The following is a 72,089-nucleotide window of genomic DNA, read 5'->3' as shown; positions in this document are numbered from 1 at the left end:
TAAAAATTACCTCAATTCCACATAACATAATCAGATATAAGTTACAAATGTTTAATGTGTGAATCTTTCATAACATGACAAACATCTAATCTGTAATCAAGTTCATTCCACATTTCCTGCAGTATTTCATTATCAATAGGGACCGGAAAAATTAGCGGATTCAATGACCTCTAGGATAGCCTCCATTATCCTCTGCACTTCTCAAGTAAACACGCGTGTTCATTGGGTGCTAAATTGTGAGGCGTCTCCACTGGGTAACTTGTGATTACGACGCTTCTTTGGCCGATGGTCTCTCATTGGCCCAGAGAGCTCCAGTTGAACTGCGAGTTAATAGCACAACCAGCAGAATTGTACACATGTTTGAATTTCAGCCTATCACGAAATGATCCTGTCTCTAACTATCAACAGTTCTTAATGCAGCACGGATAAGTTCTTTAAGTTCACAAAGGTTTTTTTTTTTTTTTTTGGCAAATGTTGGTTTATAACCAAGATTTTTGATGTAACCCCATTAAAAGAAATCACAAGATGTAAGGGGATCTTGTAATATAAATAATGGCACATCATCGTCACATGCAAGTCCAATCCTGCGTGTTGGAAACTCCTTGTTTACTTAACTAGGAACATCTAGAGCACAACTGTGTAGAGCTCCATCTTGTTGAAACACAAAATTCGTTCCCTCTCAGTTGTGGAAGTAAATATATTTATAATATGTCTAGATAATTACTAGATACTAGTTTATTTACCGTTTACACTGGCCAAAAATTGACCCTGCAATTTATTTTGCGATATTGCAAAAAAAAATTTCACTTTTGTTGAATCTTTCTCCAACTCCACAATTTCATGGGGAAATGTATGGACCCACTCTCCAACATTGTAACAATTTCTCTTTCCTGTTCAATGAAATGTTGCTTTATCGGAGAATATCAGTTTATTAGTGAAATATTCAAATTCCAATCCTTCTTGCATGAAATTGCTAAAGGATAATAAACTAATTTTTTTTCTTCTGGTATTAAATTTTGTAATAATTGTAAGTGATACCTACAAGCTGAACTTAAATTCTTATCGTAAAATTTTCTGTTATTGTTTTCCGAGGACTGTTACAGTTTCCCAAATTCATGAGCTTCTGGTACAGTCAACATCAGTGGACATGGAAAATATGTTTACCTCACTTCTTCCACTTGTGTCTTTGCACAAGCAACCGGTTCTTTAAATTGTCTATACCACCTTAAAATATTCTCTCATGGCTTGATGCTTCCTTTCCATAGCAATTTATGAATGTACGCTTCACAGAAATAAAGGATAACAAACCCTTACGTACTCTAATGCACGACAACTTGTATCTGTCATTGTCGCCATTTTGAATCTCTAATAAAGGGAGTCCAGCCAAGTATTGAGCGATGTTTAAAAAACTGGGAATTTTTTATTTTTTTATTCTTGAGGATCACTCATTATGTTATGAGTAATAGTTTTGAAATTATGAACTTTTGAGATCCCATCATTTATTTATGTTTAACCCGGTATATTTTTAGCTAAATGCTTCATCTATAGGAACAGAAAAACATGTCACTACATTACTAAACACCAAATGTAAGTAAATACACAATAAATCACCATAATTCAAATTTGTACTATCATTAAATTTATCTGCAATTTTAATCAAATCTTAACTCAAATCACAAAAACATAATATTTAATATATTAAAATTAAATTAATGTAATGTATTCTGTGTGAAGTTTTTACAAAAATGTACTAAATAGAGCGGAAAAATTTATTTTGCTCTTTTTTGATCTTACAACTGATAAGTAACTCATTTTTACTTTACGATGTTGGTACGTTTTTCAAATAAGTACTTGCAGATAAATTTTTATTGTTCCGAGTGCATCGTCTGTCAGTCAGATGACACTGTTTTGGTGAAATATGCATCATAAAACATTTATGTGCCATGTATGTTCAATAATATATCATTATGAATAAACAAAATTCATAAAAAATAAAAACAATAGCGCTGATATCTCCTGTTTTAAAAACAAAATTGGTTAAAAAATAAAACTAACTTGTCTCTATCTACAGTGGGGGTGATTAGACATGTACACACAGCCATATGTGGACTGGAGTCAGGCGTGCCTCTAGCAATCAATAACATAAACATTTGCCTGAGTGACTTTGCTAAACCATGGTAGACTGTCATTAGGCGTCCAGTGTTATAAACATGGGATGGCCCACTTCTGCATGGTTACATGCTTACAAGGTGAAGCCCTTTTTCAAGTGAAACCTTTTCACAGCCCGGTAGAGTAATATGAGAATCACAGGGTACCGGATGTGATTCGGTACCAGTGTTAACATGTATAATGTGTGTAACGTATGTTCGATGCGCTGGGATTTAAAAAAAATTTGATTTTAAACATCTTTACAGCCAGTTACAGATAGCAGAGCAGCACAGATTTTGTATACTTTTGCATACATTTGTAAATATTTACATACTTTTGCATGCATTTGTAAACATTTACATACTTTTGCATGCATTTGTATTCTTTCGCAACTCATAATTCCCAACTCTAAACTCTCAACTTTGAGGTTGGATCCGGTGTTAGCATTAGAATTGTGTCAATTAGTACAGACATTTCCAAAAGGTTTAAATATCATCTTTTGAGTACCATAAACCCATTAAATAAATCTTAGAATCCCTTAAAGACATGGACACACACTAGTAAATAAAGGTCTATTTTTACACATGAATACGCGTGTTTCAAATATCAGAGTACCCCAAAAATTTCCTTACCATCTTATTTGAGAAGTGGCAACCATGCACCAATGTTCAGATTATAGTCTGTGCCATGTTGGTTTGACCCAAAACACTGTCTGAAGTTAGCATTTGCAATGTGGAAACAGTTTTAAAGAACCTGTTTTTTACATAAGTGACTGGTTTCAACGATGGAAATGCTAATTCACACTTGCTAACAATCATCAGACGTAGTCAAACACTATTTCTGCAATGTTCTGGGCAGAACAATATGGCAATGGCGAGGTATAAAAGTGACTTCAATGTCATAAAATGCCGTCTCCTGACGATTCCTAACTCCATGGGAATACTACAGTGTCACCCTGCCCCACGTAGCTATGTAACACAGAGATGCTCAATTTTTTTTTAAAATGCTGATAAGAAAGGAAAACCTAGTTTCATTACATAAAGTAAAAGTATTTCAATATATATATATATATATTTGATTTTATATGAAAATTACTATTTAAAAAGTATCAAATTATTAATGCCACATACTTCGTTAAAATAATTTAAATGATTTAAACTGCAAAACTTTACAAATGTGTTTGACCTTTATGAGTAAATAACTCTCTTTTGCACAGAACAAGAACATCCCAATCTATTTGCCAGCAATATTGGAGATTTTTTTCAAATTAAATGAGTCAACAAAAAGTTATGGTTCATAATTTTTGTAAAGAGGGATTTAGTAATTCAGGAAAAATGATCAATTCTGACATTCGGAAGACTTTGTTTACCTAAAATAGACAGCAAGCACTTTACATGTCAGAGAACAAACAACCTATCCTTATTCAAGTTTAATCAAAAGACGGATGCGGCATAGAATCGCTGGTGTTTACGTTCAATTAACAATGGTATGTTATGCCCCCCTAACATTACGATGCTTTATGGCCCCTAACATTATGGTGCTCCAAATTCCAAAGATTATAAAACTACTTGTAGCAGATTTCATACACTTACAATTCAAACATTAAAATTTTAATAAAGCTTAAGGCATAGACCAACACTCATTGCTAATCAAACTGGAAGCATTACCAGGCAGTTTCAAACTTTCATATATTCCCAGAAGGAAACATACAGAGAATGCCTTTCTTAGAGGATTTAAAGTCTCTTTAAGAATTTTGAACATGATTTATTGAAATTATTATTTTTTACATAAAATAAAAATATATTGCATCGATCGAGTATCGAACCAAGGATAGGAACTGACCGGGCCAATCAGTATATTGATTGCAAATTTATTTAATAAATTTTGGAATTTTTCCCGAATTTCTAGCTAAATAAATACGGATTTTCAAGATGGCGTCCAAATTTCAATATGGCGGACACCTTAGTAATAAATGATTACTGCACTCTAGTGGGTAAGAATTAAACTAGCATGGTGTCAGCGCACTCTAGCCGACGATACAATGATGTTGACTTCCAGCATCGAAGACAAGATGGCGGACATGACGTCATACTACCTGATGGTATATGTGCATTGGTAAAAGTGGTGGGGGTCAGTCTGCCAGCAGCCACCTAGGGGGAAGGATCTGTCGTCATTTTTAATTTTTTTTGCACTCGTCGGGTTCGAACCGCGGACTCCGAGCTCCGTGTCGTTAATGTATGATTTTTAAATATTTTTTATTAAAATTTTATTATTTGAATTTTTTAATAAATTAAAAAAAAAAATTCATTAAAATCGGATAGTAAATGAAGATTTTAAAGATGACGACCGTAACGAAAATTGCAACGGTGACGTCATCATCCAATATGGCTGCCATGGCATCCTAATTTTCAAGGTCATGACCTTGGCGGCTTAAAGCGGCTAGCTCTAAGGATGCTTAAGCCACTTTCAGGAATTTGGGTTCTTTCTAAGGCAAAACGGCTTTTGAGGATTTTCGAAATCCTAATTTTTGAAATGTGGAATTTTTTGAGATTTTTTGGCGGAATTTGTTTCCACATAAATGGAAATTGTGACGATTTTTGAGGAATTTTGGGTAAATTTTGCCCAATTTTGGACGATTTTGACACATTTTGAAGGTCAAATGTCAAGGTCAAATTTCAAGGTCACAACCATCCAAGATGGCCGCCGTGACGTCACAATCCAAGATGGCGGTCAGCTCCACAGGCTCCACACCCTGGACCCTGTGCCAGCTCCGTCATTTACATACTACCACTAGGCTTTATACGCCTTGTTGGTTAATTATATTTTTATGCCATTATTTTAATTTATGACAGTTTATACGCATGTTCTACTAACGAAGCATTGAATTTGATATTTGTCACCAAGAATAAACTGCATTAAAACTGCTGTTGGAAAAGAAAATTTTCATATTTAAAACTTTTGACTGAATTACTGCGACGGGATCACTCAATATAAGTACTGTAGTTTTCTTAGCTGAGAAATGCCTACAGATTTCATTCTATGTTGTAACCTTCAAACCATTTACCATGAAAATCTGGAATCAGAAAAGTGAACCTAAGCCTTAAGTCTTGGTGTCATACGCCGAGTAAGTTTTGTCATTTATTGATCATTACATTTTATTATGGAATATTTATATACATTTATTCTATAAGCCATTTTGCATTTATTGAAGGGCCATAAATTTTATTTCCTTACCGGATATTTACGAACAGTTATTTAAGAAGTGTTAAATGTTACGCAAGTAATCATAATTAAGAACACATGCATGAGTTTTACCGTTACTTGATAATATTTGGTAAATAACCCCTGAATAAATTTAAGACGAAAGTACTGAAAATGCACTAACTTGATAAGTTGACAAGAAAAACCCGTTACATAACAGCAATGATAAAAAATTAAAAAGTGAGATTTAGCTTTAAGAATGGTATTCCAAGGCCTTCGGGTAAGGTAGCGGATAAGCACTGCTTTGTTGGGATGCAACGGTAACTTAACTCGCGGGATGTCTTCCAGAGCGTGTCAAAACCGAATCCCACTAAGGTAAACAGTTCGGTAGCCGTTTTAATAAATTATGCGCATAAGAATCTCCATCTTGTTTAGGTGGTGCTGCAAACGCACGCGCTTATGTAAAACTGTTTGAGTTACTCTTTAATTGTTACCTTGAAGGAAAACCCTACAACGCTTACAAATGATTCTATTAAAATTTATTACTGGGCCATTATTTTATTGACATACTGTATTTTGTGGCAGGAAAGATTTTGTAGACCAACAAAATAAGTTTCAACTTAACTATATATTTTGTTAGATCTAAAAAATAAGTTTTACTACACTTGAAATCTTGTGCAGCCAACAAAATATTTTGCTACAGAGTGTTAAATTTTTATTTCACAATATTCAAACAATAATTTGTTTGTATCAAACAAAACCTTTTCTCTGTGTACGTAAGAACTGCTTGTATATTGTTTGATCGAAATAACTAAGTTTCCCCTTAAGAGTAAATGCAAAGACTATAATGCAAACAAGATAGTCACTTATACATCTTTGAGTAGTCCTAACTAAGAGAAAACAGGAATATAAGCAATTGTTTTGATGCTTCCTAAGATAATTCCCCCCAGTTTTCATACAATTGCAGGGTCTTAGTATAAAAAAATTGCACACGAAAAAACAATTAACTTAATAACATCCATTTAATTATGTTCCCGTATCCTTCTCTTGGTTGTTGCTTACTAACGACTTCACTTTAAGATGGTTCATCTATTGGTCAAGGGAGGAGAGAATATCTTAAATACCCAAGTTATATATTATTCAATCTCAAAATGGCGCACACATCAGTAGCTAATGCACTAATAGAACCAGTAATACTGAAAGTTAGTGAGGTCTCCTTTTTTAGTCCACGATTAACTAATGACTATAACGGCCTATCATATACCAAGAATAACAATTATTTCGCGTATTCATTCCACTACATCCTTTGGCGGGTTACACGTGATTGGCTAACCATATCTTATGGTTTCTTACAACTGGCTTCAAGGCGTGCCAATAATTTTTGTGAAGCATATGCATTTGTTTTTCAATTATACTTTGTTATCTAATGAATCTGAAAAAAAAAAATTCATTGCTTTACATAAAACCAATGTTACACATATAAAATGATGTTATGAAAGCTGTGGATAAAATAATTACCTACATTCCTGTTTCCTCTTGGTTAGGAGTACTCGCATGAAACTTGTTTCAAACGATGCGTAAGTGGCTGTATCTTGTTAAAATTAAAGTCGGTGCCTTTAATTTCGATCATAAAACTTACAATCAGATCTTGCGTGCCCAGGGAAAAGTTTTGATTATGGCGAAATAAATATTTACTGCTGTAAAAATATATTTATATTTACTTCGCCTAACAAGATTTTACGTGCAACGAAATTGAATTTTTTTTTAGTTCTAGCAAAATAAACGTAACTATTTTTTTTTGGGTCTCCAATATCATTACTACCACAAAATATTTGCTTGAATCAAATTTATATATTTGCTTCATCATATACATAAAATATATTTGTTTTAAGATGACCGATAATGAAAAGAATATTAACATTGTATTTTATATTTATTCAACGTAATTTGACACAAGGAAAAATAAACCAGTATTATAAATAAAATTGGCATGAACGTGTGTGAACTTTGTATTTTATATTTATTTAACGTAATTTGACACAAGTAAAAAGGTACCAGTGTTATAAATGAAATTGGCGCGAATGTGTGTGAACATTGTATTTTATATTTATTTAACGTAATTTTACACAAGGAAAAAGAAACCAGTGTTATAAATGAAATCGGCACGAACGTGTGTGAACATTGTATTTTAATATTTATTTAACGTAATTAGACACAAGTATAAAGAAACCAGTGTTATAAATGAAATTGGCACGAACGTCTGTGAACACTGTATTTTATATTTATCTAACGTAATTTGACACAAGGAAAAGAAACCAGTATTATAAATGAAATTGGCACTAACGTGTGTGAACATTGTATTTTATATTTATTTAACGTAATTTGGCACAAGTAAAAAGAAACTAGTGTAATAAATGGAATTGGCACGAACGTGTGTGGAAACAGAACACTGTATTTTATATTTATTTTAACGTAATTTGACACAAGTAAAAAGAAACCAGTGTTATAAATGAAGATGGCACGAACGTGTGTGAACATTGTATCTTATATTTATTTAACGTAATTTGACACAAGGAAGAAGAAACCAGTGTTACAAATGAAATCGGCACGGACTAGTGTATTGTTTACACATTCATAATTACAAACTGCCGTTTCGTCCCGTGGTGGCTTCTACCCTTCCGGGCCGCTGGGCGGTTGGCATGCGTACCAACCTCGCGCGCGCAGGGGGTAGGCACCCCAGTGTTTTCTTCCACAAGGCTCGCTCCCTCATTCACGTCAGCGCTGATTGCGACGTAATGTACGGCGAAGCCTTCCCCCCTCTCAGCTTCTCCAATAACACGGCCGGGCCCCGGCCCTGTCGCCGACAACAGACAACACCATCCTTCACGGCCGCGCGGACCGATGGCAGCGAACAACCAAACAAATTACGTGTCGCGACAAAGGGACGATAATATTACACCTCCCCTGCGTAATTCTGTTTGTATCACGTGTTCTCGACAGCACTCAAAGCGGACACGGAGCGAACACAGCGCTGCGTACATTTTCCATGCCATTCAATGGATTTTTTTTTACGTCGTTATGCACGGTCACAGTTAAAAAAAAAACACATTTTGTAACATTTTATTTTCACTTTTTTTCCATTCGAATACTTCCAGGATAAAGGCTGAATCATTATTTCGCTACCGATGCGAGCTGGTACGGTAGTGAAATTTAGGACTCGCATTTGAAAAGATCAGGGCTCGAATTTCGTTCCAACCATACTGATTTAGATTTTAAAATGTTTTTATTTTCGGAGTTATTTTAAGAAATTTTCGGGGTGGTACCTCAGTTAAATCCACGACCTATTATTTCCATATTTGTATTTCTAGGATTTATTGATCTCTCAGTAGAAAATGAGTAAAATTCAGATAAAGCAATAACTAAGGGATGCGTAGATACCGCACTTCCCAAACGGGTTTTAATTCTACGTCAGTTCACTAACTGCTGCTGACATCTGTGTTTCCGACAAATAACTTCAATTATATTTGATACATAAATTCGCTATTCAATTGACTTTATTAGTAATGCTAGTACAGTACAATTACAGGTTATGTGTAAGTTACCTGTTTTTAAATTTATATAAAAAGAAAAAAATTGTTCTCAGGTAGTGTTGAGAGTGCGCGTAATGTGCAATTGACGTATCCGCAGCCACAACACCTCACCACACCCAGTTGATACACTATTAGAAATTACAGCAAATATTACGGATTCATCAACGAAGAATTAACCTGAACTAAACGAAATGTTCTTCGTAATCTCAGGTAACAGGATATTCGTAGCAACAAGGCCTGATTACGACTTTGAGACGAGTGTTTCGTTGTAAACAGGGCCAACACAGGCGTGTGAAGAAAAAAATAAATATTTTTGCTGTAGGCTACATACAATAAGTTTCTGAATGTTTTTTTAATAGGCTATAAGATAATTGTTTCATGTTGAAAATGCGTTAACTCAGTACCGTAAAATCTTGAAGATATATCGTAAAGGTTCCTGGACAATTTGTAACCAGCGTTCATCGTAAATTAAAACATTTCAGTCACACTTTGTCAATTCCTAAGATATACCTTTTTTTTTACTGTGGCTAAACTGTTTTTTGGATCTTTTGTGTGGTAATAATCTTACTCTATAATTATAATATTAATTTATAATTAATATTATGATAATTAATAAAAGTTTAAAAAAAGTTTTTACTTTATAGCCAAAGAAAGAGTATGATGTCCGCTAGAATGTAGGTACACATTAACCCACACATACAAGTTTTCATAAACTCCATGTATCATTGAGACATAAATTGTCCATTTTAGGTGACGAATATACTGAAAGGGTTAAGGTGAACATTTTTAACAGTGTAGTGTACCTTAGAAGTGCAGGTGCTACGAAAATGGCTCTAAATAGCAATGAAATTCCAACAATCCCTTCCTGAACATTACACTTACGTAACGCTTTGAGCGTTACCTTTTTTTTTCGTTACGCTCTTTTTGATAAGCTCTGATTACGTCACCGACAGCAAAGAAGTGCTACTTTGAAAAAAATATATAATATTTAAACGACTGTGAAGTATCTATATATTCTTCAAAAGTAACTTGCACTAATCTTATAATAACACTATTGGTGCGTTTGTGTTAAGTGTATGTATATCTGCTCAAATAAGGCCTGTTAAGGGGGAGAGATAGAAACTGAAGGAGGTAATATTGTTTGTAATTATAAGGTTTAATACAAGAATTCTTCTTCCTCGAGGCAGCCGTTATGTGTTGAGAAATGCATGCAGATGATAACATAGTGTCTACTGATAGTAAGTATTATTACAGTTTTAATATTTAATACTAAACATCAGTGACTTCACAGAAGAAACAGATTGCAGTGGCCTGTCACTTTTAACTTAAGGGCACTCCGTTAAGTTGTAACTAAGGCAAAATTGTCAGGGCCTTAAAACCGTTGGAACAAAAATGGCGTTTTTCGGCCGCCAAAAGTTCAGCGACAACACAGGCGGCCTCAGTTACGTCGCGTGTCTCGCTTTATCGTGCCGCGGATTACAAAGTTTGTTGGCACCTACCATTTACTTTAAATTGGGGGGGGGGGGAGGGGAGAGGGGAGAGGATCGGAGGGGATACAGTCACGTGACAAAATCGTGCGACGCCGATTAATCGCGCCACGCGCGGCAGCAGCGAAACGAAAAAATGAGAAAATTCTCGCAAAATGGTCGCGTGGTAATGAATGACTCGCCCTTTTCGGGTCACGCAGCGCCTTTCGCGATTTGACCTGAGACCCGCGTCACCGAGGCGCCAATCAGGAACATTTCTCCAAGGTGAAGGTGACGTCACGCAGTCATCGGTCACAGATGCACGATGTGACGCCGCGGTTCACGCCGCGCCGACTCGCAGCAAAGAAACTGTGACCACGGCGGAGGTTGGGACAGCACCTCTCTGTCTTGCCACGCGAACGAGAAGTCATCACAGCCACCGAGGACATTTATGTTTACGTAAGTTTCTTTTCGAGATTATTTTGATTAGCTCCACATTTTACAATACCATTCCCTTCAATCTCGATGTCTGTTAACACTGTTCAGTTTCACGAAACCACGTCCAAATCACCGGAATCAATCGAAAAAAAAAATTATGATGTGACAGTACACTTAAATACGAGTGGGTTTTAATAAAAAAAATAAAAAAAGGTATTTAATATTTTTAAAAAAATCGAATCACATTAAATTTTTTTACCGGACACTGTACAGGAATAAAATAAAAAAAAACCACGAAATGTGGTTATTTTGTACATTAGGCGACTTAAGATAGAAGGGTAAATAAAATTAAGTATGCTTTTAAAGTTTCATATTGTTTTAGTAAAAAATCAGGGTAACTAGCATCACTAAAAATATGAATTGTAATTTTTTTTATTTTCATTTCCCGGCAATCAATAATTGCGCCTGTTTAAATATTGGCGAGTGATATTACACTTGCGCAATCATAACACGATAATAATTGCATTTATTCTGTTATAAATTTTCTGATCTCGAACAACAAATGTTCATGCCAGTTAATATTCTAACACTTACACAAGTTAAGTTAGCAGTAAGTGTCGTAGATGAGGTTCACTTCTGAAAATCTAAATGAGAGAGTAATTTTAAAATTGGTAAACAGCGACAATTTTTTTCACGCAAAATAAGATTAAGTGTAAATATTGCGAAACTTTTTTGTAGTTATGTATTTCAGTATTGCGTGTGTATGAATCCATATAACTGAAAATCTTTACATGCGGAGACACAAGTTTCCAAAAAATGACAACCTCGGATTCCGAAGAGACATTTATATCTAGACATACTGTGTTCAGTTAGTTCTTATTTTTAATGCCTTTAGTAATATCTGATGTTTTATGTAGACCAATTTAAATTTAGCAGAACTTTGAGCACTGAAATAAGCTAGGACTTAAACGAAAACACGGCGCAAATAACAAAAAAAAAATAATTTATACAACACAATTTTATAAATTAGTATGTGTCGTAAATAGTTAAAATGAAGATTACTTGCAATTGTAATGACCTTCGCCTATCAGTTCATAATGGAAACCACTTTATTACACGAAATTTCTACCAGTGAATTTGTAACTGTGTGTTTATCCTCTGCACTGGTGTCATAAATTCATTACTCATGATGTCAAAACACGAGCAGTAAAATAACAACGATGTTTGCGCCAGATGGTTCACATGTTCACATGTTCACGTGTTTATGAATGGGCACGTAGGTGTTCTGACGTTTGGAAATTGTGACACTTATCAGGTGAAATGTGATTGGATGCGCTTGCGTTACGTTGCTGGCGCAGTAACGAGTTGGTAATAAGTTAAAAGCTTCTCCCGTAGTCGTCCCTACTCTTGCTGCTATTAATGCACGTCTCCTGCACTTCACATACGTAATTCATGACGCTCAAACACTTGAAAGTTATTCAAATTTTCATTACGTAATGTTAGCATAGATGAGTGCGTCCCTGACAATGTGATACTTTGGAAAAAAACAATAAAAAAACTTGGTAATTTATTAAACAATGTTTTGCTATATGTGATATTTTTCAGTCTGCAATCATGAAAACTGACTCCTTTCAAATCAGATTGTCCTTAGTTGTAACATATAGCATTGACTCTAATGAGACCACATTTGGAACATATTGTTTTAGAGAAAAATGTTGAACACTTACAGATAAGGGTTAATATAAATTTATTTATTTATTTGCACCACATTTAAAAATGACTTTGTCGCGTCCACAGCAATAAATATTGTTCATATGTTTTTAGTATTAATGTGATTTCCTCACTGAATTGTGATCTGCAAATATTATATTCAATTTTATATTTTATCGCATTATTATAGTTTTGGAATGACTACATTGCAATGTAGCTACAAATTTAATTCAAACTATGAGGAATACTGTACTTTATACACAACGTAACATTAATATTAATGCGTACTATAATTCATGATGACGTAACAAGTGGTCTCTGTAGAGTTCCGACAATAATTTTAAGGATTTATCTTTGTATAGGATTAATTTTTTTTTTTTTTAGAAAATTTAGAGAAAAGTCAAATCTCCACAAGCGATATATTTTTATTCGGAAAAGTAAACATGTCAGAAGTAAAGAACAGACATCAATAATAACGGTACTTCACGTTTCCTTGAAGTCTTTCGGCGCCAGTGTGTGCCAGCCTCCCCGACTCTGAAGATTCTACACTAAAATGTTGACTGATAGAAGATGCGCACGCACCTCAAGAGGCCTATGTGCTTGGCGGTCAATCGATGGCCACATTTCACTCGAAAACTGCCTAACATTTTAGAAATGCGTCCCTTTAACAAACAAAGTTTAACCATGAAGAGATGAAATTAGATAAAGGGGTAAGTGTAATCACGGCTATGATTATAATTGAAGTACAAATTAAATAGAAAACCATCCCAATTTCCCATTATGATAGCAAAATATTTTTTGTTTGTTATAATAAAGTATGTGTTGTTGTCATCATTGTTTGGATATTATCGCTTTATGGAAACATTTTTATGATCATTCTCAAAGAGTTTCTTAAATTCTATTAAACACAACTTCTAATACAAGCCTTCAAAAACTGCAGTTTTTTATGCTTACCAGAGTGACTCCACCATTGAAACAGACACCTACTAAATAACCTTGTGTTAACTTACCTCAAAACAGTTAATTTTCTGTTTCAGTTGCAAAATCGTAAGTATATTTTGAGAAACATAGGTATATTACTGAAATTGTTAAAGTAACATTTTTGAAGCTTTTTTTAATAATATTTATTATTTCACAGTAAATGTTTACTTTGACATCACGAATCTCACAAACAAATTACAATTCCGTACACTAAAGGTGATAATGCCCCTGATGCGTTGGTCAGTATTACTCTAAGCATTCGCACTTACCCACCTTGAACGTTCTTTAAATCGCGGTACTATTCAATAAATCAAGCTCTAATAAGCTGCAAGATATATTCCCACGCAATAGGACAAGACCACTGCATTATCAGGAGCCGGAAAACAAATGGGTGCGTGTACTTATGCTGGTTAGGAGTTATACTTGCTTGGCGTAGTAAAAAATTAACTTTAACTGTGCGTGCAAATAATTAATAAAATATAATAACAAAAGGACTGGAATGATATTATAAATCCGGTTGGTAAATTATAAATTCAATCTAAATTAAATGTTTTTAAAATAATTACTCAGTATTCAATGTTAACATAAACACATGTATAAAATCATTAAATGTAGTTAGATAATTGATATATATTTTTATTAATATTGAAAACAAATTTGCTGTCAGTTTATTCTAATTTATTAATTTTATTTATTTATCAAATAATAATTTATGATGGAAATAAATAATAAATATGGGAACATAAACTCACATAAATAAATCAAATTGAAAAAGTTAACAAATATAATTACTATCACTAATATTCACAATATATAAATGTTTTAATAATTTAGACCAGTGTTCAATATAATCACTAAATTATAATTTAAAAGATAAAACAATAATTTTTATTTGTATGTAGCCTTATTTATATTGTAATTTTTTTTGCATGTTGCGCGCGCATCGTTAAAAATTTCATTCTTCTCGTCTTTTTTTATAAGGCGCCTAAAGAAGTATACCCTAATCCCACTTATATACCCTTTAAAAAATTTATAAACACAATTTTAACATTAATATTCACAATAAATAAACGTGTATGATGTTTAAATGTGTTTATTAAAATAAATAATGATTTAAATCAAGCACAAGTTATTTGATTTAAAAGCGCATTTAATTTTTATTTTTATGTAGCCCTTTTTTGTATGTAGCCTTTTTTGTATGTAGAAATTTTAAAATCATATAAAAAAAATTTTAGTTCGTGCGTGTACATCGTAAACATTCACTCATCATTTTTTCATAACGCGCCTAAAAAAGTATAACTTCAAAATTTTTTCAAGTTATTTAGACAGTAGCAGATCCCCACGGTGTATCCCACTTTAAATTCTAATCATTCCGTTATAACCTTTTACAACAAACGGTCTATTTAAAAATTAAATGTTCATTTATATTATAAAATAACTATTGGTTTAAAGCTTCTCTGTACACAATGTTAGACGTCGTTTTATGTTCTGGTTGCAAAATATATTAGTTTTCTGGAGTTCCAACTCGTAGTACTTAAACTAATATATAGTTGCCCATGGGAGAAAAAAACATTCCGTAAATCAATGCCAACCAAAGATAATGTTTGTCCCTGAGAGTTATTAATGTTCAGCGCAAATGAAGTTTTTACGGGAAACTGAGGGAGTTAGAAACATATCGGCCAGTCCGTGGGCATCATTGTAATCCTCGGGATGTGCACCAACTGGGTGGCTATGCTGGCTGGTGAGGATTGTCGCCACAGTTATGTTGTCTTTGAAGTATTTGTTAGTAGCCTTGTGCCAGTTTACATATTAGGTGGGCTTAAATTTCATAAGAGCTTCAGAACTCCATACTGATTAAACTATTCATACAGATATTTACAGAGAATACCTGATAACCTCATCTTGTAAAATTTATTTGACTTTTAACATAACAGTATCTGTGGTTGGAAAATTATACTTAGATATAAATATGGTGTCACGGACATTTTTTGTAAATATAACACAAATACTTTTGTTAAACAAATAATTACTTTAGTTTGCTAAACATTTTATTTATTTATTTCAAAACGTTTAGGCAGCAGATACCGATAAATATACCAGACGGATAGTTTTTTTTTTGTTCCGACATCAATTATACAGTTATTGTGATTTATTGCTGAAACCACATCTTTATCAGAATAAAAAATAGCCTATATAACACTCAGAGTGATAATGTTACTTTCCATTAGTGAAAGAATTGTCAGAATAGGATTAGTAGTTTCAGAAATTACCCCCTACATTGAAACTTACAAACAAACTTTAACTCGTTTTAATATTGGTATATATAATAATGTGTGCTGCCTGTCTTATTGGATGTCTCTGAGCTAAATAGGAGCCCTTAACAAAAATAAAATATTGAATCATTGACTATCCAACAATTTAGCAGCCAATAAAGAGTTGACATTCACTCGAGTATACAGTGGTGTTATCAGTCCATCCTAAAGGTAATTTAATCCGCTAATTGTTCCACTACCAGTGCATTCTAACATAAAATCGGATACACGTGGACTCTTGCTACCAATTTACAGCCAATTGAATTCTACTCCATCCAATGAAGTCCAGTGCTAGCTGACCGTGTGACGAGAAATACTATACGCCAGTTCAGCAGAGGAAACTTTAAACAATTAAATAATATTCTTTAATACAGATAGCTTTCTTTCTTTTCATTAACTTATTCCCGGTTTAGTTTATTTTTTTCTACATCGAACCTGGTATAGTTGGTAACAAAGTGGGAGAAGTAGTCCATGTCTGGAAGTCTTATTACAATCTTAATTTTGAAATGGTGAATGCTGAAATATTTTTATTTATCTTACACAGAGAAAAAAATATCTGTTGTGTAAAAACAAACATTTGTTTGTTTTTGGCGAAATAAATACTTGCTGTATAAATACTTTGTGGGCCTTAAAAATTTTAACTGCAAAAAAAATTGAATTAGTGCACAAATAATTTACATTATTTGAATAATCTTGCAATGGGAAAGATAGATTTAAAAAGTTTTTATGTACATTTGCCATTGTGGGTTACACTGTATGTCAATAGGTGGGGCCTGGAAAAATTCGCGGATAATATATTCGCAAATAATGCCATTTCATTGGTTGTTGACTTGTGAGCAGTCTCAACTTGGTTGTCTGTAATTGGATACTTAATTGCTTAAGGGTTATCATTGGCCCTCCAAGTAAACAGGCAGCCAATAATGAAAGAAGCTCAAAGGTATATGTATTGGAAATTTTACCTTATCGCGAAATGAAACCGATAATTTTTCTGGTCTCTAGTCAGGGATAAACCCCAACAACGGACAAACAAAAAAAAAAAAAACACACACACAGGGAACAAGCCAAAATCAGACCGCACAGAAAAACCTGTGGAATGAGCACAGGCGAACACATTTGGCCTACAACGACGAAACAGTTGCAACAAGAACAGTAAAAAAAAACTGACCTTGAAAAACACAGCGACGAACAGACGAACCCAGTGAGAATACTAAATAAATAATATGGACAACACGACAACACAGAGGCTAAACAGATATTCTGGTCAAACAACGACGCCAGCACAGACCAACACAACTGGTCCTGCTACCGAGTGATTAGTGTACGTCGAGATGGCGACAACACAGAAATAACATCGTTTTTTATTTGTATTTATTTGTATATATTAATTTGTAACATGTCCACCAACAGTCATCTTTCTTAATATATATAAATCTCGTGTCACAATGTTTGTCCTCAATGGACTCCTAAACCACTTAACCGATTTCGATGAAAATTGGCATTTATGTGTAATTGTTTCCAACTTGAGAGATAGGGTAGTTTTTATTTCGATTAATAGTCTTAATAATTTATAATTAATAATAAACTGATTGTCAATGTTGATTGGTGTTTAAGCCCGGGAAACAGTTGGTACTTCGTTTCCATGACAACGTTGCGTGCTCGAGAGTCGGGAAACCATCGGTGCTATTCGTTTTTTCTTCGGTACATTACAAAGCATTGTATTAAGTTTTTGTCAAAATTAATTAATTTTCATTTTATTTCATTTATTATAACTGTAAATAGGAGATTTGGTCTCATTTTTTTCCCATTAATACAACCGTGCGAAGCCGGGTCGGGCAGCTAGTAAGACTATAACGATGGATACGAAACGTGAAGACAAATACACTGTAATCACTGCATAAGGTATGGATTCCCACCACCGTCGGTACCATTGGAGACAGAACACCCGCAAATGGCCAGCACACGAGGACAAGAGTACCACACATTAGCAGTGATAACAACATACACAAAAACATTAATCAGTAAATAAAGACAAACACAAGATAACACAAAACAACATAAAAATGCAATAAATAACATATTATTTTCTTTATTCCTAATTGCTAATAATAACAGACATGAACTTAAAACTTTACACTAAAAAACTAAAATGATTCAAAATTATAAAGACAACAAGGGAATAATAGTGAATGACTCGTGGAAAATGGGGAATTAACAGTATGATCAAAGTATGTTAAATTAAAATTCGTTCTCAGTTTTAACAAGTGGGAGTCAGTTACAACTGCTTATCGTGATTTTAGTCGACTTTACGGCAGGGAAAAGTGAAACTCCTTACCGCTCAGAGCATTTGACGGGAACACCAGCAGCTTGAAAAGACTGGTTGTTTGGATGAAAAGTAAATAAAAAAATCTAATATTATATGTACATTGAAATTCACCCGAAGCTTTCAGCTCCATTAATATCAACATTTAATGGGCTTGTGAAATCATAATAATCTTTTTGAAACATTCTGCTTATAAATATCCTCAGTGATGTCCATATTTTAACTGTCTAGGAAGGTCGTGGACACAGAATACTATTTCCTTAACACAAATATTTTTTTTTGTCGTTTCAGCTTCACCGATAGAAATATAAGAATGCGTGCGAGTATTCGATTGCGAAATTACTCTAATTCAGAAGTAAACGGGTGCGCAAGTATACAAGTATGTCAACACGGTGCGTGCAAACATGCCTTTTGAATGCCCCACTCCCAATAATTTCACTTTTCGTTCCCTTCTAGGCGTTCCACTTTCGTTATGCTCCGATGACATCGTCGCCTAGACATGAAAACCAGTTTCACTTCAAAAAAAAAAATTGGAATGCCAGCAGTGATTTGTTCGCAAACACCAGGTAATGCCATCAAGGAGTGTTCGACGAGGCAACCCCAGGTGAACGCTGTTAGGACTTCAGTCGCTAGAAATCTTCCCAAGCTTTTATGGCCTGTCGAGCGTGCCACTAAAGTGACGAAACATCCTCCCACCCCCTCGCCGCCGCGGAAGTACTATTTCGGAGCTCATTTCCGGTTAATTCCGGGCGCGGACAAACGAGGTCTGCCTCCGGGAAGAGGCCTGCTTGTCCTCTTTTTTTTCTTTCTTCCTCGTCGTCAGAGTCCGTGCCTTTCCGTCGTCCTCGCACGAGTGTCGGACCGTACGTCCTCGAATTCAACCCTTCTAACCCCTCCCAGTAACCGCTCCTCCGCCCGCTAGACATGGGCTCCATCCACGGTATTGAACACCTCTCCCGCTGCTCCCCTCACGGACATGGCTTTCAGCACACACGAACAACCCCCTTTCCCCACCCTTACCTCTTCCACCCTCCACAGGATCGGTTCCGAAAACGGTTTGACCTCTCGCCAGGACTGGAAAACCATTTGATATGCTCGCTGGCATGGGAGGAGGGGTGGCGAATGGTGGCGGGGGAGGGGTGTATATAACTGTTCCCTCCCCTCCAGCCACCCACCTACCCCCCTCCCCACCCCCCTCCCCACTTCTCCCACCCCTACACCGCGCAGCGCCAAAGTCACAATTATCGCCGTGTTATCCATTCCCTTTGTCCGCTCTGGCTCCCGAGGCCTTCTAATCCCATCTTGTAAACGAAATGCCTGCCGCTAACACCTCTCCTTCCACCCCTCCTCCTCCCACGACCCTTTACTACCTCCCCTTGCGGACGTGACGTACGCGCGGAGAGAGAGAGAGGAAATGGTAGGGAATAATAATAATAATAAAAAAAGCTATTCGACAAATGCACGAAGGGTTTCCGGATCAGACGTTAAAAAAAAAATTTGGCTTGGAATAATTCCGCCATTTTAACGCCATTTGCCGTGAGAACAATTAGATTCACCGTAACCATATTTCATACTTCGGGGTTTTACGAGTCGATTGATCGATTTTAATAAAACGTATTTTTTTAACTGATGTTTTTAAAAAAAATATCTACCTAAAGTCTCAGCAAAGTCGCAGCATGTTGGGACGAAAATATTTTCTTACTGATTACGTATTTTCGATTTATAAAAAAAATAACTATGATGATAGTAACATAAATTTTCAGTACACGTGCTGGAGGAAAATTTGTTGAATTAAGCTATGAATTGGCCAAGTCAAAACTGCAAGAACAGTATAAACGTAGGCATGCAGAACATATATATTGTACCTTGCAATGTGAAATCATCATACCAACACGCAGACTTGCTCGTGTAGCTGCACGTATAACATCGTTTGTGTTCATTAATTTCAATAGGGTACACTTTCTCAAGGACGACCACCTGGTGTGTACATAAGAGAATGAGTTGGACATTTCAGGGGTCGACCCACACACTTGTCCTTAATTTGGACAACTCCTTATAGAAATATAATAATACCTTAAAAATTAATGCCTTAATAACTGAAATGATGATAATGTACTATAGTATTATATATTACATTTCAATTTAATATGATATGAATATAATAGGCCTAGGAAACTGTGACAAATGAAGTTCTACATTTTGGAGAAGTTTTCAAGACATGGATAGGATTTAGATCAAATCATCATTAAATCCTATGTTCTCCTTTTTTAGTATTTTGCAAGAAAGGAGTCAACTGTCGGGTCTACAGGCATTGTTTCGTGCTAGAATTAAGCTAAATAGATTTGCTACTTCACTAATGACAATTTTCATCGTAGGATCAGTAGGTTCCCCAATATATGGCTCAAAATATGACACAAAACTTAGAGTTTCACTTTTTAGAAAAAATGAAATTTTTGAAGTGTTGTATCTCGAGAACTATGGGACGTACAGAGCTACAGTTGAGCAAAAATGTGTACAATTAGTCTTCTTTAAAAATGGTAAGAGTATGTTTATCGCTACCACATATACTGTTGAAATTATCAGCGAAAAAAAGTACGACCATTTCGCTGCTATTTTTAATGAATATCTCAAAACGCAACAGGAGGTTTTGTTGTATGACACCATAATCGGACTCAGCACAAAAAAAATAAACACAGGGAATTATAATAAAACCGACTACTGGATTTTTTTTTACAGCGAGAGGCTTTTATTGACACCGTTTGCCTGTGTTAAAACAAACAATAAGTAAACAAAACTTTACTACGTGCAAAGTTTACTTTGCTTTGTGTGAATTCGAGCGACAGGTATTAGTATTTTATTTACTGATTCTGCAACAGTTCGAAGTTTTACACAAGTTAAAAAAAATGCTGAGGCATAACCTGGTAATTTTTGTTGACCAGTCGTGCGTTCTAACAAATTCACGAACGGCCGGGCTGGGGTAGAAAAAAAAAACGAACGGAATCCAGGAACGAAAATCGTTCGCCCGAGAGTCGAGTGGAGGGAGAATTCGGAAATACGAACTGCATTCAGCAGCGAGATTTGTTTTGTTTTTTGTTTCGCGCAATTGAAGTTATTCAATCCTCACTCGTTCCGCACGCAATGGCGTGAGACAGCGCGCTGATTGCTAATGACCTGTAACTTACTTCGACGGCTGTTAACTAACGCAGCGTACGTGCAAATTTTACGTTGTTCCGAAACTCAGCGACACACCGTCCGTGCACTGGCTCGAGGAATATTAAAACTTATTGGCTTAGTATGCACATAATACGGGCGATCGATTTTTCTCGTTGGCTATGTGAAAAGTTTGTAATTTTAACAAATATCTTGGAAAGCATTATAAAAATAATTTCATTGTAATGCCACTGATAAAACAATATTAGCTGTGAAATACGTAACCAATTAGGTTACAATTCTACTGACAAACGTTGACTACATGTTCATTACGAAAAAAATATAGGCGACTTAAAATCTGAAGTGCTTCATGATGCCTCTGCAGTTAGATCTGAACAAGTTTTTAACTGAAAATTAGTGAAACATTTTATAAGATAGAAAATTAAGCGTCTGCAGAATTTGCGCCTGTAGAAAAATTACTCAATTGAAATAATTTTGAGTAAAACTTATTTTCCACACATTTTCATGACGCATGTTTATCACCTATTATTTCAAATAAATAATTTTATAACAGTGACAAGTTTTGCAGTTGTTTTAGGAATATTTTCAACTAACCATTATTCAAATTCTCAGTATTCTAGCTAAATTATTGTATCTATTATCAATAAAAACTTTAAGCTCAAACTTAAAAGCCGTGTAATAGCCTTGGCAAGCACTTAATGCCAAAAGTCGTAGCATATGTTTTCATCTTACTTCGTCGTAATGAACGCAAAACCAAACTCGTATTCTGACACACTCTGTACGAAACTGAAGAAAAAAATATAGTATTCTCCCAAACTATGATGAACAGAACGGTACATTATACATTTTATAAGTGCCATATAAATGAGTTAAAATATTAACTATGTTTTTATTTGTGGCAATATATTTTGGCAAATATTTTCACCATATATAATTTTATAAATTACGAGTTTATTTTTTTAACAGTGTATGGTATGTAATACATTTTATTTTGGGTCCTCGGTGGTTTTCAAGTCTAATAATTCAGGCTTACGCATTTATATGGCGAGAGGATAAGCGTTCAACTCTGGTAAGACTCGTTAGCCAATGAGCACTGAGATGGCATAAACAATTATTAAGTTTCAGACACAAGTTTTTATAATTATTTGCATAGCTGACTAGAGCAAAAAATTGCATTATTTATTTTAAATTATGTGGTGTTAGTTTTCGGTCTATTATTATTTGGAAACCTCTGTTTCTCTAAGAAATCTTTAAAGAGATAATGAATGTAATTATAGAATTAGTTGAATTACATTTAAAAATAGAGATTAGATTATTTAATTTAATCGTTTTATCATTTTAGTGCCAAGTACAGTGCAGTTAGTTGTAAGTGTTTAGCAGATACCTATTTGCTATTTGCTATTTGCGATTTTAATAATGCAACACTTCGAAGAAGACTAAACTATTCTTAAATTATTAGTATGATTGCTATAGAAATAGTTTGTAAATAGGATATTGAATCTGTTTTAGAATAAAATTTTATATCATGCTTGATATTTCCTAGAAGAAATATTTTTAAAGCTTCTGCTATGACATAATATTATATTGTCGCAGTAGACAAATATGTAATACATCCACATATCGTAGTAACAATAAGCCCATATGATCGATTCTTCAAATTGTTTGAAGCGCTTTAAAAGAGGCACATTACGATGAAATAAAAGAAAACATTTAAAAATAACGGCTCAATAATATAAGAACATGTTTCCAATATTAACGTGAGTAATATTCATTCAGACATTATTTTCTAAAACTCGTACTGAAAATGTTATATGAGAAATAAAAATTTGAAAAATATTTTTGGATAATTTTCTCATTCGTTCTCTATTTGAAAAAATATATCCTTAATACCCTTGAAAAGTGAACACATTCTTTCGGAAATCAAGTCATTCTAAAACAGTTGAACAGGTACATTTCTATAGAGGATAACTTGACTTAAATCGTACAATTTTAACCCGTTTATTTTTCACGCGTACGTTAAATGGCACAAAAAACCGTCAAACACATCGAAAGTAGTGGTTATTGTGAATTATCACAACTATACTTGGTGCTTGCTAGTGTATTTCTCATACGTACAGTGGCTGATCTCAGTATCAAGAAAACGTAAGATTTACTTTGAGGGACAATAACGGAAATGTATTTCATTCTTAATAATGTGTTTTTTTGCTAAAAAAAAACTAATTTTTTTTACAGTTATGTCCTTAAACGCGTGCCATAACATTAATTTATACAAAACATTTTGTGTTCTTTGGAAAGCTCAATTAAAAAAAATAAAAATCTTATGCGTTATAGAAAACTGAGTGCTTCTTAGTAAAAAAAAATAAGTCACATGTTCGATACCATTCTGTTGATTAAAAATAATCTTTTAACTTAAAGATCACTTTTGAGGCGTAATCAAGGATAAATCGTTTCCGTTCTAATAAGACCTAACCAACATTTTGTAACATTGCTAGTAATTACGCGAAATATATTTTAGAGATTATCTGCAAAAAACTTTTACAGTTTGAATAATTGAACAACTATTAGGGCAGTCTCGTCCAAGCCAGGCTTATCAAATCATTCATGCTTATAAGCACCATTAGATAAATGCAACTAGCACAAAACATCAGCCAACACAGGTGGCAGAGATAACGAAAGTTTATTTATTATTTTTTTTATTTTTGCCGCGGCCATGAAATGTTATCTGGTCGAACAGTGAATTGATATTGTAAGCACTCTTGATTAACTCTTGGTCTGCGTAACCGTGCATGCAGTTCCCACACCCCTCTTTCCTCTTCCATTTGTGCAAAATCGCAAGCCCTGCGCCATTGCAAAATGGACCGTGCAAGCTCGCAAGCCTCGCAACGCACGGTGCAAGCTGCGGGAATAAAATTTTATCGCGCCCGCTGCCAGCGGATGCGATCGCGAACAATGCAAATTATTGACGTTGTTTCGGCCGCAGTCAACTCTACGCCCGCGCACCGCCCTTCGCGCGCCCGCGTTTCAGGCCGAACCGATCCGCGATCTCTCCCCGCGTATCAATTAATGCGGGGCAAAACGGCAACAACGACGCGGTGACGTAGTTTTAATGAAATTCTGGCAAACGCGATGTATTCCACATTAATGAATGTCACGTGCGCAGCGTTTATTTCCTTTACCGTAGGCTTTCTAGTCAATAAACAAGGGACGCTATGCACACCGATATTTGCTTTTTTTTTTTTTTTTTTTTTTTTTTTTTTTTTTTTTTTAATGTTGCTTATTAACTCGTTCACTATTCGCGGAGTTAAAGAGGTCCACTCGTTCGTGTCTTACCTGCGGTTCGAACCGAGACCTTCGAGGATAGCAAAGGTCTCATCGTGTTTGAATGACGATAATATAAAAACAATAATAGAATCCAACGGGGTTGATTTTTCCGGCTGAACATTTACGTTACGGAGATCTGAAAGTGCAGAAATATTTAATACAGTATAATTAAAAAAAGCAAACCGTTTATCATAAAAAAAAGATTTGAATAAAAAAGGATGAAATATAACTTGGCCGTTAAGTTATTAAAATCACATTAAAAAACTTATATACTAATAACTATAACTTAGAAACAAAATATATTTAAATTTTAAGATAATTTTGACTTAATTGTACATTATATTAAGCATTTGTAGAATAAAATTATTGAAATATTTTTTCGTTATAAGGTTTGCTTATCATAGAGGCTTTTCTTATGAATTTTAACATTTTTACATACAAATTTCTTTCATATTTTTTTTTAGTTTCAAGCCCTTATTTTACGAAAAACCGTTTGTAACTAAAAAAAATACACACTACATATTGATTATAACTGTACAATCAGGTCTACGCGATGAACATATCTAATTCTGTCAAGTCATTTGGATTCTATGTATTATTGTTTATATATTATCGTCATTCATGCAAGATGCGATATTTCCTATTCTCTTAACGTTTCATTAGCTGCCTGACGTTTCTTTAATCAATCAACGTCAAATAGCAAGGCTGCCGTCTAAATCTTAAACTTTTATGTAGATATGCGTTCGTATGTGTGCATGTATAGTATGCCGTTAAAGAACTGGAGTTTATATTTTAGTTTAGTGGAAGTGATGATGTATAATTGATAATGCATTTCAATTGAAATTTTAATTGCCTTAAAGTGTGTAAGAAAACACAAAAACAGGATTGTACAATTTAATACCTAAACGACTTAAAGATAATGGATTGAATGACTGAACTAAAAATCCACGTACCAAATATATGGAAAAACAACAGTGTGCAACAACATAACTTATTTTAAATTAAATGAAATTCCCACAAGCAAAGCGCTCTTCTTTCTGTTTTCGTAAAGCACTAGTAGTTTTAGAACACAGGAAAAGCGCAGAATTTCCAAACACCCACATGCCTTCTATAAAGTTCATCTGTGAAACCGAATATAATCGAAAACACAGATGAACAAGTTTGTACAGAAATAAAAACAGAATCACCTACACTAGCCAGGTACAAAAACTGAAAAAGCAAAAAAACAGTAATTGTTCGTAAAAACAGCTAAAAACAGCTGTTTTGAGGAGAAAGTTAACTCCAAAAATAAAAATAAATTATGAAAGAACTTATCACTAAAGGTTATTTGCTCAAATTTATTGAAGACCATGCCATACCCGTAAATAAAAAAAAAATTCTTTTGCAACGAAGCAACCTAAATGAACTCTAGCAAACAACATCTTTATTCATTGAGTTGAGTATTTTTAATACTTTTTCTTCAAGGTCATGCTGAAACCAAAGTCTACCGCGTGCCGAATTCATTCGTCTTGGAGGCCACCATATTGGATTATATTTTTCGTCAGCTAGGGTAGGTTAAGGTGGCCGTGCATTGCTGCATGTTCACTGCAACTGTGCACTGTAGTGGCTGCGTCATGAAAGCAGTTTTAAAATAACTGAATTTTTACGGAAGTCACTGTTTTTGACGATAAATATTCTAATTCATACTTATCAACATTCATAAGACGTGGTCAAGCAACATTTACGCAAAATTTTGGGTTTTGTAATATGGCGATGGTGAGGTAGAAAGAACTACGTCACAGCATGAAGTTGCAGGCTTTTGGGTTCTAGCAACCTCGAAGGTCAAGATTTCACCGACGTTTCGGTCGAATTTGCAGTAACCATCTTCAGGGTAACAGTTGTCTACTCGGTAGGTATACTGAAGAAGGTGACTGCACGTGTCAGTGAAATCTTCGTCTTCGATGCCTAAAGCCTGCGATCTTTATTAAGTCACAACATGCCTTCACCTGACAATTCGTAACTCCATGAGTATGTATGCTACGATTGTAATAGATGGTACGTGCAGAGGAAAAAAGATTTTCGATCACCCCTTAATCCAAACGAGAGAATATATAACAAATAAACATCTGGACGTCAGAGAATTTGTGACCGAGTTCCAGTCCCTGACGTGACTTTTCCCTCGCACAATCGCGGAATCAATCTCGTGAATAATGCAACAACTCGCTGTGATAAGAGAGAGAGAGAGGGGGGGGGGGGGGAAGGCTCAACGTCTCCGGTGCATCACAAACGCACGGAAACGAACCCACTTGTTACTTTCTCGCACCTAGCATTTTTCACCCAGCTCGTGTTCATGTATTTCTTTTTATAACGTGTCTTCACACTTGCAGGATCTCCAACAAATGGCCATTGCAGATAATCCCATTTATTCACTGTTCATTCGAGTGGCAAATTTAAGATGCTGACTTGTAATTTACTTGTACACAGGAAAAAAAGAAACTAATTTTACTTAAAATTAAAATATTTGTAACAAATATATTATAAGTTAACATTTTGAAAAAAAAAAAATAGCTCATATTCAAGTGACTTAAATTTATTTTAATTAACAGGCTGCTCATATCTAATAATATACATGGCAGATTTTCAATTCTGGATTAATTTCTTTCTGGCATCGTGCGCATGTTAAAATCAAACCATAAAGGTACGAAGAGGAAGAAATTGAAAACAGAATGATTAGTGGCACGGAAAATTAAGACCTCGCGAGAAAAAAAAAATCGTATCAGGTTCCGTCTGTAAACTGCAATTCATTTACCCCGGCAACTCGTCTCTTAACGCCAAGCGCAAGTGTGAAGGTTCCCACCCAGGGGGATTTCCAAGCAGGAATAAAATTTAATAATAATTCATGGTCATAATCAATGATGGAAAAACCAGCTTTATCTTTCAAATATTTATCGTTGATATTTTGGTTAATTTACATCATCCTGATTTAAATAAGTTCTATATAGTGAGCATCAACTTGTCTTATCATAAAACTTTCACCCATATTTACTGTAAAAAAATATATTAAAAATAAACTAAAGAAAAACTTAATTATGCGAAAACATTGATATTAAAATGCTTAAGTGACTTTGCAATAACTGCGTTTTACCTATGATTATATTGTTCTACTATAAATAAAAGTCTTGGTATATATATATATATATATATATATATATATATATATATATATATATATATAGAGCAAGTATTTTCTTTATATTGCTAGAGTGAAAATACGGCGTTCCAACTAGCCTCACATCAACTGCGAGTTAGCGTAACTGAACATTGGCTTAACAAGTTTTATTCGCAGAATGCTTGAAAATATAGCCAGAATTGACTACTAAATACGACTATTATATCAGCAGTGACCAAGTACTGGCCAGAAAAATTCTTTAAACAACACTTGTAATAGAGGACATCAGAGTACAAGAAACTATCGCGGGGATTAAAAATAATAATATGAAACAACGACGTTGCTGATTTAACTTGTTTCATAGAAAAAAGTCAAGAACTGAACGGAAAAAAGTAATTTATAAAAACGTCGAGAAGCCAATATCAGCTGATTTCAAATGTTACAGCCTAGATACCGCACATGATTCCCTGGGAAAAAATTCAGTCAGAGAAAAACTACAGCAGGGACGAACACAGTGAGCTAAAAACTACGAGATGCGTCTTTTGTACAGCATGCTCATAAAAGAATGTCCCAGTTATAAAGTTTAATAACAGTATCCGTAGTAAGTTTTGGTTCAAGGTCACAATTAAAAAGTTACTTAAACAGTTTTATATAAGAGCATGCGTGAGAACTGCTTTGCTGTTTTCTTGCTTGCAGCGCCACCTACGCAAAATGACGACTCCTGAGCGCAAAGCGTTCTGTGTTCTGGAATTTTCCAGGAGTGAATCTGTAATTTCAGCCCTCCCCATTGGAATCTCTTTGTACAAGAGTGGTTGATCGTCGAAGTCCCTGACCGTTGTTTTGGTCGACACGACAGAGATCTTTTTCGCTGGCCACCACGCTCACCTGAGGCAAAGCAATGAATTTTGTTTTCCTTTGGGGCTTTATAAAAGATCGTGTCTACGTTCCGCCGCTACCTAATGATTTGCCAGAGTCGAGACACACAATTTAACCCTTTGCACTCCAATTTTGAATCAAGATTGCCATATTTTTTTAAAATCCTGTACCAACTATTTTTCAAGCGTAGGTATCTCTCCAATTTCTTGAATCATGTGACCCTGTTCTATGCAAGGGTCAGGAGAGCCAGATCCGACAAAGAATGGGAACAGGAAATAAGGATGGCGAACCTGGCTCAACAAAGGAGTTCAAAGAGTTAAGACGCTATTGTATTGTTTCCATTACTCCGGACGTTTCACCCACTGTGTGGGGAGGATTGGACTTTAAGTTGAATGTGTGCCGTATAACATAAGGTGCACATATTAATAATTTGTAAGAAAAAATAGGTTAGTTTACCTTCAATTTGATGCGTGATTTGTTGTAAATTGTCTAAAATAAACTTTAATAATATACCATTTGAATCTGGGACATTATTTTATGGACATCCTATATTGTGAAACACAAAGAGCTCTGGGATGACACCAACTGTCGATATTTACCGCCCGCCAAAATACTGCGCGTTGACAAGAGCTGCGGTGATACAGCGGTTCGCTCCTCCTTTTCTGCAGTTCGGCACGTCGAAGTTTCAGCTGCAATGGAAACAAGTGCGTGGAGAAATGTTTACACAACAGTTCTGCAAAAGGTATAAAAGTCAGAAGAAACAAAACTTCGTTGCCAACAATAGAATGTGAGCTGTACATAGAACATTCTTAAGCATGTTAAATAAATATCTGTTTTCATGTGTTTTTTTTTTTCAAATTTGATTGGGATCAGTCTCGTTTACAACAAAGTCATTTAAGACGTTAACACTCAAACGATACAGTTCAGGGATATCAGGCAAGCAGTCAGTATTGGCCTGTAGTAGGGAATCGAACCGGAATTCACCTGCAGCGAAACCACGTGGTATACCGAAATCAGGATGGCCGTACGGGACATTTTAACACGGTTATTCAAGAATGCGAACCCAGTGTAGTGATGTGTCGTTCGTGAACGATTCGTTCGAAATGAACGAATCTTCGAGCGAACGAAAGCATATTATTCGTTCACTTTGTAAAGAATCGGATCTTTGAGAGTCGATTATTTGAAGATATCGGGAGATTCTAAAACGCAGAAAGAACGAGAAACGGCCTGTCTGATTCGTTCTTAAAACGCTCTCTTGCCGTCGAGATTCAGAGTAGCAAGTAATCACAGCGTGCGCATGTTCGCAAGAACATACGATAACTAAAAAGCTTTGAAATGTGTTCACGTACATTTGTTTTTGTAACAGTATACAGCCAGACAGCATGAATTTCAACTATCTGAGCCGACAAGATTACGACAACCAGCCAGGCGACAAAGAGAAGCCGCCTAGACGTAAATAATACTTGGAAAGGGCAAACGAGTCATGACTCTTGAGATGTGCCGTATCCTGTTGTCGATGGTCGGAATAGTGCGAAACTGCAATAGCATATTTAAAAAAAAAAAATTGCTTAAACTATTGTGCCGGAAATTTGGTATCAAAAATTGTATTCGTCACTCCTGCTCTCCTCTGGTAAATTTATGACTTTATTGTCTTGTCTTTATACCCAGCATGTTTTCCAACATTCTTTGTCGGACTAACTTCTTAATCCAGAGCACGGGTGACATAACACTATGGGTAATATTGCATGACGGGTGACATAACACTATGAGTAGTATTGCATGACGGGTGACATAACACTGTGAGTAGTATTGTTGAACTTGCTGCTGGGGTTTACCGGTCCGAGCCAGACTCGTCCACTTACCACCAACTCTGCGAGGTCGTGGATGCAGAGTCCTGGATCGTCATCGGTCATACTAAAGACACTACAGTGTCCTGATTGGCTGGAGCCAAGGTCTGGGTTGTGATTGGGCTACGCCGCTTCCACAGAAGTACCCTGGGGCAGAAGCCACAGCAGAGAAGACACCGCCGAGCCCCCTGAACGTGGCACAGGAACTGCAGCAGGGGTACTGTGTTCGTCTGCACGGGAAGAGATAACTGACCGTCGTGGTAGTCGTAGAGGTGGGTTATCGTGCACCACGCCAGACACTGCCCCTGGGAGTCCTGCTCCTGTGGGCCGGGGTCTGGCCTCGGGGACGAGCAGTGACCCCGGGGGCCAGGGGCTCTTGGCCGCCGCGAGGGGCCACGGTGGCCTCCCCCTCCGGGCTGGAAGGTAACCGCTGCCCCCCGATATACCCATAGGCACTCGCCGCGATGACATGCGAGCTGCGCTTCAGAGGAGGAAGGACGTGTCCCGGACCTGCTCTTCCAGAACTTCGAGACCGCCGTTTCAGCTGTGGCTAGCACTTTGTAGTGCTGCCCAGAGCTTGACGCTTAAGCTTGTACCCCTTTTCTCGGGGTACTGTTTTACAAGAAAGGAAGTTTAAATTATAGTTTTCCTTTAGTATAGTTTATTTGAGTATTGGTGTTATCCGTACGGCGGTATTTTTTAAATGTTGGTAACATTTTTCAGCGCTAGTGTCGCCTGGGAGCACCTGGTAACAGTTAGTGAGAATATCATTAAATAATTGTGTTTATTGGTTATATTTATAATGTAGTTATATATTTGCATTTGTATAAAAGTATTTTAATTATTAATGCGACATAACAAAGTTGGACAAATTGTGATCGGGGTAAAATGAAACAATTCACGAGCACGGCGCGCATGCGCGCGAGGGAGACAGACTTTTTCCCCTCCCTTGGTTGAAGGAGGAGAGGGGAAGGCAGGCGATCAGCTGTGATGTACGACGGGCCGTGAAGTGAGGCGGTTCGCACGAGCGGCCTCGCAAAAAATTACTTTTGCGAGTGTGGGGCCGGCTTGGGCAGCAAAATAACGCGTTGATATGTGTGTGCAAGAGTAGCTGTAAAGCTTGTGAAGATGATAGCCGCTGTACTATCGCGGCGGAACGAGGCTCCTTCCGGCTGGTATAGCCGTCAGCACCGACTGGCCTGAGGACCAGTGGGGTTTAGCGTGGATTCGCTAATCATATGGAGACATCGAGCCGATACGTGAGTGACTTCCCTTGTGATTCCCCTTGTGCCACGGGGTTATGCTGCAAGAGATTGGTGGCAGAAATAATTACATCAAGCCTGAGAGTGTCATTTTACTTCGGAGGTCTGTTTTCCCCCAGTTACATGTAACAACTTTAAAATATGGACACGTGAAGTAAATAATTGAAATTCAAATGGTAGAGACTCGCGTTGAACGTTTTAAGGGTACCTGTCCCCCGAACACTTGAGCACGTCGCGTAACCAGGAAGGCGTTTACTAGCTCGAACTTGGTTTATTTGAGATTTTAAATAAGTATAAGGTGTTTTTGTAACTGATGTTAAGATTAGGGTATTTTTATATTTCCTTATCATGTGCTGGGTATGAATATATATATATATAGTTTATAGCATCGGGCCCGATTTAATTAATAGGTACCGGCGAATGCTTATATTCTTTTTATGCTTGTAATAGTTTGATGTCAGACTTTCAGATTAATAAATATTGTCTTGTCGTACTTGCCGCAAAAGTTGTGCTTTCTCAAGCAAATTCCTTTCTTTTGTTGTTTAAATTAAGCCCTGATATTTTCAATACCCGCGTTGAATGCCGAGAGGTTTGGGTGAACTGTGTGCCGTAACTTATTTTGCTGATATGTCGGATGGCGATACACTATACCAGGTAATTCCCGGCAATATTACGCGGTTCACGACGCTCCCTTGGGGCTGGCGGGGGCATCAAGCTGTGGTTAGCACTTTTTAGTGCTACCCAGTGTTACTGAAAGGTGCCTGTGTGCTAAATGCGCACAGGCGGTAACGGTTAGCGGAGTAAGTGTAAGTTGTGTCGACCGACGAACTCGGCAACACCCGGGGAGTTAGATCCCCTACAGCCTAGCCTGAACCCGGCTAACGCCCCGGGGGACGGTCAGTGGGTGGACCCCAGTGTCAGTGTGACCAGTGAATCTGTCCAAATGGCAGTAAGCGAGGCCTCTTCAGGGCCGAGCAACAATGACGAATCCAGTGGCTGGACAGTGTCCGCTGGCAAACGAGCCAAGCGCCTGCACGTGGAGGTGTCCGGTGCGGGCAGTGATGACGGGGCAGGCCCCGCCCCCCGCCCCCAGCAGCGAACCGTCACGACTGAGACCACCAGGAAGGCGCCTCGCATCAAGCCCCTGTTCGTCTTCCTCGACCAGGGGCACCAGTCCCCGAGGGTGTACACCGCCCTTAAACAGGCAGTCCTCGAGAAGTTCACGTGCCAGAACCGTGGCCGTGATGAAATTCAAGTAAATGACGCGTCCGTCCCCGATTACCACAGGGCAGTGAAAGCCCTGCAGGCAATTTGAGCACAGCACTCTGTCCTCCTTCAGAGGGACGAGGTGCCCAAAAAAAGTTTGTGCTGCGCGGAGTGCACCGCCACACACCATCAGAGTTCCTCCAGGAGGAATTCAGTGCCCTGAATCTGCTGGTCCAGAACCACTGGTTCTTGAACTGGCAACGTCGTGAGAAGTGCGATGCACTCGTAATCGAGGTGCTTCAGAGCTGCTACTCTGAGCGCATCTATGGACTCAAGGAGTTCGCCGGCATGCTTGTGCGTGTCGACGACGACCGTCGCCCCTCAGGCCCCTCCCAATGCAGCGTCTGCCAGCGCTATAATAATGTTGGCAAGGCCTGCCATGCGGCCCCCGTGTGCCGGTGGTGCAGTGGACCACACCGGGCTCCCGACTGCCCCAATGGGGGCAACCTTGACTTCAAAAAGTGCGCACACTGCAAGGAGGCACATTGTGCGAACTACAAAGGCTGCCAGGAGTACAAGAAGGAGACTCGCAGGCACCTCCCGCCCCAGGTGCGCAAGCAGCGCGAGCAACAGTCTCGCCGCGACTTGCGCGACAACAGGCGGGCCACTATGCAGCCCCAGCCGCAGCTGACACAGAGGGCCCCTCATCAACCTCGAATGTGTCTTCTGAGTCGGAATCCGCTACTAAATCGGGAATGTTTTCACATGCTGTCCCATTGCAGTAAAGACACATCACCGAGCACTTTAAGCCAATTTTCCGACATCCACATGCTCCTGCACACCCTTTTTTACATTTACAGGATATCGATTTTATAATTATGTCGGGGGCTGGTTCTGACGTAGTGCGAATAGCATCGAGCCCATGTTTCGTTTTCTGCCAGCCATATTTCTCAGGATCTTTTTCACTATCACACCACATCGCGAGTTGGTGGTATGTTCGCAGACAGTGTTGTCTTGCAGCATCTCTTGTGGGTGGAAGGGATGCAAGATAAAATTTGTTCTTGGACACAGATTTCACAAAAGTTTTGAAGCGTAGTGAATCCAATGTGTCCTCTGCAGACGATCCACCATACAGTGCCAATAAGAATGTTTCACCAGCTGCGGCGAGAGCCTCTACATCTGCTTCTATGTCTTTGAAGGTTGCTGCAGTGTGAAGCAACGATTCGTTTTTTCCCAAGAGACTGAGGAACTTCAATTTACCTTGATTAAATAGAGCAGAGGTGGTATCACAACCACTGATTGCATGTAAAAACAAAATATTCTTAGCCACATCTTCGTTATATTTCAGGCTTCGTGTCGAATAAAGTGTTTCTACACTTTTGCCAATTGCCGGTTTCAGCAAAAAAATATTTGAATGATTTCTCGCCTTTGTAGTTAAGAGAACCAACAAATCTATATCTGCTCCGACAACAAAAACACGTGTAAATGTTGACGACATGTCAATGGCGGTCTGAATGATGAGCACATCCGCATCTTCTACTGCCTGCTTCACTGTGAAATTATTTTCTTCAAACTTTGTAACCAACATTGAAATTAAATTCCTTTTGTTAGCAACGCTCGCCAAAAATTTTTCTTGCGAAACAGGTGGAATCATATCTTCACCAAAAATTATATCGGTAGACATATGTGCTCTGGAGCGTCGACATCTTTCTGCACTCTTTGTACTACGGCTAGCAGCGTTCGCTGGATAACCGTCAAAGACTACAACTGTACTAGGACCAAAGTGTCTTTGGACATATTGCACGTAGTACATGCATATTGTGCCATACGAATCGTTGCGATGCCATACCACTCGATGCAACAAGAAGCCGCCATCCAATACATGCAAGCTGTCATTCAGTTGTACAGGTTTGTCCACTGGACTAAATGCTTTAAACAGTGACGATTTTGTTCCTTTTCGCATACCATCCTCATTAAATAATGATAGAGGGAATGGTGCAAGTTCTCATTTGAAATAATTTTTCAATTCTTCATCACTTTTTTTGGCGATACAGATTCTTTGAAACAATAGCAGTGGATTGATGAAAATAGGAATGTTATCTACTTTGATACTGCTATTTGCTGTTCCCAACGAAAGTACTAGATCTTTACGCTTGAATTTTAAGGAGCCAAAATTGTTGCCAACAGTCTTTGTGACAGCCACAGCACCAATTTCTCGGGCCATATGGCAATTTAATGTTCCAACTCCAACGATGCCACTGTTGATGGAGAGTAAACTGTCGACTTGCGGAAACGGATTATGTTGTGACAACCATTCTGTAATCTTTATCACATCGTTCCTGTCACGTTGCATACGTGTTGGGCGCATATCAACATGCTGCTCTGTTGTTCCTGTTCGGATGTTGCTGAATTCTTCTATTTCTTCACAGACATTATGCAGATAGGGCATCCCTAGTGTCCACATGGTTAAGACACTGTCCGTCATACCGCGTCCATGTGTCAGACCACCAATGCTCTTCATGGTGCGCATTAGTGTCTGTTCTATGGTCATATCCGACCAAATGCCGGACCAAAATTTATCTGACCACCTGATGGTGAAATGGCCTTTCTTTGTAAAGAGCTCGTATTTAGCCGGATCCATTTGTTGCAAAGTCTCTAAATGAAGCTGCCAATCTCCCATACGTTCCGCTTCAATGAACTGTTTTAGTAATGAAACCATGTGTAAGTATTGCACCCAAAGCTTTGCCATTGGTCCATTGGCCTCAAGTTGTGCTAAACGATCTTTGAATTTTTGTGAGACCGATTTGTAGCACTCATTGTTATCCATCGCCAGTACAGCAGCTTTATCATTTTTATTAAGCAGCAACATCATTCCAGTTTCTTCCTCCTCTGATAGGTCTACATCATGCCAAAATATATTAGCTATCGCCTGATGACATAAAATATGAGCCCTGATCGCCCTTGCATAGGCATGTCCGCTCAGCATTTTCTCTACAGTGTGTTCAGCGTATATGGTGGACAATAGTTCCTTCAAACCACTGCCATTCATTACATAACCAATACATCCCATGAATGACATTACACAATGAAAACCACTAAGTCTGAGGGCAACATGATTTAATTCTGGACCAGGGTGACTGGCAATAATATCTCTAGCTTTGATATAAAGTAGTTGATCGAAAGTGATGAAACATGTTTTCTGCTTCAAACTTCTGCATTTTTCTGCAGCTGACAGAAGAGCAGTTAATATTGTATCATGGTTGTTTGGCGGGGCATTGATGAAAGGCAAGCACAGTACTTCTGAAGGCATCGTTTCTCTACGAAGAATAGCTTGGTCTGGAGCAATAGCATCCTTAGGTGTCAGACAGTGGATTCCTCCCATGGCGTGGAAAGTATTCAAGCCATCTAAAGTATTTGTATTGAAGTCACAAGTCAGCATTGTCGAAGACAAACTGCGAGAATGCTCCTGCGAGGATTCCGATTAGTGGACGCATAATAGTTGATATTTCAAACAACACACATTCCCTGTACGATGCTGAAAATCCCAAAGCTGACAAAACGTCTAGTAGCTGCTGCAAGCCAAATTTCTTGTACAAATAAGTACCAACACCGATTTGCAATGCAGACAAAAATGACCGTGGTCTGGCATTTGTGATTATTGCATGGGCTATAGCCTTACATTTAACAAGCCATTTGTCAGTATTGCCATGTTTATATTTGACAATCACGTGTTCGAGAAAACAGAGCAATGTTTTCGGTATTACTGTGTCAACGTCTTCAAGAAACTGATCTGAAGGTGGATATTCCTTTGTTTCGTAAACTTGGGAGCGAATATCTTCCAAAATAATGTTCGCTGCTGCTTGAAAAACTCTTAAGCGTTCCTCCACCGCATCAGTTTTCTTCGAAGCATACCATTATTCTGTTAATATTTTAAAACCAGTGTTTCTGAAGCATATTAGAGTTCCTTTGTGTGTCACAACAATCGATATATCCTCGCCATATTTTTTCAATAACCGAGCTTTCACAGTTCTTGGATCTGGCCGGTAATCTCCTTCGATTACATGCATCAATTCATCCATGGAGAGCTGGCATTCTTCACCGTTATTTTCTAAATACAAGGAAATCTCTTCCATGGCTTCGTCAACGTTTGAAGCCGGTTGGTAGCCTCTTTTCTTTTCCGATTGTACCGGACTGTACAATTTCTTCAAGCACTTACTGTGGTAGCGCGCCTCTACTGCAACCAAATCCTGTACATTGCATATGCGTTCAGAGATGGCTTCACCCCAGTCATCATGCCGGTTTTGGGCGCGCATTAAAATGTTTTCTTTCATTGTCAGACATCTTACTTCATATATTGTATCTCGGTCGCTTATTCGGGTTTTCTTCAAATTTACCAAATATTCTTCACTAATTTCTACATTGCATAAGAAACAAAACATTTAAAGTCAAATGCTGGTGCAGTAGATCGTTGCGATGATGACGGTGCATCTTGTAACACAGTGTCGCTTTGCCCACGTCGTTTTGCTGCTGCGATAAGTTTTTCATTAATGTACTGTTTACGGCATGCATCATGCACAGTAACAGACTGTCGATTCACCAAAAACGTAGAACTCTTACCATCGTCTCGTTTTATGCTACTCTCACGAAATTTATCCATGCCTTTTTGTTTCACCTCAATTGTGGTTCCCTCGCTCAAGGTTCTTTCACAAATAAAGCACAAATACTCATTACTGTTCGCCATGGCCTGTGTGAGAAGCAACCACTGAACAACAAAGCACACTGGCCACTTTCTGCTGACTGCTGGTATTTGTCGTAAAAACAGGGGGACCTGCAACAGATGCTGACGACCAGGTACCCCTATGTCCTTCTCTTCATATATAGGCTTCCCACCTCATGGCATGCTGTCATAAACCTGAGAGAAATTTATTTATAGAAGGATTTCCATAGGTTCATGGGACAATTTGAGAACCCTTACAGGAACAAAAATGCAAAATGAAATGGTAGACACGATAGTAACAGGAGACAAGATGGCGGCAGTTACATTCTTCAAGATGTCAGGAATGATCTAGAGATCCGAAGCCACCAATAACGTGCATCAGGATCCGCTATTTATCTCGGTTCAGGAAGGTGAACAAAACTTATTAATCATATTTATCAGGTATTAAATATAAAATGCTTCCACTATCTGTACTGTGTGCATTATTTATATCGCATAAATGTGTTAATTTCAGCAACTGAATGCCAGCAAACAAAAAAAAAAATTATTATACACTTTGCTGTGTTTTTAATACACGTAAAACGTTTACAATTAAAGCCAACGAGTTACAGAAAAAGATATTATAGACCACACATACGAGTAAATGATAATCACATTTTTAAACAATGCATCTGCATAAGATCCACATAGTCCTGTTAAGAGACCAAATAGCCACATAAGTATTAGTCATATGACCCCCATTACAAAGAATACCTAGTCTGAAGAACTTTGTGTACTGCAAATAAGTAAAATTAAATGATCTGTAAATAACAAATTACTAGCAAAGAAATACTTTGTTTCGTTTAACATACAGTATTCATAGGCAGGCATGAAATTTTCCCTGGAAATCACTATTATAAGCTTAAATAATAAATTTTCACATTTCATAAAAGTAATATCTCTTTACCTTTCTTATATTTAGCCGTATGTTTCTTAAAACCACATGTAAAAACTACCGCACGCATTGTCTGTTTTCAACAATGGAAGTCCGAAGCAATGGTGCGCGGCGTTAATGCGCATTAAAAAACGCGGAACTCAACTCGTCCTCGGGAGTGGGGTGGAAAAGTGTCGGTAGAAGTAAGAGGTTTTTTATTTCTTTATTGCATGAAACGTTTTTTCGTACGCTATTGGGCGGGAAATTGGTGAAACGTAGCTTGTAAATACTGATTTTCTACAGTTTATAACCACTCACTTGATGTTTTGGCCTTGTAACTCGGAAACTTTAGGTCTGACGAAACAAACCCTTAGAAGTAATTTTGTAGAAAATGTTATCTTCTTCATTTTTTTATCTTAAAATTTTTTCTCTAAAATCTTCAGGAAATAAGTTATTTGCAAAAAAGCTAATTTGGGCACCATTTTTTCAAGATGGCGGCGGACGCGGCGGTCATTCAAGGTCGCAAACTTTAGGTTATATACAGGACACCCAAGTCTTCAATCCTGCCAATTTTCAAAACTCCTCAACCTTTTGCACCAGAATACCTTTTTTACGTCTATAATGAGTGGACTATCAGGGCTACTTCGGCCCCCCGAGGCCACACCCCTGGGGAACCCCGAGTTACCCCCCTCCACAGAGCTTCGGCGACTACCTGCAGCAGGCAGGTAGCAACAGTTTTGCGCCCCTGGAGCAGCACTGCGAGCCCAGCTTCAATGAGCTGGACTACCCAGTGCTGGCGAACAACCCCTGGCAGCGGAAGCAGGGGTTCAAGAAGCACCCGACGGGCCACAAAAATGGCCAAGGCAAGCCCCCGCGACCCACTCAGGACAGGCCCCCGCAGCCTGGGCCGGACAGGCCGCGACAGCCTGCCCAGGACAAGCTCGTGGCAGCCAAGGCTGCGCCAGCCCCGGCGAGGCGCACGACCGCGCTCTCCCGGCCGCAGGTAGCCCCCGCACCTGAGGCCAGCATGGCGGTGGACGCAGCACCAGTGCTGCCAACTGCACCACCCGTACCCCAGGATCAGCCAGCCACGAAATTAGACCTGGCCGACTTCCAGAAAGTGCTCGAGCAGTCGCGCACTTTCAACACAGATGCGAATCTGGCGGCCACAATTGTCCCCATGTGCCAGCTCCCATCCATCTCACTAACAGAAAAAGTCCATGCGATGATGGGCTTCGTCCAGTCTCTGGCTGCCAAGCTTAATGGCAGCAGCTAGACAGCCCCCGTGTTGCATAACAGCCCCGGCCGATAGGTTAAGTTTACATTCCCTCCTTTTATGGAATGCACATGGCATTAAACATAAATTACCGAAATTCATACACCACCTGGTAAAACATAAAATTAAAATAGCTGCGATTAACGAGACGCAATTGCAGCCGACTGACAAACTAACAATACTAAACTATACAGTTCATAGGCGTGATAGAGAACATGTAATAGGCGGGAGCCTATTGGGGTTGAAGGAAGAGCAGAGCCTGGCTAGGACTGCGGATTACGTGATTGGAGCAGTTGGGTAATCAAGGTAAAAGGTTTCAGGTACACATACATTTTATTCAAATTCAATATTAATTAATTAATTAATCAATAATTAATATAACGTCAACATTTCTGACAATGTGGAATACAAAAGGCATGAACAACTTCAATATAAATTCATAATTACAATTACGTTAATATGCAGATACAGTTACGTTTAACCAATGCAAAGTTAAATCAATATTAATACACAATAAATATTACGTTAACATTTCTGACAAAACGAGTTAGTTGATAATTATAATTTGCATGGGTAAGCCGGCTACACAGTGAACGATCCAATCAACGATCGTCAAAAAGGGACATAATTTCCACATATGAAGTTATATTACAAAAAAATTACATTTACAAAATTACTGCAAAGTGCAGGTACACGGAAGAAAGAAGTTTCATTATTCTTTAAAAAGCATTAACAAACAAATACGTGCGACGACGTCTCGGGGGGAGATAGTTACAAACAGAAAAACGCAAGTTAAGTTAAATTTAAATTTAAGGCAGAAATCCAAACAATTTTTGATGATGGCGGCCGGAAAGGAATTTAGACAGAACAAATTTAAACATAACTGATTCTACATTAGGGTGAGGGCCACCGCCTCACTGACGACTCGATTCAACTTACATTTCTCCCCTGAGGTCGCACACGCACGAAGACTAAGTCGAAGCTCTCGGACTACATGCTAGTGAAATTAACAACTGGTCAGCTACTGCTGACAACCAAGCCTCACAAAGGCTACCAGTAGAAGAAGGCCCTCCTCATGTCTGCCGCAGATTTTATAAACTCGCGCCGCAGCGCGCGCATGCGCACATTGAAAGGGTGGGGGAACGAGTACAAATTGAACAAACACTAGGAGGGGAGGAAGAGGAGGGAGAAGGATGAGGGGAGCGGAGTGCCGAAGGCCCGCGATGATGCGCCCAGTTCGAAAGTAGCGGACCTAAACGCTACAAACAAAACAAATGGGAAGGAGTAGCTCTGGTAGTCCACCGCAGCATTAAACATACTGTATGCCAGCTACCCATTTTTCAAAATTTAGAAGTTGTTGGAATCAACTTAAACATAAACCAACAAAACATTAAACTCATCTCAATGTATGCTCCACCAGGTAGGTCCCTCAGTGTGGCTGATCTAGATGCCCTGTATGGGGCAGCTCCGAGCTTTCTTGCTGTAGGTGACATAAATGCGAAACACCTGGAGTGGAATTGCAGGCGCGCGACGGCAAATGGTGGGCTTCTTTATGCGCATCAGCTTGATAAAAACTATCAGGTTTATGCTCATACTCAGCCCACATTCGACTCAGGTAGACTGAACAATCTACCTGACATATTGGATATCGTGCTTAATAAACGTGTAACCTCGGGATTCAAACTCGAGGTCGTACACGACATGTCCGACCATTTCCCTGTTCACTTAAATTTCGACAATGCAAACACAGAAACCAACCCAACACGTAAAATTTGGGACTACAAACACGCCAACTGGGAAGGATTTAAAACTCAAGTCGCGCAAAATCTGTCAGACATTGCTGACATAACCGATAGCGACAGTTCAGACACCGCAATAACTAAATTTACTGCAGAAGTCCAGGATGGTATAAGCCAGTGCATCCCAGAAAAGGAGGTTAAGTTAGTACACGATGAGCTGCCAGCATACATACGCAACTTGATATCCCGCAAAAACAGATTGCGTCGCGAATACACACGACGACGCACTCCCCAAACAAAACAAAGAATTAATTAACTGCAAATCATTATTTCTGACGAAATCTCACTGAGGTGAAGCAGCCAGTGGGAAGCAAAAATCGCCCGACTAAATAATCAGGACGGGAGTGCCTGGACCATGACGAAGCGATTTTTGTATAAATCTGAAAAAATTCCGCCCCTTGAAACCAATAATGGTCTAGCCTTCAAGCCCCTCGACAAAGCACAAGCTTTCGCTAATACGCTGGAAGCAGCCTTTCAACCAAACATGGTGCCTTGTGATAGGCAATATACAGCGCAAATTTACCGCGAATTACGCGAGAAATTGCGTCAGCCCACTGTTTCAGAGCCTTTATTAACTCAAGCACAGGAAATAAAGCGAGCTATCAGGAAAATGAAGCCGCGAAAAGCACCTGGGAATGACAGCATACAAGCTATCGTCCTCAAACAGCTCCCAGCCGGGCGAGCATGGTTCTCTTTTTCGCCCGTCATAGGGATGACGCGTCATCGGTATGACGCTTCGCTACTAAAAGCGAGCATGGATCTTTTTTCGCCTTCTGGAAGACGCCTTAGCTACGACATACCCGTCATACGTAAGGCGCAATGGCTTGTCAGTCATAACTCCGTCATACAGCCGACTACGTGTGTAACTTTCATTTAATACTGGGAAATAATTCTTTCAAATGAGTTAAATAATATATTTGCGTGAAATTTAAGGTTTTGCCTTAATTATATTTACTCAGAAATTACGTATGTGAGTTATACGATGTATCTAAAAAAGGGTTATGTTTTTCTCTGTCTGAACAAACTTCGAAACAACTTGTTTCCGATGATAATCACGCCACATAAATAAATAGTTTCTATGTTTCGTGTGAATAAGACACATTGATTCTTTTTTCTCGTTATTTTTAACTGCACAATACTCAGTTAACCAAAATATATCATACTAAGAAAACTGCCAATCTGCCTACTTTTGTCATATCACTTAATAAAAAAATAAAGGTCAGGACAAAATAACTTAATATTTCAACTAGATAGAAGATAACATCACATTAGTTAATTATTCTGTAAAAAAGTTAAGTGTAAAACACCTATAAGCGTGTGGCTTATTAAACTTCTAAAAACAACTCATTTCCCCTTCAGCTTCCATACGTGTAATAAAAAAAATCACTTGTAAAAATAAAATACATGCATTGATAAGGTTGAAAATACACAACAATGCCGCTGATAAATACATAGTAGTCTGATGGTTATTTTAAACCTTTGTTTTATCGCATTTTAAACACAAAGCATTTCCTCAAAACATTTAGTGACTTTTAGGTTAGGCCTACTCCCCACCCTCGGTGGTGGCTAGGTTTGCTCCTGCTGTATCGCATATTGAAACGTATTTTATTCACCTAAGATTCGCTCAAATACTTTCAGTATGATAAAATGGTAACAATGTAGGAATGTAGGAATAATAGTGTTTCACGTAGAGTTGAGAGGTTTCGTGTTTATAGTTCATACGAAAATTGTAATTTGTGAGAGGAGCGGCTTATGTGAAAAGAAAGTAATTAATTCCGTTAAAGGGTATTTTTAGTTCCTATACTATTCTGGTAGTTATAAAATGCAGACACAATATTGTCAACTACAGTTTACGTAATAAGTTATATTCAGGCATTTAATTAACAACACCGACTTCGTGTTATATTGTTTCAAGCTTGCAAGATGCTAAATAAATATTATCAGCGTATTCACCCAATACATATGCTACGGTACAAAATAGTGTGAATAAAACTTGTAGTGTACTAGAAATTATGCTATAAACAATTCTAAGGATAATGTAATTAAATATAACAGTATTTTTTGAACAGTGGGACGTATAGCACACCGAGTGGTTTCGGTACCTTGAAATCGGCAAATTAACTTTAACGGTGACGAAAATTACCAAATAATGATTAAATCAGGTCTAGTATTGTAATGTTTCACGTCGAGTCACAAAAGTGTTTTAAAATTCTTTTTTCGTCATATGATTTAAAGTAATAATAACTGACCATTGAAAACAAAATTAATAAAAACGGGCAACACGTTTCACAAGATCGCTAAATAATATTTTCATATTAAAAACTACAAACTTTCACAGTTTCTAATGCACTCCTTAACCTTCTTATATACTATTTAATAATTATAACCGACTTTGCTATGTAAAATGATTTTATTAAATTTTGAGACTGAGACGTGACGGGTGTTTTACTGAGCAAAAAATAGTCTGTAAAACTTATATTTATGGAACGCCAACAGGCGTACAATGAAAAATGATATAAATATTGAACATAGTCGTGGAAAATATATAATTCGATAGTCACATCATGCCTAAGTTTTACGAATGTCCACAATCTTGTTTTCGTGTAGGTAGTTTCCTATTGGCTGTAAATTGCTAGCAGATACACCAACTGCCAAATAAAACACCTCCTTTCTGTAAATTCACTGCCAACCTCTGCATATTATCGATTGCCAAGCCGTGGTAGGTAAGGCGCCTTAGCGATGACGGGAGAGATATGACGATGGGATCCGTGCTCGCATATTCACGCGGCCGTCATAACTCCGCCGTCATACCGGCGACGCGTCGTCGCTATGACGGTGGCGAGGAAAAGAACCATGCTCGACCCACAGATGAGGCCCTGGAATATTTGGCTGAATGCATTAATGCAATGCTCAGGCTAAGTATTTTCCCCTCCCAGTGGAAGGAAGCTAAAGTAATAGTTTTTCACAAACCAGGCAAAGATAAAAAATAAAAAAAACTGCCCCAGAACTACAGACCAACGTCTGCTTAGCTCTGTATCGAAAATAGCCGAAAGCATAACATTGCATCGACTAAATTGCCACAAACTCGAAAACAACTTGCTGCCAAATGAGCAATTTGGCTTTCGCAGCGCTCATAATACAGTTCACCAGCTAGTGCGTCTCACTGAAGAGATCACTAGTGCCTTTAACGTACGAGACTATGTTGTTGCGACGTTTCTAGACGTATAGAAAGCCTTTGACAGAGTGTTTCATGCAGGGCTTCTCTATAAACTATACCAAGCCGATTTACCTGACTGCTATGTCAAGCTAATCACGTCCTACCTAGCAGCCAGAACCTTCAGATTGTTAACTGAAGGCGCCACATCAGACATAAAGGAGATCAGAGCAGGAGTGCCACAGGGCAGAATCCTAGGCCCTGTTCTGTTCAATGTATATGTGCGAGACATGCCACGACCCGCACATCGACTCGTCAAGATAGGCTGCTACGCGGACGATACTGTCCTCTATAGCAGATCACATAACCTACAACTGGCCACGACTAGGCTGCAAGTTGCGCTCACTGAAATAGAACAGTGGTGCACGACGTGGCGCATTAAAGTGAACACAACAAAGTCAGAAGCTATTGTGTTCACTCGTAAACACCTCCCGCCCGCAGACCGCAGGCCGCAACTGAGTTTGTTTAACGAACACATTCCGCACAAAGAAGTGGTTAAATACCAAGGCGTTCACATGGATAGAAAACTAACATGTCGCCACAACATAGACATCAAGCGATCACAAGCTCATACTAGACTGTGCTCCTTGTATCCAGTTATGAGTAGGCGATGCGGCAGTAGAGTTAAAACTGGTCTACCACTTCAGCAAAAACACATTTAATAAAACTACAGCGAATTCAGAATAGATGCATTCGAATCGCCACAGACGCCCCAGTGTACTGCCCTGTTGAAACATTGCATCGTGAAACAGGGTCGGAAACTTTGCAAGACTTATACATCCACACTACTCACACTTTTTACGATAAATGCGTAAATAGTCTGAATCCACATATTTCCTCACTAGGAAACTATGAAACGGACGTATAACAGAAGTACAAACGCCTGAAGTCACTCCTGGCGCACCGGCCGCCGTAGTGCCGCGTGATTGGCTGAGCAGTCTGTCTGCCAATCACAGCGCGCGGCGCGCGACCCCACTACATCAAAACTAGTTCCGCCTCCCGCGCAGAGCTCAGTGGCCCGCTAGCCCTGGACGCCGCGTGCACACGCGCCAGACCCACGCCAGTTCGCAAAAGAATCGTTACGGACTGGCAGAAACAAATCTGCCTATGTGCTTCTCACGAGGAAAGGCAGTGCGTGTCTAACTGCATTACAAAATAACACGCGCACCACACACATGTATGCTGGCAGCTCAATTAGTTTAAGCTTATTTCTATTAAACTTATATTTATATACCTATATTTAATTTAAGGCCCCCCTTCACCCCCAGCGTCCCTAATATTTTTACACAACCGTAGCCTATACGAATGCGTAGATGCTGAGACTAGGGACTCGTGATGAAGGACTGGATAATTTCCCTAACCGACTTCGGTCAACCTGAGGCTCTATCCACTCCTGAGTGTAGGTCTGATGCACCAGTTCGTGACAGTACACTTATACAAAATCCGTAGCCTACGAATACGTAGATGCTGAGGCTAGGGCCTCGCGATGAAGGACTGGATAATTTCCCTAACAGACTTCGGTCAACCTGAGGCTCTGTCGACTCCTGAGTGCAGGCTCGATGCACCAGCTCGCGAAAAAGCACGAATTAAATTAAAGCTACCAAACTAAACATATTTTTAAATGTTTATTCTTATGTTAATTTAATGATTCTTACATTTGCTTCAATACAACAGCGTACACGAATTTTTCCCCTTCTTAACTTAGTCTAGGTTGGCTGGCATCCTGGTGTGAAATGACAAAGTCGCCCCCGAAACAACCAGTGCCACCAAACCAAATGCGGACAAATGTCCAAGCTCCCGCCCATTTGCATAGTAGTCTTTCTACTCTGTCCAACTCTTCTTCCAGAACCATCCTTCTGTTTCCTGTAACCAACCTGCTTGTAATTAATGCATGAAATTTTGCATCCCGCATGTCAGTGGCCAGGGTTTTCCCTGTGTCTATGCAGGTTTTACCTGGGCCCAACTTATCTAGTTTTAACCTAGAATAGTCAGTGAGGGGAGTTAGTCATGGCTAAATCGTTGCCATGGCTGGCCAATCCCCTCCTAGCACATGATGCATGCTACCTCTCCTGCATGGTTCATAACCTCCATGCTTAGAGCGTATAGGCTTCGGCCTGAGACGCACTTAGAATCTTCCCTACCCAGACCTCTCTCAAATACACTTTGTAATTAGTTAGGTTAGGAAAAAAAAAACGATGACATGCATCGCCACCGAGCGCAAACTGCTTCTTCCCCCCTTCTTTCCGGGTCGTGTGACCGGCGACGTTTGCCGGAACTGAAGGTAGGCGAGGCGACGCAGTGAAACTGTAGCACCACGAGGAAACCCAACTGGCAAAAATACCGCCAAAGATTACACCCGCAGGTCCCTTTCAGGAATCGAACCAAGATCGCCCGATCGGCAGGCAAGCGATCCGACCATTTTTGAGCACTGTGATCTCGAAGCAGTGATGCATTTATCTGTCTGTGTTATGGTTTGCCGTTTACAGAGAGAACAAAACAGGAAGACACTAGTTTAACTGGACGAGTAACTTGAGAATTTCAGATTTAGTGGGGGGGAGATAAAAAAAAGTACAAAACAACATATATATATATCAATGTATATATAACTGGCTGATACGCCCGTGCTTCGCTACGGGAGTCTACAGGTAGATCACTCTTGCACAGCTCATTATACATCTCACGACTAGTGGGGAAGTCACTGCCGCGCTTAGAATTAAAAATAAATAAAAAACAATAGCCATTGACAGGATATAAAGAAAACATAAATGATGCAATATAAAAATTTCATTAAGGGGTGGTTTTCTTGAATTCTCACGTAGGAAGCGATTTTTTTCGTCTTTCGAAGATCAAGTGTACAACATTTCACCGAAATCGAATTAAAACTGTAGATTTGTATAAGAAAAAAACAAAACAATTGGAAAAATCTTCCCTTCATATATAATATATATATGTGTGTGTTTGTATATATATACGAGGTATATATAAATGTAAATATTCGTTCATTATTAATCTTAAATTTCAGAAAGTTCTTCACCGAGTGGTTTGAAATTTCGACCCAACTTTTCATTCGAAACGTGTGTGTTTTTTTAAAAACCATGTTACATCTGAGACAGGTAAAAAAAATTCAAGATAAGTAAAAACATAGATTTTTAATATTTATGTTCATTGGTATAGAGTGACAAATTTATATAAATAGGCATAAATATGAAAGATATAGAAAAATAGAATGATATACGAAGAGAAGGAGCGAAATAAAGAGATAAAGAGAGAAAAATTGAGAGTTATACATAGATAGAGTAATAGAGTATTATAGAGAGAGATGCTTTGTATGTGCGAACCTACTCAAATTACAAAAATCTTAACTCAGGCATTGCAACACATGCCGGGCATTAGATAGTGTATATATATGAGGAGAGTAGTTAACGCAGTTTATTTGACAGAGGTTACAGTTGAGTGCAGGCCACATTGCACAGCGCTGACCTCTGTCACGGCGCTTGACGCACTTCAGCACGCGATGCACATAACGCCGACGGGCAGCAGTAGCGACCCCGAGGCCAGCTCCTCCCGAACACCTGGGTCGCATGACGTGTCTCGTCTCGCGAAGTCCACGGCTGTGCCGAGCAAACTGTCGTCAGCCACTCTCGCCTGTCGCGGCTTCGAGGCGTGGTTTACCCAGGGGTGCCCACAAGGGGGGGGGGGGGTAACGACGCAGACTGCGTCATTAAAATTTCAGGGGGGGGGAGGGTGGTTAAAAGACGAGAAAAATGTATATATTATTTACATAATTATAGCTTCTAATGTGAAAATACGTTTCTGGTGCTTTGATAATTGAAAGGGATCTTGTAAATCAAATTGGCAACCCCACACTTTCCTCGACAAAAGCAGTTTGGCATCTGTCGGTTCAGGATGGAAATATTACCTGATATGACCAAAATTATTATTATTATTAGAAAATCAGTTTTAATTAATGCAAAATGTGATAAAATATAATACTAAAAAAGTAGAGTATTGTAAAATAATTGAGTAAATCATTGAGAAAATGGCATACAAATTTCGGGGGGGGGGGGGGGGGCATCATTAGGTTGGGGGGGGGGAGAGTCATAGTGTTTGGGGGGGGGGGGGTGGGTGGGCACCTCTGGTTTACCGTTACCCCTGGAAATACGAACGGACTCGCTTCAACCATCACGATTTTTTTCTTCGTTTTTTTTTGTAATCACCCCCCCCCCCCACAAAAAAAAACAAGTAGCGAGTCTTTCAGTACTCGCCCGGAGATGTGTAATATCTAATCTCTGTAACCAGCAAACGTATTTGTTTTCATGGTCCGAATACAGCTGTAGGCCTACTACGAGACGAGGACACAAAATTTAACGTAGGGCCTACATTGTTTTAAAATAATGCCATGCGTCGAATTGTGTTTTTAAATGAATTTCTGGACGCGAATCACACGAAGTTTCCGCACCCGCCGCTGGAATGCGTTGCCTGAGCAGCTACGTCGACTAACGAATCATTCGATTTGCACCGCAAAATTCTAAACTACGCAATGAAACGTCTCAGATAAAAATAAAAAAAATATTTGAAAAAAATTCCAAACCTCGTAAATGACTTATTAAATTACTAAAATCCATTAAATATTTAATGCTATTAAGTTTACCTCTGTCTATGAGAACTTTGGTTCGCACCATCAACGACAGTTGGCAGCACCTTGGTTACACATTTCCATGCTTCTAATGTCGCTTTCACAAAATTACTCCTACCAAATACCGTATACCGAGAGCTAAAGTTGTTACACATCATGAAAAATGTTGGAAAGTTTGGTTGGTATAGAACCTATTCTTGCAACTATTTTTAAATATGTTTTTAAGGCGTATCATCGCATTATTCGACTTCACTTTCCGCAGGAAACAAATACTTACAAATATAACATTTGTTTATAGCAGGCGTGTGCCTGTAAGCTATTATCAATAAGAATATTGATATGTAATATTCTACAAGCGAGGAAAAGTGGTAGTCAAAAAATACAAGATCAAGGGAAGTGTGAAAGTAAACAGAGTTTATTGAATACTCATAGAGTTTTCCTGAGCTTGAGAAAATTTCTCTAGCGTGTTTATTACTGGATATTTGGTCGTCATTTAAATTTTTGTGCTGAGGGTATCAATATATATCCAATGAAATGAATTGCTTGCCAAAATATTCTTGAGGAAGAATATGATTTTATTATATTTATTTACCTTAAACACGCAACTCCAGAGTGGCGCAACACTTTCATAAAGTGTAAAAAACCAAATACATGTTTGTTATAGACCAAGATGTTTCTCAAATGCTTGCGTTACTGTAGTACGTTAGAATAAATCAGCTTATATTGGTTTGTTTTCATAAAACTGACTACAGTACACTGCAGTATTTTTAAAGAAAGTTAAAAAATCAATTATGTTTTCCTATAAAATCGGTTTATGTGTACCATTTTAATTTCACCGGTGGTATTAATAACCATTTCTAATGTCAATACCAAAGTTATGTTACATGTTGACATTAGTCATTTCTGAGGACACCTCATTTATTAAAAAAAAAAAAAAAAGCGCTTGACATGTATTCAGATAGTTTAAAATAAGCATTCAGTTTCTTCGCAACATGTCAACAAAAGAGGACTAACGCGACAATTCCTATTCATTACGTTATGCTGATACTTACGTCTACATAGTTATAATAAGACTTTTAGAGAATTTTTTCTTAATTAAGGTATTTGAAAAAACAAGTAATTTGCGTAAAAAAATATTTCAAGCTTGTTGAAAAGGTTATTGGTATTTTTTTATTTTAAATATTCGTACTTATCATCTTTAACTTTGTTATGATTTATTATAAAACAATATTGGCAATTTTTCATCCCTCTTAGGTGTAATATCGCAATGTTAATTAGCCTACAAGTTAATAGTGTTTACAGATTATCTATATAGAACGCTTCCTACCTGAAAATCAATAATATTTTGTCACCTCATACTACAATGTTGACTGTTAATAATTTCTTATTCAACAGAATTGTAGAATTGAACCATATGTAATAAAAATATTTATATCTGATATAGATATGATCACGTAAAGTACATTTTTTATGTTGTAATAAAACACTATTGAAACAGTTTGTAACTAATTAAACAGTAATATAATTAATTTTTTTAATGTTTTATCCAGGTTTTCCACCATCAAATTTCTTTATAGAGACGTTAGCTCAAAAACGGAATTTATTAAACTGAGCAGAGAATGCCACTATCTCCAGAGCTAATTTGACAGCGTCCACGATGTATATTATCCAAAAATAAATATAGGAATACACATAATAAACTATACGCCAAGATAAAGTGCAGCATTAAGTTACTAATTAACCGAAGTAAAGTTTCGATTCGCCTGAAAGTTCGCTGAGGCAATTAAATTCGTGTACCAAAACGTGTCCAGCAGTTATAATTAGTTGGGGTTGGTTTTAAAAGCACAGCAGGTGGCAGTAGGCAGAATTTCACGCTAATTAAATATCTCATGAATTGAATAAAATGAACTTGTAGACTCACGCATTTTTCAAAGTTAGCCTCACTAAATGAGTATGAGTAAATGCCCAAGGGTAAAAAAGCAAGTTCTTCCAGAACAAACTCAATCAATTTTTTTCCAGTATGCACGAATAACTGCTAAATTCAATTGAATTTTGCTGGAAACGATTATATGCGACGGTATTTAACCTTAATGTGGGCCTAAAACGAAAATCAGAGTTACGTAAAATTAAGTAAACTAAGTAAGTGACACAGAAAGCGTCAACTGTGTACTCAAAGTTTATAAAGTATATTGAAATTGTGCTTTTTAATTTTATGCCTGTTTTCATAAAGTTGATAACAGGATAGTTTCGCCATCACAAAGGTTTATTTGGCACAATTATACACTTGGTACGTGCCGCGATGTTCACATAAGCAAATACAGGATGGGTCTGGTTTTGACCGACAAATGGTCTAAAGTGCTTCACAAAGCTGGTATACGTCCCTGAGGTTGAGGCTGAGCAACATTTGTATTATAAATAACAGAGAAAGTATTTAAGGAGGAACAGCGAGTTTCTAGACACAGTTTAATTTACCGAAATTATACAATCACCGCGAACTTTGTTGTTGCACGAAAGTTATTTAATTGAAATAATTGGGGAATCATTTTTAACCTCCACAATTATGTTTTGTTTCGTGTTACTATAAGTCGCATAACGATTTATAACTTACTTAGTCGTGATGAACTGCAGCTGATGTTTTTCGGACGAATACAGACACGACTTTGGGTACACAGGTTAAAGCCCCCACAAGCGGATGCCTGTCTGGGTGACATCACTTCATGGGTATAGTGTATAATGTATAATGAATTGTATAGTGTTTAATGTATAATTATAGCATAGAATAAAGTATAAACTAGTATAAAGTATAGCATAGTATAAAGTATAAAGTGTAGGATAGTATAGTGTATAAAGCAGTGGCGTAGCGTGCCATCTCGGCGCCTGGGGCGGGAGACCTATTTTGCCGCCCCCATTCTATAGGTGCTTAGTTAAAATTAAATTTCACATGCAATGAGGTACCTTTTATTGAAGTTAAAATAGGATGAGCGGTTTTACAAGCGGATTCTACGGGCCTTATGAGCAGCGAAGTCAGAAATAACTTTGTCAAAATCAATATTAGCAGCCAATTCTTGTTCAATCGACAATATAGCCAAGTTTGATAGTCTAGCGGAGCTCATAGTAGATCTGAGGTAATTTTTTATTAGCTTCAACTTCGAAAATTTTCTCTCACAACTTGCAACACTAATCGCCAAAGTCAAATATATTCGAATCAAGATGACTATATTTGGAACCGAAATTCCGAGATTCAGTTTTTGAATGAACTGGAGGAGCTCCAGTGGTCCTTTACCACTTATACTGTATCTTCCTCTGATTCAGAACAGGTAACAACAACAAACTGCTGAAGACGCTTCCGCTCCATCTGAAACTCGTCCTTGTCGATGTCTTCTAATACATGGGAAAGATCACACTCGAACTTGCTGTCCAAAAGTTTCGCTGGCATCAAAAATCCGAACTTGTCCGATATTTCTTGAATTTGCTGGAATCGAGTAGTCATTTCTTGAATGATCTTGTCGAATGATGCGATAAACTCTCGACGGATTTCCTGTTCGTGAGACAAAGCTGCATCTTCAGAAGATTCATCGCCATGCATGCGTTTTTTCCTGCGAATTCTTCTCGTTTTGAGTTCGATTCCGAGTTTTTCGCAGAGAGTCTTAGCAAAGTCAATTGCTTCTTGCACGAAACGGTCTCTACTTTCCACTAAGAGGGTTTTTAAAGCGCAGAGTTTTATTTGCATGTTAATGTGTGTCAATTTTTTTGCTAGATTTCGCCTATGTTAATTGGTATTTACAGCGGTGATACGCCCGGTGCGTATCTATATTTGTATTTGTATTTGTATTTGTATTAATATGTTCTTATATATTTTTAATGCCTTTTTGGTAATTATATTTAATTTTCGGAGCTCCGAAGTATATGATCAAATTATAATTTTTGGGGGGAATTGTTAAAGTATTTTTTTAGTATTATTATATAGCTATTTTTTATAAGTAGTAATATGGTATGTATTTTATGATGGATGCGCCGATTTCTGATGAAACGATTTTATGATATATATATTTATTAAATATTGTCATATAAATTTTGCGTCTTTTAACTTGCTGCCTCCTCTCACTGTTCGCAACCTTATTAGTATTTTTTAAGCCTGCTATTAATTTGGGTTTTAATATTTTTTTGGCTTTTTCCTGCGCTCGTGGTACGGGGCAATATAGGAGTTTTACTGTGTCCCGGTTTGCGGAAGTTGTTTGGTTTGCCCTGGGTTAAGGTCAAACTTTACAGTACAATGCGTTGTACTAAATTCAATGAGTGCGAAAGAGAGGCATCGACACGGGCCGACGCGTGAAACAAAAGATTTTGTATGAGTAATTAACATAATAAGGAGTGCCGCTCAACTCGGCTCGCGCGCGCCGGGCGGCGCGGCGTGATGCGATGTTGCCGTTCGTATGTAAACAAACAAACAAACGTTATAAAGAGCTCTGTCAGTGATTTCACAGTTTTTCTTTTAAATAAATATTAAAAAATAGTTGGTGCGCAAAATTGTAGATAAAAATGTAACATTATAGTGTGTGTGACACATGTAATGAATGAATCATAGATCAGATCTCAACCCGCTTCACCGGCGACCCGCCCCCTCCGCCCCACCCACGCTACGCCACTGGTATAAAGTATAATGAGAAAACGCTCATTTGCATTATACTTTATCAAGCTAAACTTCCGTACATGGTACGCGCGCAATTCATTGCATTTCCATTGGTTAATAAAAGTTCATCCTCAACTCGCCTAAAGAAGTATAAACAGGGAAATAAAAAAAAAGGAGGTAATTTTCAATAGATAAACATTTTGGTAACGAATTGATTTAATGCTAACAATTTATATAAGTGAAAACCAAGATATATATTATGGCAATGCAATTAGTGTGAATGTTCAAAATTTTGATTATTCAGACGCAAACAGCATGGAAAGAAACGGAATTACAGTTGACGTTTCTTACTTACGCAGCGTACTCGTGGAGAACTTCAGGCATAACAAAGAAAAACGCGAGCGTGAAAGAGGAGTTTACAGGCAACAAGAAGGGACCTCCTTTTATTTCCAGCGTGGCACGCCACTGCTGCAGCAACAGCGGTAGGGAATGTGTCCGGACACAAGACGACATCCCGAGTGAGGGAAGACTCGCAAACTCAGAGTGAACGGGGCGTTGAGAGTACCCGAGACCCATACGCTCCCAGGCTGTTCCCCACTGAACACCCTCCACAGTTCGGCCCGGAACTGAAACGCCCAACGAAAACTGAAGACAACTTCACAATTAGAAGCGTTGCGGTGAAAGTTACTTGAGAAAATGAAACAAAAGGGTACTAGCCAGAGATGTGTAACATCTAACCTCGGTAAAATTAACTTATAATACGAAACTCAGACACGACATTTTAACGGAGAATTTTTAAAACTAATGGCGAGCGTAATAAATGTACGCAAATTGTGTTTTCAACCAAAGTTTTGGGCTCCAATCACACGTAGTTCCCGCACCCGCCACTTTAGTTCGTTGACGGAGCAGCATTCATAAACTATCGAATCATTCGATTTGCAGAGCGAAATTTCAAACTATATAACGGCTCTGATAAAAGCGAAAAATACTTGCTAAACACACTACTTTATAACACCGAGGACGCTTTAACACTATAAACGTACAATGTCGAGCTCCTTACTTGTGCACAGGCACGTTCATAGTGTTAAAGCACCCCTTGGTTCATTTATAATAGTGTATACATAAATATATCTACATACCTTCACCCTCATAGTTTTTCTATAAAACCATATTTTATTGTTACCATACCATTACTGTACATGTATATAACTAGAACGTATCCCAAACAGCACCGAAACCTATAATTTCTCTTATATTCTAAGTATTCGTTTCAAGGAATAATTGAGAACATTATTTGCCGTTTTCAAAACGAAGCATGTTTCTGTTTAACAAGATGAAACTATTGGTGTTTAAAATTAAATACTTCAATTATTTTTGCACTGGAGTGGTTCATTGGTTCGTTTGTATTCTTGGATGTTCTTATAACCTTTTGGATTTTAAGTACACAATATAGAGAAAACGATAAAAATGTTTCCCCCGTTTAAAAACCAAACTATAATTCTGTTTGACAAGATGACACTACTGATTTTTTTTTTTTTCAAAATAAAATTGGATGGCGCACCCTTCTGCCTACTTACTGTTAGACATTTCCGTTCATACATTTCCGTCGCATTTCTTAAACTACACCAAATGTTTTATACCGAGAGCTAAGATGTAACACACAAAAAAAATTGTTTTTAAATTGTTAGGGAATACAGTTTAATGTCGTGAAATAATAAAACGCGTTCAAAAAATTACAACATGGGGGAAAAACAGTTTGCTAATTCATTTTTTCAATAAGAAACAGACACATATTTACGGAGTTACAAAATATAAGAGATTCACTAACCGTAAAAACAGGACAAAATCTAAATCCATCAGTAACCAATCAAACTAATTTCTCAATTAGATAATGAATTTCAAATAATATCTACTTTTCCCGACGCAACAAAGTATTTTGAATAGTGATTTATCGCAAGAATAAAGCTTATTTTAATAACTCACAAGATTGTGATGTTATAGGTAATGTTTCACTCTAAATTTTTAACTGTTTAAAATAATAAATATCAGCGTAAATTCACTATTCCAAACTAAATAAAAACGGGCTGACTTAAACACATTTAAGTCAAATGGCACTCAGTTTCCGCCAAATCAGTCAGTCAAGGCACCAGTAGCATCCCATCACTACTCATCAGTTAGAAAAACCCTGATTCAAAGGGACATTTATCATATCAGCATATTATCATCAGCATATTCATTCACTTATTCATTCGTTCATACAATAAGAGCAAGTTATTTACCCCCAAAAATACTTCTTGAAAAGTTGACATTTGTAAACGAATTCTGATCTTTTAAAGGTTGACGTAAAATATAAATAGTAATCCAAATTAATAAAATGTCATAAAAACTTATTATGATGTTTGGTGTAAAATTTTGTTCCAGTCGTAAAGCGTACTTCTCGCCAGCAGTCAGCGAAACTTCACCGCAGAATTGTCAGTCACTGCCGACCCTCTGTGCGCACAGCACCATAACGATACATTGTGAAACATGTTGTAGTGGAATGATGTCAGTGTTATTAATTATGATACATTCTGTAGTCGAATGATGTCAGTGTTAGCAATTGTGAAACATGTTGCAGTCGAATTATGTCAGTGTTATCAATTGTGAAACCTGTTGTAGTCAAATGATGTCAGTTTTATTAATTGTAAAACATCCTGTAGTCGAATGATGTCAGTGTTATTTTAATAAGTCAAAGATATTTTTCTTTACTCGTACAGAAGTTGGGGGCAAAATGGAAGAGGCTCTGAAGCCTGCTTCTGGAATCAGGAAATACCGCCGGTAAATTTAGCTGTGCCAGGTTGATTCCGACATGTATAAGGGTCGATATTATTTTATAATTGTGTGCGATGTGTTGTTGATGAAGCTAAACGTACCCCGATGTTTAAAGTTTAAGTCAAGGTCGATACTAATATGTTGAGGTCAATAAAACGAGGCTAATATGTTGAGTATGATTTATTGAGAACGACACACGGATACTGATGTGTCGCGACCGGTATGTCGATATATGTATATCGATGTGTGGAGGTCGAGAGGTCGAGGGGTCGAGAGCATGGCGAGCGGCGAGGCCAGTCTTACGGCGGCGGACTCAGCAGCCGCTGTCACGCGATGCGGTAGTTTACCCGCCGATGATTCCCGCAGTCGGGAAATATTGCGATCCTCGAGCGTCCTGGTGGTGAAGCAGGGGGGAGGGGGGGAGGGCGTTGGGGGCGGCTCTTTTTTAAATTGCCTATTGCACGACTCGCCATTGCTCAAGTGGGGACGCCACATAAATCTCACCGCTGCGCGCTTGGCGCTAAGTGAGAAAATGCCACGAACCTTGCCGAGGAAACGAACACCCAGTCTTATTTTCCTCCGTTGAAAATATTTCATTATGAAATGATTGTGTCTATTGAGTTAGTAAAATGTAATGACGTAGAAATTGTTACAAACATTTAAACTTTAACCCACAGAAATATATATTAAAGCTCCCAACGTTAAAAAATTACACACGAGATAAACATACTATTTATTATTATTATTATATTATTTTTTAGATTTTGTTTATAAAAACCACTTATTAATTACTTTAATAAATTATTAAACCTATTAAACCTACATACATATTTCCTGTTGTAAATTAATAAATTCTATTTTAATTCGCGGTTATAATTCACTAAGGATCGCAATATTATTATAATAATGAAATGTTTCGATAAAACATTTTATAAAACGTTGCAGTCATAAGCACGCCTTCTTACAGTTGGACAACCAACTCCGACAGGTGCAAGTTGCATCTATATAGACCACAAAGTATTTCACCCAAAGTTTTTACATCGGTTTCCTACGTGAAACGATTTAGTATTGGCGGATTTATTTTCACCCCACTTCTAGAAAAGGGTGTTGTTTGGTCATAACAGCTTGCTCCATTCAGCGGATGGGAAAAGGAAACACCGAATTTTATTTACCGAAGACTTCAGGCTGACGAACGGTTTAATAAACTTCACCACCGTTCAAAGTTGTCAAATACTCCAGGTATACTTGCCTGTCAGATAAAACAAATGTGAAAGTTAAGTACGAAGAAAATAAAGCACCGAATGTTTTTAATTCATAACCAAAGAATTTAATTTAATAAACCCTTACGATATACACACAGTTTGTTTCAAAATTCGTGGTCATACACAACTAGATAGGCACAAATCATTTTGGAAATTTTGCTCGGAACTCAATTGGCAAAGCGCTAGAGAACTTTACGTCCTGTGTTAAGGGGCCCCACCTCGTCAGGGGTGTATGTGTGTTAGTGAGGCGGTATGATTAAGAGCAACGCTCGCTGGTGCTTCTAGCGCAGTATCACCTCTAAGCGCAAGGCTCTGAACTGGCGTGCAGTCTTCTCGTCGTCACACGATAACTGTGGAATCTGAGCGGTGACAGTCACATCGTACGACGGATAAATGAAGATACCGGTGTAATCCAAGTCCCTTAAGTGCTTAAAGAATCTTTACCTGTTGATTTTGCGCCTAACAATTTACTCTGAAAACACGCGTTTTAGCCATTTTAACTCATGTGAAAATACAGTTTAAAAACTTAACCCAAAATCAGAAGTACTTTTCGGCCCTCAGGGAACTCTTAAATGCAGACCCCACTCGGATATCTTGAGTAGTTTTGAAATAGCGTTGTTTTTTCCGGAAGCTCTGCGCACCGTAGGCCTATGTGTGCCCGGGCAGGCGGATGACAAACATCTGCTCCAAACTGCGGCCACCGGCAGTGACACAGACTTTACGCTGTCGACGTGGTGACCGCCGTACAGTGGCGGACACACCAGGCTTGTCTCGTGTTCTGCCGGCAGCGACGGGAATCAGGGAAGCAAAGTCTTCAACTTGAAGGACGGGACTTCCATCGAGGATGAAGCTCGTCCCGTGACCCCAGAGGACAGAGTGACGACACTAGATATAGGGTGACCGCGCTGGGAAGTGCGCTCTAGCGTTTCACCACTGTTGTACGGTGTCTTATTCCGTCTAGTTGCGTTATACCACCCCCTGACGTAAGTACCACAAATAATATTTTTATATATAATACAGATATATAAAACCCTTGTCTATAGTTTAAAAATTAAAACAAAAAAAAACTTTTAGCAGATAATTCCCTAACAAAAAATAAAAACAGGTTACGTTATATTAAGTAGTACTACTTATTGTCCGTTTGGACTGTGGTATTGTACCCGTTATATCGAGATTTACATCTATTTAAACAAATCTCTTTTTAAAAACTTTATCTTCAAATATGCTGCAAATCCTGAGGTGAAAAAAAAGTCATCACCAAAATAAATTAAAAAGATAAGGTGAATATTTATATTCAATAAGGTTTATTTTGATTAAAGTGACCTTTCCGTAATTTAGATAATATTATAAAATTTTAAATTTTTAAATCTTATTTTAATTTTTTTATTATGTAAAATCAATCAATACATGTGCATAAAATTCATAAATTGCAATAGTAGACATTTAAGTTGTCTGAAATTTGTCCCTAGAAAGTGACACGAGGTGTTAATAAAATATTTTCACCAAACATTTAGTTATTTTTGGGAGGGTTTCCTTTTTATAATAAAATAAAACCTATTTTATTTTCTTAACTAATATTACTTTACGTCTCTGTCTTTACTGTGGGTATCAGACATATTCACAACATAAACATACTGAATGCGCTTCGTATCTGAAAACACGGCACTTTATTTTTTAAAAATTTGTTTCCTTTGCTTCATGTCTCAAAAACAGCAAAGTAATTTCTTACCGAAAAGCAAAACTTAAATAAAAACCCCATTGAAACTAAGAAAGAATCAAGACATTGAATCTAGTATAAAATCATTCTAGCATTTACTTTGAATGGTTTAGTGAAGCCGTGGAAAAAATAATTCATAATGACTTAAACGGTATTCGAGCCCAGTTCATCTGGAGTGCGAGTCTAGTGTCTTAAAACTTTTTGACGGTTTTTATTGACTTTGAAATACATTATGACAAGTTTAGATAAGTCAAATTTACACCCATTCCTTAATCAGGATTTGAACCCAAAACCAGTTACCAGCCTGCGTGCATCCAACTGCATTACTGAGGTGGATAGCCTACAGTTCACAGGGATGAAAGCCACTACCATAACCCGAACAGTTCCGAAGTTTACCGAAATAAAATTTTAATTAAAGTTATGTTTGGTTAGTGTAATAAATAATAGTTCTTAAAATATTTCTCCTGGCGTATAGGTTAGGTTTGGCTATCGTAACCAAACTGAAAGGTTGGTTACGTAAGGTTAGCTTTATTTAAAATACTGTTTGACCGTAAAATACATAAAGCTTTGCAAAATGGTGTTTTCTCACGTGCGATCGGCTAACTTAGGAGAACTTCGGGAGTGTTTGGGTGTGGTTCCAATCCCTGTAAACTGTAGGATTCTCTTACGGAAGGGGGGAAACCACATATTTAACTTAATTTACGAAGTGGTACTGCTCTAATAATTAAAATGGATATTTTTTATTGTCAAACACGAGTAAACAAAACTAAAAAAAATCTAGATTAACACAATTGAGTAAAAATACCAACTAGATTTTTCCTTCTGTTTTTTATTCACGTGTTTTTTTGTTATTTTATTTGTTTCATGTGTCAATATGGGAAAAGTTCTCTAAAATTCATATGTAATGTATTAAAATTTCCATTAAAAAGCTGAAGATGAAATTCCGGAAGGCCCGCGCGGAACAAGACGACCCGACCTCGGTAGTTCCGCTCGCGCTCGCTGCGGCGCGCGGCGCTGCCACAAGGGCTTATCTGCAAGCCAAAGCCCCTTTCCGCAGTCGCGGTTGTCGGGGAGAAAAGGCCTTTTGCGGGAAGGGGGAGGAGGGGAATCGGGCTTAGGCTTGTCAGGCTCAGTCAATACCCCGCCCGCGCACCCAGTCCTAGCGACGGTACCGGGAGAGGGGGTGAGCGGGTGAGCGGGCGCGTGGCTGAATGCAGGCTCACCGCGACAAAGAGAGGCCGCGTTCCGTTACTCGCACGAAGGCACGGGCCGCGCGAACCTCGCGAACGTCGTTCCGGTTTCATGCACGAACATTTTTTTTGACGTGACAACGTCTAATAAATCGATGAACGCCGGCTGCACGCACGAAAAAGGATGACTCATTGTCCCATTACGCACATTGTCCCGTTACACACATTGTCCCGTTACGCTGTGTCCCGTTACGCTCATTGTACGCTTGCGCCGCATCTATCTCTCTTCCACTCGATTGGAACAACCATCGATTTTACTTTTTCGAGGCACATTAAACTTGAAACACTCCCATTCGTTTCCGACTTTTCCTATCATCGTCCTATCCTTAACAGAATAACACAGATTGGAAGAAGTTAAATAGCAAACATGTATAAAAGTTATAGTTAAAATAATCTCTTCGTTAAAGAAATAAACATATTTGAATTATTGATTGCAAATAAAAGTAAATTTATTAATTAAATTGTAAATTTCATTTCATTCCTTCTTTGTATCCATACAAAATAGTGATAATTCAATAAGATTGATTCAATTTTATTCATAAAAGTATGCAATCATTATTAATCAATGTTTTGTTATGACGTTGTCACGTTAAACTATCGTCCGTAAACTGACTTTACAGACAACCAATTTTTTTTTAAAGTGAAACTTCTTTACAGACGGTAACGCAAGTCGATGTGATGACGTCATCGGAGGGAAACTTAAAAGGGCAACGCGAGTATCATATTAATACTATAAATGCGAAAGTGTGTTGGTTTGTACTGGCATAGAGATAGTGACATAGGCTACTTTTTATCGCGGATAAAAAAAAAGCACATTTCCTGTGGGATGGATCTAAACGGCACTTGTCACCAGAGAGTTATCGCAATTAAGGGTGTAGTATGTCTCATTCCAGGTAATTATTTTATTTTTACGTTCCACGCGGTTGAACGTCAGTCTGTTTGTGCCTGATGACGGGAACCGATGTCAGTTCCCGAAACGTCGCAACTGTTCTCATTGATCAGTGCTATCGTCGCCGTGGTGTCCATACTGCTTATGTATTTATCTTCATCTTTGGGTTTATATGTTTTCCTTTGTCCAGGTTTGTTGTGCGCCTGCATATAATGTGTCCCGCCGTTGCTAGCCCACTGAGTTCGTCTGTGTTACATTATTATTCATGACTTGAGTTCCTTCAGCGGAAATCTTGTGCTGTCTGATATTTAGAGGTTGAATAATATTTGTCCGTGTTGTCCACAATACTTGTTTACTTTCAGCTGATTCAGTCTTAATTTCTGTGAATTTTTTATCTTAATATTTTTTTCCGTAGTTTTTAACAGTGCAAAACTGCAATGCCGTACGTCCAAAAAAAACTGCATTAAATAAAAATTCTCCATTGCAGGAATCATTTAAAGAACGTATAAACAGTTATCAAAATACAATATATCAGCCTCAGTCCGTGCAAGAGCCAGCCGAGGATATGAACCAGGCTTGTGGTCGGCAAGAGGAGGCTAAGGAACCCCAGAGTCCGGCGCCGAGCGAGACTGTCTGTGGAGCATCGCAGAGCCGACTCCGAGAACTGTCGGCGAATATCAATAAATTAATAATTACGTAACATTCAGCGTCTGTTCTGTATACAAGTTTTCTAATAGTCAATTGTCTCGTTTTCATTTCAATCCATTACACTTAGAGCGACTCGCTGACACAGACGTACCACGTCAGATCAACGGCCGTGTGTGTCCCGACTAAGCCTCACCTAATTTTTTTTTTTTAAATTTTATCTTTCACTCGATTGTCTAATGTTCTGTTAAAAATATATGGACGTTAATGTTAAAAGGAAAAAAATTAAAATTTTTTACCAGCAGTTACATTAAAGTACATGTCAATGCCAAATTCAATTCATGATTTCATACAAGGAAAACTTACAAATATTTTATTGCCAAGTATAATCACGCGATTATACCGGAATTTTGATTTTTAAGCATTTATAAACCTGACCCGAAGATAATTAATAAGGAAATAATTTTAAAAAAATCTTAAGATAGATCAGCGGCAACATCGTCGAAACTTAAGTTTCAAATTGGCTTAAAATTTTGATCGAAAGAGTTAAAATTTCAAAATTTATTTTTGGAGAGCCTCCATAAAAGTAAACAGACCAGGATCCTGCAGAGTCTAGGAAAGCCACTGCTTAGACTCTTAGTAGGATCGAATGTGGAACTAACTACCTTCACTAGCGTGGAACGTGGCGGACGTCTCCATACCATGCATCTGCGGGTTTTCTCGGGGTTCTCCCGTTTTCCTCGCCAATACATACCATCGCAGTTCCAGCTCGTAGTTTCATTCCATAACCACCCGCAAAGACATCGATGTGTAATTACCTTAGCATGTAGCACCGACCTCCATAGATTTATAAAATATTTAGTCGCAAAAAGTAATTAAGCCTAGTGATGTACAATTTATACTTCATTTATTGTTTAAACACATAATTTAAGTACTATATTGACAACTTACACTTGTGCAGTGATAATGTGTGACGAAATGTATTATTTTCACCTTACGATTGCAGTGTCTATTGATATCAATCTATATCTACTAAAAAAAAATTGGTAAATCATTAATAATCATGTCAATAATTCTAATGAATAAAATAATATTTTTCTTACTGTTATTATTGTGAACTAAAAAAAAATGTGCTCAAAGATGGTGTCTAATAAATATGATTACTTTTTTTATCAAAGTTTTTTTAGCAGAATTTTATTACGATGAACAATTTTGTCCAAGAGACTTTGTTTGTCATTGAAACAGAAAGCATTCATATGTAAATAGAAAAGAAAAAGTTAATAATCCAGGCGAATAGAATGCAGTAGTTGACAAACAGTGTGTCAACGGCGTTAAAATTTACTTAAAAAATAAAACTGCCTCCCCTCCGCCCCGCCCTCCAGAATGGGCGGGGGAAAGGGGGAAGGGGGGGGAGAGTTTCGTGTCCGGAGCTGTACCTCCCCTGTGAAAGGTGTGTAAACAAAGCCCCGGTAATACACTCTCGGCCGGACAATGTCCGCGAGCGACACTCATCTGCATGAATAACTTTACGGCTCTCTCGATGCAGTCATGTCGGCCTGCGAAGGGCGCCACTCACACACGTGTACAATACACCACCCTATCCACCCCCACCCACCTTCCTGTCCCCGCTTCCAACCCTCCGCCCAGTCTCGTTTTTAATAGAATCCTCTCCTTTCGCCCGTGTTTTTATTTTTCCAGCCGCGGGTGCTGTACAGTTTGAAATTGTAACGAAATGGGATTTCACAACAGAAAATTTGTTTCCTCTGCGGCGCAACGCGCAAATATAAAAGGGACAATTTCCAGCCTCCATATCTCTCTCTGTCTCTTTTTTTTCTTTTCATTTCAACTCTAGTGACCAGTGTGGATGATATCTCCTAATGTCATTTCACTGGAATTGTTTTTTTTTCGAGTATTTTTTTTTTGCAGACGTGACGATGCTTATCATATGTGCTGAATCATCAAGGGTTGAATTATTCTTTCTGTTGCACGTCGCAGTAGTTCTCAACAAAACCTTTAATTTTTTTTTGGTATTTTCTCTGGAAGGGTGAAGCGTTGGTATGATTACCTTTTTTTTAAATAAGATTTCCGCACCAAGGCTAATTTTCTGGAAATTATATGTAACTATTTGTGCAGATGCCACAGACGTTTTGCTCTAAAAACTTAAAGCTCTACAAACTTAAAATCAAATTTTATAATCTCCACAGAATTTGTACTTGTTTGATAAATAGTTTTGTTTGAAATTTGTTTTTGTTTGATAAATTAAACTCAAATTTTTAAGTTTGTAAAGTATAACATAACGTTTTTTTAACCAATTATTACGATATGAATGCAGTCTATGTAATATTAGAACATTTTTTATATGCGTGCAACTAAGAAACGACCATAGCATAGAACGTAAAACTAAAGTCCAACTTAGGTTCACAATTAGAAATTGTAATACATTTGCTGACTTTTCAACTAAAAATTAATCTAAAACGATTTAATAGTTCTTTGTAGTTTAAGAGAACTCAACTTAGAAACTACATCGAATTTTAACTTCTAAGTTTTTCAAATATGTAAACATTAAACCTAAGGAAGAATAGTTGGTGTGCTGTAGAATCAATACTTTTTTTCACGTTTTGTTTATTATTCAACAGGATTGTAAAGTTTTCACCTATGTAAATTTTACGAAGATTCTCGGTAATTTGTAACCTGTGCTTTTCGTAATTTTTGAAGAAAAATTCGAACAATCATTTGAACAACAACAATTTGAATAATAATTTTTTTAAAACAATAATAATTTAAAATAGAATATTTAAATTATTATGATCGAACATTAATCCACAAAAGCCAGCGGTTTTACTTACTCTCAGCCAGATTATTAGAGTTTATGGAGTTCTGGCGATTGTATTCGATACAATACAGGGAAACAAAGGATAATCCTGTATTTGCTGTTTGGCCTCTGTTTTTGTTTGAAGTGAACTTCTTAACAATCGGCAGGGTAAGTGAGGGCAATTATTAACGTCACCAAACGGAAAAATGTAATAACTCAAGGGTAGGGAACAGTACAAGGACAAATTTATGTATAAAGTTTAAGATATCAGTTTTGCATATGACAGAATCAGCGCTAGATGACATATTTGCATTGAAAAAAAAACATACATGCATACTTTGCACTTTGTTGCGAGGAGCTCATGCCTCAACCATCAACACGGGGAGTTAAGGGGTTGCCTCCCATTTCAGGTAAAGATGTGATATTTACAGTAATTACAGATACACTTGTAGACATTTTTCAATTGTTTAACTTTCACGAAATGAAAAATATATACAGCGCATACTTTTTGCATAATTAGCTGCCAAAGTTACAATTTTAACGTTTTTTGGTTGTACAAATAAGGAGAATTTAACTTATTGGAGAACTGAAACTTTTTAGGTTTAACTGCAATGCCACTGGCTACTTCAAGAAATGGCTTGAATTTATTTCAGAAAATATTATTAATTTTACCTGGCATTTCAAAATTCTCAAATTTGTTACGATTTTGACAGCCAAGACACATAAAATGTTTTTTTTTGTGATAGAAATGCAAACCATATCATGAAGTAGCCAGTGACTTTGCATTTAAACCTAAAAAGTTTCAGTTCTGCAATAAATTTAATTCTCCTTATTTGTACAACCCAAAAACGTTAGAAATGTAACTTTGGCAGCTAATTATGCAAAAAAGTATGCGTTGTATATATTTTTCATTTCGTGAAAGTTAAACAATTGGAAAAGTCTGAAAAATGATAAGTGATAAGTATAAATATAAAATCATGACCTGAAATGGGAGGCACCCCCTTAAACGCCTGCAAGGAGTTCGTCGAAACAGCAAGTACACCGCGCACTGAGAAAAAGGTTTGTTTGAATCAAACAAATATTGGTTTATATATGGCGAAACAAATATTTACTTGGTGGAACAAAATATTTTGTTAGCTTAACCAAACTCGGTAAGAAACAAAAATTATTTGTTACACCTAACCAAGTATACATTTGAGTTAACAACATCATTTTGTTGGGTGGACAGAATCTTTCCTACTACAAAATATTTGTTTGAATTAACAAAATATATTTATTTCGCCACATACAAACACATATTTTGTTGAGTCAAACAAACGTTTCTCTCAGTGCGGGGAACTGTGTCGCAAGAGCAGCCGGCGACAGGACAGCGAGACACCGCCGACGGCGCACTGCCCTCGAGGTCTGGAACTGGAGGAACCAGGTGACGACAAGGGGCTTCCATCGCCACGAGGGGAGGGCGTCGAGCCTCGCCGACGCCCGGCGCCGCAGAGAGCGTCGGTACGCCGGGCGTCGAATCCCCCGGCCGGGACAGCGACATCGCCGCTGGCCCCGACACCAGCTCCGCCGCAGGTATTCGCGACGGTGTGTTAGGGTGTCACTCGAGGTTCACATAATACTTGACAACCCCTTGTTGCTCCCTCTCTGTATTGTACGGGAAGCCTTCTTTTCACAGACGAGAGAGCCAAACGCCCGATCGTGCATCTTCGGCTTTTTTTTTGTTCATCGTAAATAAATATGGCGATGTTGATAAAAGGAAACTAATGATCAATTAGGTTAGGTTAGCTACATTATAAATACTTTAAAACATTGTTGACGGTTGATTTGGTTAGGATAGCTACATAAAAGATACAAAAAAAAAGCATGAACTTCGGGTTTTGGCTCTCTCGTCTGTGAAAAAAAGGCTTCCCGTATTGTATATAGTCAATCTGTTGAACAACGATGTAACCGCAATCATACTAATGCTTCACTTCAAATAACTAAAACCCATACATGTCTTGCTCGATCAACCCTCAACAACACGTCATACATTATGAGTTATATTTATAAATCTTAAATTTAGATTACGAAAACACAACTTGAATCATCCTTGCATCCTTTGAATACTCGTTGCATTATTTCGCACTAGCGAACTTTCACACTCGCATTCTTACGCACCCTAGACATCCTGGAACACTTCGCCTTGTACGCTCGTATACCTGCAAACTCGTCCACGTGTTTCAAATATTTGTGCAACCCTGCGAATCTGCCCCTCCTCCGATCGACGAAGTTTCACTTGCAACGCACCCTTGTTCCCCCTGCCCCGGCGAGGGGCAAATGCGCGCATCGCTCGCCGGCTCTGGAAGAGCTCGCGGCACTTTACGGCCGACGAGGCAGCACAAATCCTTTTTGCTGAAGCGGAGGGCAACGTCTAACATTGCCAGATGGTATCTTAAAAAAAAAAAGAAGTGTTTCCACGATGCAGCGCCAGCTTGGCGCCGTAACCCGGACCCTGGAAGTGAGACGTGGGGTGCGGAGTACTTCTGAAGGGGGGAAAAAAGGGAAAGGGGGATGAAAGAGATAAGATACATCTCCTTCTTGAAAAATTCACAACCCTTGCTTCCCTTACCAACCCTCCAGCCAGGCTCAGCTGAAGAGCATTGCTGGAGGAAATAAGCTGCAGTGAACACAGAGGTGCTAGTGAGGTAGTGACTCATGGATGTATCAGCTATGTGGACTACTGTGGCACACCTAAATTTTTTAATTTTATTTCGGAGTAGAGTTTAAAAAAGGCAAGTTTTTACGAACAAATCAATTATAATACTTCCATTTATTAATCAAGTTATAAATAAGGTATCATCAACAAAAATTATGTACATGCAAAACATTTTATACTAGATAAAATGACCCGTTGTTTGTTCATTTTTAACTTTCCGGAATGCGAAGGAAAAAAAACATACTTTTGGTCTAGTCCATGAACAAGTGCAATTTTTGTTTTTTGGCATTTTCACATGGAAAATCACATAATGTTTCCGTAAAATAAAATACGTTCCGTAAAATAAAGTACGTTGTTTACAAAAAAAATATGTTCGTCAATCACTAATCAGCAATTTAAACAAAATGATGGAAGGAATTTATATTTCAAACTTAAAAACTTTAATTAAGTTATCTCTCAGAAAAGCACACTCGTTCGTGGGATACACTTTAAAGGTCAGAATAAGTCATCATTGACCAGGATTCTTTAGCCCAAATTATTAAGTAAACGCTTTTGAATTCTAATGTAATATGCATAAAATGTGGTGGTGAAATCACTCAATTTCAAGAAAGGAGATCTGTGAATCATCATCTTATGGGTCAAAATAAACCAGAATTTGGTGATATGTGGTAATAAAGCCTTATTTCAGTCACTTTTCATACGTAATGAACGCATAAAAATTTGTATTCAAATCACACATAATTTGGTGCTAACTTTGTCAGAAATATAAAATTTCATACAAAATGACATTATTCAAAATATTAACCAGAAAACTTTTATGGTGGTTTCATTAATGTTGCAAATGAAAAACCAGATCGTAACGATTTAAAAAGTATATACATTTGAAGGATGGCTACAGCAAAAAATATATCCGTCTGAAAAAGCTTTATCTACTGTTAAAGTGTCATTTGAATTTAAACTGTTTGATCAAAAAAAAAATTGGTTGTCTGTAAAGTCGGTTTACGGACGATAGTTTAACGTGACAACGTCATAACAAAACATTGATGAAATGATTGCATACTTTTAACAGTAAAATTGAATAACTTTTATTGAATTATCACTATTTTGTGTGGATACAAAGAAGGAGTGAAATGAAATCTACAATTTAATTCATAAATTTACTTTTATTTGCACTCATTAATTCAAATATGTTTACTACTTTAACGAACAGATTATTTTAACTATAACTTTTATACATGTTTGCTATTTAACTTCTTCCAATCTGTGTTATTATATTAAGGATAGAACGATAATAGGAAAAGTAGGAAACAAATGGGAGTGTTTCAAGTTTAATGTGCCTCGAAAAAGTCAAATCGATGGTTGTTCCAATCATGTCGAAGAGAGATAGATGCGGCGCAAGCGTACAATGAGCGTAACGGGACACAGCATAACGGGAAAATGTGCGTAATGGGACACTTTTTCGTGCGTGCAGCCAGCGTTAATCGATTTATTAGACGTTGTCACGTCAATATATTGAAATGATTTTGTGTCGATGAAAAACAAACCAATACAAATTTATTTTAAAAACATTTCACAATTAAATACCGCGATAAAATATCTAGCGATCAACTGTTTGCATAATAATATATTTTTTGCTTAAATTATGTTATGAGGGCAAAGGGCAAAGAGAAGTCACATTGGCAAAATAAAAATAAATTATTTACTTGTTAAGGGTGGGATGATTTAAAACGTAAGGCCCTTCCCCATATTCTATTGCGTGCTATGGGCTAGCTGTATTTTTTCTCTCTCTCTTTTTGTTCCTGCAATCTTCACCGGCAACTAGAAGTAGGACGCAGAAGAAAACAAAATAAATACAGAACGTGGTAGGGGGAAGGCTCGCACACGGGGAATGGGGGGTGTGTGTAAGGGAGAAGGAAATATGGATGAGCGAGTGGAGAGCTTGAAATCTCTCCGCGAGCCAAGGAAAGGCATCGGTTGTGAAATTAGGGCTGGGAAAGGGAGAGGCTGCAGAACCGAAAACGAGATAAAGAATACGACAAAGGAATATTTTTTTAGTGTTTTTACTTACAACAAAGCAAGAAAAATTTCGGTTCAATATTGTGTAAATTTATTCATGAATATCATTCCTTCATTTACAGGAAGGTGAAATATTGTTTTTCACTGTTATACTTAGAAGAAAATAATTCGATTTGAACTATTAGAGAAATAAAAAAAACTTATCCCCTAAATTGGCAGTTCATTCAATACTTCGACTTCTCCAGGCATTGTGGTCCATATGCTCAATGCTCTACCTTAAATATTTCTATATAATTTAATATTAAAACGTTATTTGAATCCAACTTCAAAGTCACATACTCGCACTGGCCATAAATTCGTAATATGTTTTCAACTTATTTCATCGTGAAATACCTACGGCTGAAGTTTGTCGGTTGAATTCAGACTGATCGTGTACATTAAACAATTTAATAAGTAGACTAGTAATATTGTTTGGTACTAGTCTTTTTTCATAGCTGAGTTTTGAGTAGTTTATTGTTTTGAATAATATGTAAGACCAAATATATATTTTTGACTAAATCATTTGCTCTGTGGTGGTTAATTTAATTAAATAACGGAATTTTTCAGCACTGTAATGAATCAGTTTTTTTACTCGTTGCACAGTTATCCACCGAGGCATACGACGACAGAGACCTCTCTTGTAATGGGTTCCCAAAAACTTGTTGGATGAATCGGTGCCCCTTAAATAAGAGCAGAGCCAGAGTTGACATCGAATCTCGTGTCTCCCGCTACCTGCCAGTTAACACGGCTACAGTTATAAACTAATTGATAGGAGTTAAAATAAGCTATAACATAATACTTTTTTTTGTGTAAAGTGAAACGGGAATATTATAAGCATAAATTGATTGCATCGAACATACTTAGAAAACATAATTCTGTCTTAAATGTACAATAGCTTCAGATATTAGGATAATATTAACGAAATCTATTTAATAATAGTAATTTTATTTAACAACTATTTCCATCTTTAAAATAGAACACAGACTCCCCTCGTTACAAATGAAGACGGTTCCTAGGTTTAAATATCCATATACTTATATGTTGGGAGACATGACTTTAACGCTCAGGGGTTTAAATAATTTAAACATTTTGGATTTTAAAGTAAGGGGTTAAAGTATTGTAATATTTGATTTAATTTTTTGTACATTAACAAGTGTTAATTGACATGCATTTCACTGGGAAAATCATAAGTTGAATAATACAATTTATTGTAAACGTAACATTGAAAGCACACGATAAATTCCATTGAATCATTTGTTAAAATGCTGAAATAATTCCAGATGCCGATGGGTAAGCCAGAGGCATGTTCAAAATTCAACTATGGGTAATTTGCAAATTAATGTGGCAGGGAACTGGCTGTCACAAATGGAAGAGTTTCTCCCAACTCCCTACCGATGGAAGATGGGGTCGTGGTGGTGGTTAGGGTTGAGTGAGGAAAAGGGAAGGATTGGAAAGGGGAGGGGGTGTAGGGGCAGAATTCCAGATGAGGAAATTCATAGACTGGGACGTTTTCCTGACGTTTGGAAAGTTCGCAGGTGCGTGGAAAGTTGCCGAAGCAGGAAACGAAGAAAGAAGTGACCCACATTTTTGTACCTTGGCTTATTCAAAACTCTGGAGCTCGGGAATAAAGACGCAGACGTGATCTGAATCAAAGAAAGTTCTGAAATTTTTTATCTTCTTTAAAATGTAGGCTTGAATTTAAATAAAATATAAGTCGCTTCTGGAAAATTATTAAATAGCCTACTATTAAACAAGTTTTATTTACAATGAA

The sequence above is a fragment of the Bacillus rossius genome, chromosome 10 (genome assembly GCF_032445375.1).
Source record: "Bacillus rossius redtenbacheri isolate Brsri chromosome 10, Brsri_v3, whole genome shotgun sequence".
NCBI lineage: Eukaryota > Metazoa > Arthropoda > Insecta > Phasmatodea > Bacillidae > Bacillus > Bacillus rossius.
This window is presented reverse-complemented; position numbering follows the sequence as displayed.